The 57,845-nt window shown below is 47.8% G+C and overlaps 1 protein-coding gene, 1 long non-coding RNA gene and 1 pseudogene across 2 annotated transcripts; all 3 read right to left on the reverse strand.

Annotated features, from left to right (window-relative positions):
• Window positions 1–1,035: 1,035 nt before the first annotated feature.
• LOC142915931 (uncharacterized) lies at window positions 1,036–26,971 on the reverse strand (the record flags this gene model as incomplete). Its single annotated transcript, XM_076061556.1, has 3 exons — window positions 1,036–3,643; window positions 16,021–16,874; window positions 25,860–26,971. Coding segments are annotated over 3 exons (3,285 nt in total), but the record flags the coding sequence as incomplete, so codon positions are not given.
• A 992-nt stretch (window positions 26,972–27,963) lies between these two features.
• Window positions 27,964–29,338, reverse strand: LOC142915920 (uncharacterized; annotated as a pseudogene).
• Window positions 29,339–32,360: 3,022 nt separating this feature from the next.
• On the reverse strand, window positions 32,361–36,622 carry LOC142915921 (uncharacterized). Its single transcript, XR_012936159.1, has 2 exons — window positions 36,555–36,622; window positions 32,361–34,918 (listed from the first exon to the last, which is right to left on the reverse strand). It is a non-coding gene; the product is annotated as an uncharacterized LOC142915921 (long non-coding RNA).
• Between the last annotated feature and the right edge of the window lie 21,223 nt (window positions 36,623–57,845).

Below are 57,845 nucleotides of genomic sequence, written 5' to 3' on the forward strand. Positions count from 1 at the left end.
CTATGTGTTCCTGGTCGGATATGCATTGGGCTCTATGGTGCAGAGTCTTGATGAGGGAATTCTTCTGGGATGGATGGTGGTGGGAATCCGGTTTCAGGTAAGCATCCGTATGGGTAGCTTTCCCATAGACGGAGTGGCTCATTGAACCATCAATTTTTTTAACCAATTCCACTTTACAGTAACATTGTAGACACGGCACAATATATATTTCTGAATCTTTATTTTTACCAACATTTTAAAAAATATTCTCCCATAAGGCAAAATTCTGAAATATTGGATTTTTTACAAAACCTTGTGAATTCACCTTGTATCTGAACAAGTTCAATTTGTGCAAATATTTTTTTTCAAACGTATAAATAAAAAAGACATTGCTTACAAATATCAGCTCTATGTTTTCAAGTAAATACATTTTGGGTAGTGAATAAATTATAGACTAAATAAGCTACACGACGAATTGTAGGCAATTATAGTTATAATCAAAGACATTTTTAAACAATCACGTGGTCCCTGTAGTCGCCGTTAGAGACAAAATCTGCTTGAAACGGTTCATCAACATATATGAATACATTGATTCGAATAAGCAGAGTTAATTTCCTATTTATGGCATGCCGGTTATGTGTCAACATCACCTTATAAAAGAATAACATTTAAAATACGCACAGACAAGTATTCATTCGTAATTATTGACAGGCATATGAACAAAATTGAATTACTGCAGTGAAATATACTGCATCAGGTTACATCGTATTAACAAGCTATTTTAAAAATACGCACCGCCTGCTTAACAGTGTATGTACAACGTACTATTGTAGTGTCATTCAAAACGAGTAGGCCGTTGCATGCTGGCATCTGGGTCAAAATGTAGCAAATTATAAACAATACCTACAAATAATAGATCACGGAGTTTAGATCGCAACACAAGCAATCGTCATCAGGTGGGACAACCACAGCAGCAAGAAGACAAAACTGCTGAAGTAGGCGCCTACTACTTCAGCGTCTTCTTCTTGCTGTGGTTGTCCCACCTGATGACGATTGCTTGTGTTGTGATCTAAACGCCGTGATCTGTTATGTTTCTACCCACGTGATGACTTTACCGAAATAACTAGAGAGTGAGGATTCCTGCAGTCACAAAAGCTTCGAATCAAGATTGCCTACAAACTACACAACCGAGATGACGCATCAATCATCGCCCCCTACTGACAGGCTCTTGTCCACATGCAGGCCGGTCCAGGGCCACCACCCTGTGCCACACAGGGGCAGCTGCTACTTGGGGATGCTCTTCGAGTGTCTCAGACGAGATAGACATGAAACTCCGAGTTGCCGAGGTGATTAAGCGAGCACCGCGTAAAAGCAATTATGAGAACATCGTGAATGCTTGGGAGCTTATTGGCTCTCGCTCCTGGTGAGAGATTGACCCAACCCACAGGTCCACAAAGACTGGCCGCTCTTACTCTGCAGGTTGAACCTAGGAGCTGAGTGTTCAACTTCACATTCTTGTCATTAAAGGCCTGTGACAAAGGTGCATCTATTGTAGCGACATCGTCTCAAGCTTACACATCTACCGGGTATCCACTTGACTTTGTATTGTCTAACAGCAAGTCCACCCACACCTCCACTTCAACAAACTGCTGGGAGTTGCCTCGCTCTACCAAATAGTCAGAATTCTCCTCCTGCTTCACGTTGCCTCCATTTATGTGAAGGTCCCATTTTGGAGTTGAATCTTCATCTTCACATTTCACCTTCACTTCTTCGCTCTTCTTCACTTCTTCACATTTCACCTTCACTTTTTCGCTCTTCACCATCACCTCTTCCCTCTTCACCATAACCACTTCATATTTCACCTCGATACCTTTAAAAGTGTCCAAGGTGGGATTTTCTTCCGGTTCGCGTTTCATGAGGGATGGGCTTATTGCGGCACTTTGACTTTCACAAGCTGATTTCAGACTCCACTCCTTGTGGATCTTCAGATGCTTCCGTGTTCTCTGGTGTACTTGAAGATTTTATGAATGTGCAAACGCCTTCCTGCAGAATGCACCTGAAGGGTTTCTCTCCTGTGTGTGTTCTCTGGTGTACTTTAAGATGTGATGACTGTGAAAACATCATCCCACACAGAGTGCACCTCAAGGGTTTCTCTCCCGTGTGTGTTCTCTGGTGTACTTTAAGATGTGGTGACTGTGAAAACGCCTTCCCGCACAGAGTGCACTTGAAGGGTTTCTCTCCCGTGTATGTTCTCTCGTGTACTTGAAGATGTGGTGACTGTGCAAACATCATCCCGCACAAAATGCACCTGAAGGGTTTCTCTCCTGTGTGTTCTCTGGTGTTTTTTAAGAACAGATGACTGTGAAAATGCCTTCCAACACACAGTGCACTTGAATGGTTTCTCTCCTGTGTGTTCTCTGGTGTTTTTTAAGAACAGTTGACTGTGAAAATGCCTTCCCACACACAGTGCACTTGAAGGGTTTCTCTCCCGTGTGTGTACTCTGGTGTCTTTGGAGACTTGATGAATGTGCAAACGCCTTCCCGCACAGAGTGCACTTGAAGGGTTTCTCTCCCGTGTGTGTTCTCTCGTGTACTTGAAGATTTGATGACCGTGCAAACATCATCCCGCACAAAATGCACCTGAAGGGTTTCTCTCCTGTGTGTGTTCTCTGGTGTTTTTTAAGAACAGATGACAGTGAAAATGCCTTCCCACACACAGTGCACTTGAATGGTTTCTCTCCTGTGTGTGTTCTCTGGTGTTTTTTAAGAACAGTTGACTGTGAAAATGCCTTCCCACACACAGTGCACTTGAAGGGTTTCTCTCCCGTGTGTGTACTCTGGTGTCTTTGCAGACTTGATGAATGTGCAAACGCCTTCCCGCACACAGTGCACCTGAAGGGTTTCACTCCCGTGTGTGTTCTCTCGTGTACTTGAAGATTTGGTGAATGTACAAACGCCTTCCCACACACAGTGCACCTGAAGGGTTTCTCTCCCGTGTGTGTTCTCTCGTGTACTTGAAGATTTGATGACCGTGCAAACATCATCCCGCACAAAATGCACCTGAAGGGTTTCTCTCCTGTGTGTGTTCTCTGGTGTTTTTTAAGAACAGATGACAGTGAAAATGCCTTCCCACACACTGTGCACTTGAATGGTTTCTCTCCTGTGTGTGTTCTCTGGTGTTTTTTAAGAACAGTTGACTGTGAAAATGCCTTCCCACACACAGTGCACTTGAAGGGTTTCTCTCCCGTGTCTGTACTCTGGTGTCTTTGCAGACTTGATGAATGTGCAAATGCCTTCCCACAATCAGTGCACTTGAAGGGTTTCTCTCCTGTGTGAGTTATCTGGTGGGTCTGAAAAACTGATAGCCATGCAAATGCCTTCCCACACAGAGTGCACTTGAAGGGTTTCTCTCCAGTGTGTGTTCTCTGATGGGACTGAAGAACTGATGGCCATGCAAATGCCTTCCCAGACACAGTGCACTTGAAGGGTTTCTCTCCCGTGTGTGTTCTCTGGTGTTTTTTAACAACAGATGACCGTGAAAATGCCTTCCCACACACAGTGCACTTGATGGGTTTCTCTCCCGTGTGTGTTCTCTGGTGTCTTTGCAGATTTGATGACTGTGAAAATGCCTTCCCACACACAGTGCACTTGAAGGGTTTCTCTCCTGTGTGAGTTCTCTGGTGCCGTGTCAAATTTCCAGTCCGATCCGTGCTGTACGCACGCTGGTCGCATTGTTGACTTGTCCTACCGAGCTGCGCTGAGCGCATTTGCTCCATCAGACCAATTCTGCGGAGGAAGCGTCAGAGGAAGCGTCAGATGCAGACAGAAAAAAATAATATCCACACCATCTACACGTCAGTATCGAGGCACAGAAGAATGCATATATAGTCACATGTGACTTACACGTCTATACTTATTGATATATTCATGATGTAGTAAAAAGTTTCCCAAATTCATCACAGGGCTGTTATGGCACACAATGAGAGGGAAAATGGTCATAAATATGCCTGGAAGCCCTCGTATCTTCAAAATGAATGTTCACCCAAAACTCCGAGCACACAATATCGGCTGTCTGGCTACAAAAGGGATATTTATGAGAGCTAAATTCAGCTGACATAGCAAAGGGTGTTGAAAACAATACTATTTGTGTTAAGCAGAAATTAATAAATTAATGTTCAATCGCAACTTAGAGGTGTGAATCCAGGCTCAGATGTCCTTAAATGCTGGGATGAACAGTTCTGACTTCAGCTGCATGTGCGTGCTGTGTTAACTTCCTGTTTCCATTCTTATAAAGAGTTCCAGAGGAAAACAAAAGTAAACTATTGTTATGATATAACCTCCGTGTTCAACAGAGTTAATAGACTTTACTACAAACACAAACTGTACACTGTCACTGGGTAAACAGGCGGTGGCGTGTCTAGAATCATGCCTGGCCACCTTCATCTGCTTGGCATGAATGCTTCCTCACTCCACCAAGTAATTAATTGAGGATCAACGAACATAGCCGAGGCTAACTGGAGTTTGCGTCTCTCTCCGTGGTGAGATGTTAACTACCTCACCTGGTATACAGGAAGTCGTGGGTTCGATCCCGACCCTGACGCCTGCTGTATATTTGGAGTTTGCGCGTCTCTCCGCTGAGCGTCTTTGACCGATAGACATTGACACACGTATTCTTGTTTCTTTCGGTAAAGTTACGTAGATAGAAAATAACAATAACAGATAATACAATTACATTAAATAAAGACCACTTGTGTTGCGATCAAAAAGTGAGTTTTTTTGCTTTATTTACAATTTTTTTTATTTTTTATTTTTATTTTATTTTCTATCTACGTGACTTTACCGAAAGAACCAAGAATATTAATTCCTGCAGTCACCAAAGTTTTAAGTCAAAACATCCACACACGTTGACAAAGCCTCACCTTGTGTTGTTGTGGGCAGGTCGCTTCTGATAACAAGAGCGGTATAGCAGCTCAAGCGGGCTTGGCCTGGTGAAAGAAATAAAAACTGCGTGAATATTGACAATAAAACAAAGTTACAAAGTGGCGAGCCGGGTGAAGACAAATTAAACTTAAGCGAGATAATTAAAGTAAACGCAATCAGGCGAGGGCAGGAGGCAAGGCCCCACGTGGCTAGGCCCCGCGTTGTAAAGTTCCAACCTGGACATCGATTCCCATGCTCGCTGCTACTCAACTGACATCCCTGAGAGAGAGAGAGGCTCTACCTTGGTAAACAACAACAACAACCACCACTACCACCACCACGACCACCATGAGAATTTCTCACCTCGGATTTCAGTGTAAGCGCGGATCGGCAGCCTCCAGTTACCTCGCGACGTCACGCGCGTAAATCAGGTAACATGACGTCACTTCCGGGGTAAGAGACACGCCCCTCCCATAAGGAGCGGCTCTGTAACAGAATAAATCATGTTAATGAGTCCGGGCCATATGTCCATGGGATGGGGCGTGGCTGCTGAACCCGTCGCAATGAACACTCGACGGTTTCAACGAATACATTATGTTAATGACCGCCAGTCACTGGGCGTACCTTTGGCCAAATAAGGATTGCCACTGGATTGATATCGGCAGTGACCCAAGCGGAGGTGACGTCACACTCAAGAGCGCTGTGGACGGGGTTGGGGGGGAGTGTGAATACCTTGGTGACATGACGTCACTAGCGAGGTACACCTCCCGCTAACACTTCATGGCGATGAGGTCATGCTGAGTGGTGACGTCACAGAGCGGGGATGGAGTTTGTTGATTTAGATTCATTTTCCATTGCCCCCTCCCTTGGGTGTGTGAACTCAGCAACGTGGACATTATTGTGTATATGTACACACACTGTGTGTACATACACACAGTGTGTGTACATACACACACACTGTGTGTGTGTAGTGGAGGGCAAAGGCGGAGGATTGGCCAGTCATCTCAGTCAGTCGACCCATGGCATCTTCTCATCAATTTATTTTTTAAAATGTATTATTTTTATTTATTTGCATCTTTTTAATCTTTTATTATTTTTTGTTTTATATCTACGTGACTTTACCGAAAGAACCAGGAATATGGTAGCGCATTCTCTATTTGTTGCAGAGGTTCAAAGTTCAAATCCGACAGGCACACCTGGCTACCCCTGTAACATTCACCACAATATGCGCTGTTCTGCTTCACGGCGGATGTAAAACAGAGTATTGTGTCACTCACAACGCACAGGGCATTGCATGCTGGTGTCACAGTCAAAATTGTGGTTAATTCCAGACATTATCCAGAAACTCTACAACGGAAATGTTTGGCTACGTAAGGTTTGAAAGAAGTGTTAGTCAAACAGAATGTGTATTTGCGTGCGCGTGTTTAAACGTATCTTTGTACGAGCGGTAGGGCAGCGGTTAGCGCTACGCTGCGCTACGAACCCGGAGACCCGGGTTCGTTTCCCGCTCACGGCCAACACCGCCAGTGACGATTATCTGAACCGGTCCTGGGCCTTCCCTAGGTCGTCTCAGCCTAAAAATTAGTACTTCGTGTGATGTGAGCATCGCCACTCGGGATACAAAGGCGGCCGGGCGCGGTGCTGGCTACCCACCCCCCACGTGTGCCGTGCCATCCTTCATAGGTGCTCGCTAACAGCACTTGCCCCTAGAGTCTGCTAATGCTCTACCGGGGATCTTTGTTCTTGTCGTTGTGTACGAGTGGGGAGCGGTAATTTAGTGACTATCGCACTGCACTCCGAAACTCGGTGACCCAAATTGGATTCCTGCTCATGACACACAACAGTGGCAGATATTTAAACCAGTCCTGGGTTTTCCCTACATCGATGTAGTCTTGAATGACTTCCTAGTGTGGTGTGCAAATATCAGGGGAGACAAAGGCGGCCTGGTGCGGTGTTGGCCACCCTCCCCCTCGAGTGCCGTGCGTGCCGGCGTTTATAGGAGCTCACCAACAGCACTTGCCCCAGCAGTCTGTTGAAGGCTGTACGGGGGCTCTTTGTGTGTGTGTGTGAGTGTGTGAGTACCTGGTACAGTGTGTAAACATTGCCAGTAGGGAGACAAAGGCGGTCGGGCGTGGTGCTGGCCACCCACCCCCTCGTGTACCGTTCTGGCCTTCATAGGTGCTCGCTAACAGCACTTGCTCCTACAGTCTGTTAAGGCTATATGGGGGATCTTTGTCTTTGTGTGAGTGCAAAAAGATCAGGCAACATGACTGGCAGAGAAAATTGCTTGAGATTATTTTAAAAGCATGGGTTTAGAAAAGTGAACAAAGCATGTCTCTATGATGTGCATTACCATTGAAGGGTGCATTGGGTTCAAAACCATCCGCATAGCCTCAAATCTGCATTAATGCCAATTTGTCTCCGTATCTGGTAAGATCATAGTATTACAGGAGGTCCTCTCACGCGCTAACCCAGACTGATGTGAGTGCACGATCTCTGTATTAGTTTTTTTTATTGTCCTTAACTCAAATCAAACAATATGCAGTTCAGGTCAAATAAGACATTCCTTTTTAACGCTTTCCAACCAAGGTTAAGATGTTTATGCATTAGCTCTGTTCGTTCATATCTGCCCATCTGTCTGTTGCATGGCATTTCGATAACCCTCTTAAAGATGTGTAGTGTTGTAAGGACGAGCAGACTTCTTTAGGAGGCACACTCTGTTTATTGTATTATTTCCTTATACATCGCTTAACACACACAGAGGGATATTCGGTCCCCTCACCCGATACCCTAGGGAGGTACAGCCTCCAGACTTGGCGGGACTCACACGTCTACCGCTAACCTCCTTGATACCTAAGGAGGTACAACCTCCGGACTTGGCGGGACTCACACGTCTACCGCTATCCTAGTCCTCCGGCTAGGACCTAGGGGAGGCTATCTGACCCACCGCTGGCCCGGTGGGTCCTGACCACTGGGTATGCCGAGCCTTAGCCCTTAGAAGGGCTGAAAGGCTGGTCCAGGGTCCTAGCTAGGCTTCAGCCCAGTCTTCTGTCTTCGTGCCGGGAGAGAACTCCTCGAGGTCCGTTGGGTCACCCGTCTTATACCCCTTCGTGGCCAGGTAGAACCAATCACACATTCCCACGTGGAACCGTCTGATTGGTTCGCACCAAACCCTGGCCACGATCCGTTTCACCTCGACTGATCCCAACCGTTGTACCCAGGGGTAATGCTGCACTGCCCTGGTGGCAACGCAGGTTACGCAACAGCGCGTAGTTAACACCTCTACATCACCCCCTCCTTCGGAAGCTCCAGCCGTCCCGGCTGCAACAATGGGAACTCCGAAATTACCAACGGTAGAAGAATTGTGAGTGTGCCTCACGAACAACAAGAACAATTAAACCCCTATAAATACCCCCCTTAACAACATAACGTATGTACAAGGCACTAGACATGCCAAAAAAAACATTATAACAACCGGCGAGATTTCGCGCGCGTGCGTTTCGCGGGACCATCGTAGGGGATGGCAGGCTTTGTTGGCGGCACAAGGGAAGGAGGAGGATGAGCCAGAGCATCCGGTGGGCCTTTAGGCATCTCCACGGGGACACCTGCTGCTCCACGGTCCATTGAGGCCGAACGTGGCCTGCATGGAGCCGTCACTCCCGCGTCATCTGCAGGAGGAATGACACGCCTGCGCTGCGGGTTAGGCACCAACGGGGCAACATCTGGCTCGTCGGACGCGTCGCACACTCGGCCCCCCATGTCGTGTGTGTTGTGGAGGGACGCGTGGCGTGACGAAGGGTTTTAACCGAGAGGGGTGAACGCACCAGCGACGCCGTCCCCAGCGAATTTTAACACATTGGGGACGCAGGACTTCCACTACCTCAACCGGGCCTCGCCATGGTCTGAGGAGTTTGGCCGACGTGGACACCGGCACCTGGGGGCAGTGGAGCCATGCCCTGTCTCCCGGTGCCCACCGATGCGTGTACGACCGAGGGTCCCGCAGTCGCAAATTCGCCCGTTGGCGGGAAGCCGAATTTTCAATGGCGGCCTCCCTTGCCTCGGCCAACTTACGGAGGTTGAATCGCAAGTGGTCAACGAGCTTTGACTTTTGCGGTGGCTGTTCGATTTCCAGCCGAACGTCGGCGGGAGGAAAGGCATCCCTGCCGTACATTAGAAAGAACGGGGAAAATCCCGTCGCCGCGTGAGGTGCCATACGGTATGCGGCGAGGACCCCCGGAACCTGCAAGTCCCAATCGAGGTGGGATTCATCGACCTGATGGCATAGCATAGCGGTGAGAGTTCTATGAAGGCGCTCCACCATGCCGTCGGTCTGGGGATGGTAGGGCGAAGTGCGCACTTTCTTAGTGCCCAACAGGCGGCACACATCAGTCAGCAAGGCTCCCGAAAAATTTCTTCCCTGATCGGTCAGCAACCGTTCTGGTGCGCCCTTGTCCAGGACGTAGCCTTGAACAAAGGCGTCCACAACGGCCGCCGCCGACTGGTTGGGGAGGGCCCAGGCCATAGGCCACCGTGTAAAATACTCTACCCCAACCAGAAGGTACTCATTACCCCGTGGCGTAGTAGGAAAAGGGCCCAAAATATCGAGAGCCACCAACTCATTTATACGAGAGACCGAAATGGGTTGCAGAGGTGGGCATGCCGGTTTAGCCGGTGGTTTACGTTGCGCACAATGGGTGCATCCCAGCAAAATGTCAGTGACGTCGCGCAGCATGCCCGGCCAGAAAAATTGCAACCGCAACAACCCAATGGTCTTATGAACACCCAGGTGCAATAAACGCTCATGCGCCGCCCATACGGCCTTGCATCGCAAGGCGGATGGCACGACGATTTTATGTTGACACGAGTCAGCATCCCAATGCATCAACAAGCCGCGCTTCATGACAAATGAATTAAATTTGCCCTGTCTTGGAACCGCATTATTCGCGTGGCGACGCAACCTCAATAATGACATGTCCTCGCCCTGGTGCCGACCCCATTCGGCCAAAGTTAGCCCCAGCAAATCGTCACTGGCCATTGGATCTGCATGATCCAACATCGGCGCTGAGGCGGTGGGAAGTGCGGCTGACACCGTTGTGAGAGGCGCGACCTGCGCAGGCGGTGGCGGCTTACAACGGCCTGAGCCCAAAAAACACGCACATTTTTGAGCCGGCGGAAGGCGAGACAACGCATCGGCATTCGTGTGTTGTGCACCCCTACGGTAAGTGACATTGAAATCGTAGTCCTGAAGGACTTCGAGCCACCGAGAAAGCTGCCCGGACGGTTGGTCAACCCGCAGAGCGTACTGTAAAGCCGAATGATCAGATCGCACGGTAAAATGCTGACCATACAGGTACGGCCTGTATTGCTGAATAAAAAAAACAATGGCCAGCAGCTCACGTCTGGTCACACAGTATCTTTGTTCAGCAAGAGACAAGACTCTGCTACCATAGGCAACAACCCTTTCAATGCCATCAACTTTTTGTGACAGAACACCCCCAATCCCCGTATTGCTAGCGTCGGTGTCCAACACGAATGGCACGGAAAAATCGGGGTACGCAAGGGACGGTGCCGTCACGAGCGCGTTCCGCAAGGAGTCGAACGCAGCCTGTTCTGCGTCCCCCCAATGAAACGCCACCCCTTTCGACGTAAGGGCGTGGAGCGGCTTGGCAATCGTCGCGAAGCCAGCAACAAACCGGCGGTAGTACGACGCAAAACCAATAAAACTACGAACATCGCCCGCAGATGTAGGGGTCGGCCAATGTTGAACACATTTGGTTTTTTCAGGGTCGGTAGAGATGCCCGAGCGGCTAACTATGTGGCCCAGATAGCGCACAAACTCACGCAGAAGGTGACACTTCTGCGGCTTGAATTTCAAGTTAGCGGCCCGCATTTTCAAGAAGACAGCACGCAACCGTTCGATGTGTTCGCCGAACGTGCGGCTAAAGACGATGACGTCGTCAAGATAAATGAGACATGAGTCCCACTGGAGCCCAGCGAGGACCAGCTCCATGAGCCTCTGGAACGTCGCTGGGGCCGAGTGGAGACCCATGGGCAATCTATTAAACTCGAAAAGGCCCTGTGGTGTCCGAAAAGCAGTCTTAGGTTTTGACGATTCGTCGAGGGGGAGTTGCCAAAACCCCGACAGAAGGTCCAAGGTGGAGAAATAGTGCGCCCCTGCCAGGGCATCCAATGACTCGTCCATACGAGGGAGAGGGTAGGCGTCCGCTACCGAGATTTTATTTAGGCGCCGAAAATCAACGCAAAAACGGAGACTGCCATCGTGCTTTTTGACCAGCACTATTGGAGCACCCCAGGGACTAGTGGAGGGAGAAATTATATCGGCCTTCAGCATGTCATCCACAGCCGATTTAACATGCTGTTTCTCCGCCGGGCTAAGCCGGAACGGGTTTTGTCGAATCGGGGCAGCGTCACCAGTATCAATGTGGTGACGCAGCAGCTTGGTGCAGCCAATATCAAATTTAGATTTACTAAAGACATCGGAAAATTCTCGCAGAAGAGCGCGCAATTTAATTCGCTGCGAATGAGACAGATCACCCGTGTCTGTGCAGAGCGCGTCCAACCATCTCTCATCCGATTCGGAAGGAGGTGGGACCTGCGGCGTGTCACGCACGTGTCCCGCGACTCCGGTCCCCAACGGCACCGGGGTCGCGTGAGCGAGCACAGTTCCTTGCGGAATGACGGTTGTGGACAATCCGACATTCAAAACCTGCAAGAACGGCTCCCTGTCGGCTGCTACGAGGGTCTGTGCAGCCACCAAATCTAACCCCTTAGCAGCTGCGTTTGAAGGCCCCAGCAAAATGCCATGTGCCGAGGCCTCCGGGGCTAGCGGTTTTTTAAGTTGCAAGGGCACGAGCATTTGTGTCCCTGGCGGAATGCGGACTGTGCTCGCAACAAACGCCTGCACCGAGGCACTAGCCATGCGCGGATGTGAGGGTGTGGGCAAGAACGCCATCCGTCAACCCGACGGGAGTTCGATGCAGCCTTGATCTACAAGGATCTTAATAGGCATTTTCGCGAGAAAATCAGTGCCTAACAAACACGGCACGGCGAGGGAAGAAGAGACCAAAATAGGCCCTGCCAATTTAATGTCTCCAATCGAAATTTGCGCCCGAATTTGCCCAATAATGCCAAGTGAACTGCCATTAGCGGCGAAACACGGGATAGAAACCCGTTCCAAGGGGCGGCATCGTACGGGCAGTATATTGTAAATCAGATCCGAAATGATCGTAGCCGACGCACCAGTATCGACCAACACGCGAAATTCCACACCCTCGATTGATCCGACAACCACGGATGAACCTGCCGTCGCCGCGACTACCCTATGGGCCAACTCAGACCACTGCCCAGGTCCGAGTGGCCGCGAACAAACGCCAGAATACCCCCCATCACACGCCGAATCGCGAGCCCTTCTTATGGTGCGCTGCAGTGTGTATGGTGTGAATGAGGGCCGAGCGTGAGAGGCGTCGCGACTTGCCTGGTTTTGCCGCGATGCCGTGGACGTCCTGTAGTCCTGGCCCCGGGATGCGGAGGGGCGTCGTCGAGGCGCACGGCAGTCAGAGGAGATGTGGCCTCGTCGGCCACAGTTGAAGCACGTCACGTCGCCGCGTGGAGCAGGCCGTCCCCGCTGCTGGTCGTTGCGGCGACCAGCGTGGTCGGACGATCGCCGGCCCGTTGACCTGGTCGCCATGAAGGCCCGGTCGGGGGAGAACTCGGCATCCCTGCTGGAAGGCTCCGACGTCGAAGCCGAGGCGGCGATGGTCGATTCCGTGTGGAGCAGCAGATGTGCGTGGATGCACCGAGCGGCTCGTAGCGAGCACATACTGTCGTCGTCCACCGCTTGGATGACGATGCGCAGCTCGTGCGCCAGCTCCAGCATCTTCTGGAGAACGATGGCATCGATGGCCTCGTCGTCCATGCGAGGGTAACCCGCTCTTGCCATCGCCAGTAGAGCGGTCCGGAATGCCAACGGAGACTCTTTAGGGCGGCGTCGCCTGTCGTAAAATCGGCTGCGGACGTCGGATGGAGGCCCGTACACGTCGGACATCCGTCGGAGGGCCGATTGAAGAGTCGCCCTTTGTTGCCTGGGGATGGTGAGGAGCGAGGCGAGAGCGTCGTCATCCAAAGTGGCCGGTAGTGCTCGGAGCGCCTGTGCGTCCGACCAGCCCACCATCTCTTGGTGGCTCAGGAAGCGACGCTGGAATGCCGCCCAGTCGCCCCCTTCAGATGTGAATTCTCGGAAGATGGGCAGGCGTTGTTGGAGGGCGGACGTCGTCTCCCCCTCAGCTTGTACCGTCTCGAGCCGGAGATCGGCGATTTCCCGGCCGATAGAGTCTACTGTACCGTGTCGGTACAGTGATGACGCGGCGTCCGCTGAGAAAGTTGAATTCGCAGCGTCGCGTGCTGATGACGTTGCGGGTTGTGATGGGCCCCCCGCGTTCCCAGGATGCCCCTGGCTTCCGCTTCCGGCGGAATCACGTGGTTCCCCGGCGGGAAAATCAAAATGTCTGCCCTGGCCGGTGGCGGGAACGTCTGCCGGCGGTTGACTCGGCCTGCCCGCAACCTCCAAGTTGATCTCTTCGAGAATTGAGGCCGCGGCGTGTAGGAGTTGAGCGAGACGGCCGTGTGCTGCCCTGAGTCCGTCCCCCATGGCAGGGGGAGCAACCGGCTGCTCAACCGGTGGCTGGGCGGCCGTCAACGCGGCAGCGTTTTCAGCGGAGCTGGGGGTGCATGCAGGTGAGACAGCATTATCTTCGTTCTGGCTCCGCGCGTGGGCTGAACTTCTGGTTTCCATTTCCAACCACTTCTGACTCCAGTTGTAGTGTTGTAAGGACGAGCAGACTTCTTTAGGAGGCACACTCTGTTTATTGTATTATTTCCTTATGCATCGCTTAACACACACAGAGGGATATTCGGTCCCCTCACCCGATACCCTAGGGAGGTACAGCCTCCAGACTTGGCGGGACTCACACGTCTACCGCTAACCTCCTTGATACCTAAGGAGGTACAACCTCCGGACTTGGCGGGACTCACACGTCTACCGCTATCCTAGTCCTCCGGCTAGGACCTAGGGGAGGCTATCTGACCCACCGCTGGCCCGGTGGGTCCTGACCACTGGGTATGCCGAGCCTTAGCCCTTAGAAGGGCTGAAAGGCTGGTCCAGGGTCCTAGCTAGGCTTCAGCCCAGTCTTCTGTCTTCGTGCCGGGAGAGAACTCCTCGAGGTCCGTTGGGTCACCCGTCTTATACCCCTTCGTGGCCAGGTAGAACCAATCACACATTCCCACGTGGAACCGTCTGATTGGTTCGCACCAAACCCTGGCCACGATCCGTTTCACCTCAACTGACCCCAACCGTTGTACCCAGGGGTAATGCTGCACTGCCCTGGTGGCAACGCAGGTTACGCAACAGCGCGTAGTTAACACCTCTACAGATGTATGGACTGATGCTGTACATAAAGATGTGGAGCTGAGTGGACTTGCCGATGACCGGTACCAGCGGTGTCAAGATCGGCCTCTGTGGAGGAGGCTCGTGAAGCACGCTGCTGGGCAGTTGGAGGCAGTCGCCCTCCAGTAACAACGGAGGGCGGATGAGCGACGCTCACGACAACGAGCGGAGCGTCTACCACACAAAGTCGGTGCAGTGGTGCCTGTCAATCATCTTATTGAGCACATGGCAACTTGGGTCTGTCCTGTGAGCTGGCAGAGAGCCTTCGACATATCACGTGGCCTCAACACGTAAGACAAAACTATAATTCGTGTTGTAGAGAATGTACCTCCTCCTATACGTGTAACTTTCAAGTGGAATGCCTTGTAACTGATGAATGATCCGAGCGTGCTCCCTATTTCAAAGACAATGCGTTGCTCCAGATGCTTCGTGGAACACAAAAACACCGTTTGACCTGTATCACAAGAACAACGGGTCTCACCTGAGTTCTCTGTACAGGTTACTTTCAAACACACGCACACTTTGTCCTAACATCACTTATTCAATGTTTGACCCTTACAGATCAAATGTTACAAGTATGCACAAAATCAAATAAGTATTCATTCTAAATTATTGACAGGCATATTAACAAAATTTGATTACTGCAGTTAAATATACTGCATCACGTTACATCGTATTAACAAGAAGCTTTTAAAAAAAAGTTGCACATTCTGCTTCAGTGTATGTAAACCATTATTGTGTCATTCAAAACGAGTAGGCCATTGCATGCTGGCGTCTGAGTGAAAATGTAGCAAATTCTAAACATTACCTACAAACTACACAACTGAGATAACGCATCAATCATGGCCCCCTACTGACAGGCTCTTGTCCACATGCAGGCTGGTGCAGGGCCACCACCCTGTGCCACACAGGGGCAGCTGCTACTTGGGGTTGCTCTTCGAGTGTTTCAGACGAGACACTAAGCTCCGAGTTGCTGAGGCGGTTAAGCAAGTACCGTGTAAATGCAATTATTATAACATAGTGAATGCTTGGGGGCTTATTGTCTCTCGCTCCTGGATAAAGATCTACCCAACCCACAGGTCCACAAAGACTGGCCGCCCTTACTCTGCAGGTTGAACCTAGCAACTGAGTGTCCAACTTCACGTTCTTGTTATTAAAGGCCTGTGACAAAGGTGCATCCATTGTAGCGACATCATCTCAAGCTTACACATCTACCGGGTCTCCTCTTGACTTTGTATTGTCTCGGAGGAAGTCCACCCACACCTCCACTTCCACAAACTGCTGGGAGTTGCCTCGCTCTGCCTCACAGTGAGAATTCTCCTACTGCTTCACGTTGCCTCCATCGATGTGAAGGTCCCATTTTGGAGTTGAATATTCATCTTCACATTTCACCTTCACTTCTTCCCTCTTCACCATCACTTCTTCACATTTCACCTTCACTTCTTCACATTTCACCTTCACTTCTTCACATTTCACCATCACCTCTTCATATTTCACCTTCACTTCTTCACTCTTCACCATCACTTCTTCCCTCTTCATCTTCACATCTTCCCTCTTCACCATCACTTCTTCATATTTCACCTCGATACCTTTAAAAGTGTCCAAGCTGGGATTTTCTTCCGGTTCGTGTTTCATGAGGGATGGGCTCATTGCGGCACTTTGACTTTCACAAGCTGATTTCAGACTCCGCTCCTTGTGGATCTTCTGATGCTTCTGTGTTCTCTGGTGTACTTTAAGTTGTTGTTGCTGTGCAAACGCCTTCCCGCACGGAGTGAACCTGAAGGGTTTCTCTCCTGTGTGTGTTCTCTGGTGTACTTGAAGATTTGATGAATCTGCAAACGCCTTCCCACACACACTGCACTTGAAGGGTTTCTCTCCCGTGTGTGTTCTCTGGTGTACTTCAAGATTTGATGAACGTGCAAACGCCTTCCCGCACAGAGTGCACGTGAAAGGTTTCTCTCCCGTGTGTGTTCTCTGGTGTTTTTTAAGAGCAGATGACCATGAAAATGCCTTCCCACAAACACTGCACTTGAAGGGTTTCTCCCCCGTGTGTGTTCTCTGGTGTTTTACAAGATCAGATGACTGTGCAAATGCCTTCACACACACACTGCACTTGAAGGGTTTCTCTCCTGTGTGTGTTCTCTGGTGTTTTTTAAGAGTAGATAAATCTGAAAATGCCTTCCCACACACACTGCACTTGAAGGGTTTCTCTCCCGTGTGTGTTCTCTGGTGTTTTACAAGATCAGATGACTGTGCAAATGCCTTCCCACACACACTGCACTTGAAGGGTTTCTCTCCCGTGTGTGTTCTCTGGTGTGTTACAAGATTACATGACTGTGTAAACGCCATCCCGCACATCGTGCACCTGAAGGGTTTCTCTCCTGTGTGTGTTCTCTGGTGGTTCTGAAAAACTGATGGCCATGCAAATGCCTTGTTACACACAGTACATTTGAAGGGTTTCTCTCCTGTGTGAGTTCTCTGGTGCCGTGTCAAATTTCCAGTCCGATCCGTGCTGTATGCACACTGGTCGCATTGTTGACTTGTCGTACCGAGCTGTGCTGACTGCCTTTGCTCCATCAGACCAATTCTGCAGAGGAAGCGTCAGCTGCAGACAGAAAAAAAGAATATCCACACCATCTACACGTCAGGTACAGAGGAATGCACACGTGACTTACACGTCTATACTTATTAATATATTCATGATGTAGTGAAAAGTTTCTCAAATTCATCAGATTTGATGAACGTGCAAATGCCTTCACGCACAGAGTGCACCTGAAGGGTTTCTCTCCACGGGCTGTTATGGCACACAATTATAGGGCAAATGTCATTAATATGCCTGGAAGCCCTCGTATCTTCAAAATGAATGTTAACCCAAAACTCCGAGCACACAATTTCGGCTGTCTGACTACAAAGGAATATTTATGAAAGCTAAATTCGGCTGACATAGCAAAGGGTGTTGAAAACAATACTATTTGTGTTGTGCAGAAATGCATAAATTAATGTTCAATCGCAACTCAGGTGTGAATCCAGGCTCAGATGTCCTTGAATGCTGGGGATGAACAGTTCCGACTTCAGCTGCATGTGTGTGCTGTGTTCACATCCTGTTTCCATTCTTAGTAAGAGTTCCAGAGGAAAACAAAAAACAACTATTGTTTTGATATAACCTCCGTGTTCAACAGTGTAAATAGACTTTACTTCAAACACAAACTTGACACTGTCACACACTGCCATGAGTAAACAGGTGGCGGTGTGACCAGAACCATGCCTGGCCACCTTCATCTGCTCAGCATTAATTCTTCCTCACTCCACCAAGTAATGAATCGAGGATCAATCAACATGGCCGAGGCTATCCGTGTCTCTGTCTCTCTCTCCCCGTGGTGAAGGTGTTCCCCTCCACACATTCAGAGTCAACAGCGGCACGCGCTTAGCGTCTTTGACCGATAGATACATTGACGCACGTATTGTTGGTTCTTTCAGTAAAGTCACATAGATAGAAAATAAAAATAACAGATTAAATCTAATAAGATAAAGACCACTTGGGTTGCGATCGAAACGTCGTGGGTTTATTGCTTTATTTAAAAAAATATATTTTTCATTTATTTTTATTATTTTATTTTCTATCTACGTGACTTTACCGAAAGAACCAAGAATATTAATTCCTGCAGTCACCAAAGTTTTAAGTCAAAACATTCACACACGTTGACAAAGCCTCACCTTGTGTTGTTGTGGGCAGGTCGCTTCTGATAACAAGAGTGGTATAGCAGCTCAAGCGGGCTTGGCCTGCTAACAAAAGAACGAAAATAAAAACTGTGTGAATATTTACAATAAAACAAAGTTACAAAGTGGCGAGCCGGGTGAAGACAAATTAAACTTAAAGAGATAATTAAAGTGAATGCAATCAGGCGAGGGCAGGAGGCAAGGCCCCGCGTGGCTAGGCCCCGCGTTGTAAAGTTCCAACCTGGACATCGATTCCCATGCTCGCTGCTACTCAACTGACATCCCTACGAGAGAGAGGCTCTACCTTGGTAAACAACAACCACCACAACCACCACCACAACAACCACAATCGCGATGAGAATTTCTCACCTCGGATTTCAGTGCAAGTGTGGATCGGCAGCCTCCTGTTACCTCGCGACGTCACGCCTTAGCAGGTTACATGACGTCACTTCCAGGGTAAGAGACACGCCCTCCCATGAGCAGCTCCGTAACTGAATAAATTATGTTAATGAGCCCGGCCCATATGTGAGGGATGGGGCGTGGCTGCTGATCCCGTCGCAATAAACTCTCGACGGCTTCAACGGACACATTATGTTAATGAACCGCCAGTCACTGGGCGTAGCTTTGCCCAAATAAGGATTGCCACTGGATTGATATCGGCAGTGACCCAAGGGGACGTGACGTCACGCTCAAGAGCGCTGTGGACGGGGTTGGGGGAGTGTGAATACCTTGGTGACATGACGTCACTAGCGAGGTACACCTCCCGCTGGCACTTCATGCCGATGAGGTCATGCTGAGTGGTGACGTTACAGAGCGGGGATGGAGTTTACGTTGATTTAGCTTCATTTTCCATTGCCCCCTCCCTTGGGTGCGTGAGCTCAGCAACAACAACGTGGACATTATTGTGTACACACTGTGTGTGTGTACATACATACACACACTGTGTGTACACACAGTGTGTCCACTACACACACTGTGTGTGTGTAGTGGAGGGCAAAGGCGGTGCATTGGCCAGTCATCTGAGTCAGTAGACCCATGGCATCTTATCAATTAATTTTTTAAAATGTATTATTTTTATTTGTTATTTGTATTACATTTTTTTCATTTTTTAATCTTTTATTTTGTTTATTTTTTGTTTTCTATCTACGTGACTTTACCGGAAGAACCAGGAATATGGTAGCGCATTCTCTATTTGTTGCAGAGGTTCAAAGTTCAAATCCGACAGGCATATCTGGCTACCCCAGTAACATTCACCACAATATGCGCTGTTCTGCTTTACAGCGGATGTAAAACAGAGTATTGTGTCACTCACAACGCACATTGCATGTTGGTGTCACGGTCAAAATTGTGGTAATTCCAAACATTATCCAGAAACTCTACAACGGAAATGTTTGGCTACGTACGGTTTGAAAGAAGTGTTAGTCAAACAGAATGTGTATTTACGTGCGCGTGTTTAAACGTATCTTTGTACGAGCGGTAGCGCAGCGGTTAGCGCTACGCTGCGCTACGAACCCGGAGACCCGGAGACCCGGGTTCGTTTCCCGCTCACGGCCAACACCGCCAGTGACGATTATCTGAACCGGTCCTCGGCCTTCCCTAGGTCGACTCAGCCTAAAGATGAGTACCCAGTGTGATGTGAGCATCGCCACTCGGGATACAAAGGCGGCCGGGCGCGGTGCTGGCTGCCCACCCCGTGTGCCGTGCCAGCCTTCATAAGTGCCCGCTAACAGCACTTGCCCCTAGAGTCTGTTAATGCTCTACCGGGGATCTTTGTTCTTGTTGTTGTGTACGAGTGGGGAGCGGTAATTTAGTGGCTATCGCACTGCACTCCGTAACCCGGTGACCCACATTGTATTCCTGCTCATGACACACAACAGTGGCAGATATTTAAACCAGTCCTGGGTTTTCCCTACATCGATGTAGTCTTGAATGACTTCCTAGTGTGGTGTGTAAATACCAGGGGAGACAAAGGCGGCCCGGTGCGGTGTTGGCCACCCTCCCCCTCGAGTGCCGGCGTTTATAGGAGTGTGAGTACCTGGTACGGTGTGTAAACATTGCCACTAGGGAGATAAAGGCGGTCGGGCGTGGTGCTGGCCACCCACCCCCTCGTGTACCGTTCCGGCCTTCATAGGTGCTCGCTAACAGCACTTGCCCCTACAGTCTGTTAAGGCTATATGGGGGATCTTTGTCTTTGTGTGAGTGCAATAAGATCAGGCAACATGACTGGCAGAGAAAATTGCTTGAGATTATTTTAAAAGCATGGGTTTAGAAAAGTGAACAAAGCATGTCCCTATTATGTGCATTACCATTGAAGGGTGCATTGGGTTCAAAGCCATCCGCATAGCCTCAAATCTGCATTAATGCCAATTTGTCTCCGTATCTGGTAAGATCATAGTATTACAGGTCCTCTCACGCGCTAACCCAGACTGATGTGAGTGCACGATCTCTGTATTAGTTTTATTGTCCTTAACTCAAATCAAACAATATGCAGTTCAGGTCAAATAAGACATTCCTTTTTAACGCTTTCCAACCAAGGTTCAGATGTTAATGCATTAGCTCTGTTCGTTCATATCTGCCCATCTGTCTGTAGCATAGCATTTCAATAACCCTCTTAAAGATGTATGGACTGATGCCGTACAAGGATGTGGAGCTGAGTGGGCTTGCCGATGACCGGTACCAGCGGTGTCAAGATCGGCCTCTGTGGAGGAGGCTCGTGAAGCACGCTGCTGGGCAGTTGGAGGCAGTCGCCCTCCCACAACAACGGAGGGCGGATGAGCGATGCTCACGACAACGAGCGGAGCGTCAGCCACACCAAGTCGGTGCAGTGGTGCCTCTGTCAGTCATCTTATTGAGCACATGGCAACTTGGGTCTGTCCTGAGCTGGCAGAGAGCCTTCGACACATCACGTGGCCTCAACACGTAAGACAAAACTATAATTCGTGTTGTAGAGAATGTACCTCCTCCTATACGTGTAACTTTTAAGTGGTATGCCTTGTAACTGATGAATGATCCGAGTGTGCTACCTATTTAAAAAGACAATGAGTTGCTCCAGATGCTTCGTGGGACACAAAAACACCGTTTGACCTGTATCACAAGAACAACGGGTCTCACCTGAGTTCTCTGTACAGGTTACTTTCAAACACACACACACTTTGTCCTAACATCACTTATTCAATGTTTGACCCTTACAGATCAAATGTTACAAGTATGCACAAAACCAGACAAGTATACATTCTAAATTATTGACAGGCATATTAACAAAACTGGATTACTTCAGTGAAATATACTGCATCACGTTACATCGTATTAACAAGAAGCATTTAAAAAAAAGTTGCAGTCTGCTTAACAGTGTATGTAAAACATACTATTGTGTCATTCAAAACGAGGCCATTGCATGCTGGCGCCTGAGTGAAAATGTAGCAAATTCTAAACATTACCTACAAACTACACAACTGAGATGACACATCAATCATCGCCCCCTACTGACAGGCTCTTGTCCACATGCAGGCCGGTGCAGGGCCACCACCTTGTGCCACACAGGGGCAGCTGCTACTTGGGGATGCTCTTCGAGTGTTTCAGATGAGGTACGACACAAAACTCCGAGTTGCTGAGGCGATTAAGCAAGCACCATGTAAAAGCAATTATAACATAGTGAATGCTTGGGAGCTTATTAGCTCTTGCTCCTGATTAGAGATCTACCCAACCCACGGGCCCATAAAGTGTTTAACTTCACATTCTTGTCATTAAAGGCCTATTTACAAAGGTGCATCTATTGTAGTGACATCGTCTCTGGCTTACACATCTACTGGGTCTCCACTTGACTTTGTATTGTCTAGGAGGAAGTCCACCCACACCTCCACTTCCACAAACTGCTGGGAGTTGCCTCACTCTGCCTCAGTCAGAATTCTCCTCCTGCTTTACGATGTGAAGGTCCCATTTTGGAGTTAAATCTTCTTCACATTTTACCTTCACTTCTTCGCTCATCACTTCTTCACATTTCACCTTCACCTCTTCATATTTCACCTCGATACCTTTAAAAGTGTCCAAGCTGGGATTTTCGTCCGGTTCTTGTTTCATGAGGGATGGGCTCATTGCGGCACTTTGACTTTCACAAGCTGATTTCAGACTCCACTCCTTGTGGATCTTCTGATGTGTTCTCTGGTGTACTTGAAGATTTGATGAATGTGCAAATGCATTCCCGCACAGAGTGCACCTGAAAGGTTTCTCTCCTGTGTGTGTTCTCTGGTGTTTTTTAAGAGTAGATGACCATGAAAATGCCTTCCCACAAACAGTGCACTTGAAGGGTTTCTTTCCCGTGTGTGTTCTCTGGTGTAATACGAGATTATATAACTGTGTAAACGCCATTCCACACATCGTGCACCTGAAGGGTTTCTCTCCCATGTGTTCTCTGGTGTGTTACAAGATCAGATGACTGTGCAAATGCCTTCACGCACACACTGCACTTGAAGGGTTTCTCTCCTGTGTGTTCTCTGGTGTTTTTTAAGAGTAGATAAATCTGAAAATGCCTTCCCACACACACTGCACTTGAAGGGTTTTTCTCCCGTGTGTGCTCTCTGGTGTAATACGAGATTATAAGACTGTGTAAACGCCATCCCACACATCGTGCACCTGAAGGGTTTCTCTCCCGTGTGTGTTCTCTGGTGTTCTCTGGTGTTCGTTCATATCTGCCCATCTGTCTGTAGCATGGCATTTCGATAACCCTCTTAAAGATGTATGGACTGATGCTGTACAGAAGGATGTGGAGCTGAGTGGACTTGCCAATGACCGGCACCAGCGGTGTCAAGATCGGCCTCTGTGGAGGAGGCTCGTGAAGCACGCTGCTGGGCAGTTGGAGGCAGTCGCCCTCCAGTAACAACGGAGGGCGGATGAGCGACGCTCACGACAACGAGCGGAGCGTCAGCCACACCAAGTCGGTGCAGTGGTGCCTCTGTAAGTCATCTTATTGAGCACATGGCAACTTGGGTCTGTCCTGTGAGCTGGCAGAGAGCCTTCGACACATCACGTGGCCTCAACACGTAAGACAAAACTACAATTCGTGTTGTAGAGAATGTACCTCCTCCTATACGTGTAACTTTTAAGTGGTATGCCTTGTAACTGATGAATGATCCGAGCGTGCTACCTATTTCAAAGACAATGAGTTGCTCCAGATGCTTCGTGGAACACAAAAGTACCCTTTGACCTGTATCACAAGAACAACGGGTCTCACCTGAGTTCTCTGTACAGGTTACTTTCAAACACACACACATACTTTGTCCTAACATCACTTAATCAATGTTTGACCCTTATAGATCAAATGTTACACGTATGCACAAAACCAGACAAGTATACATTCTAAATTATTGACAGGCATATTAACAAAATTGGATTACTGCAGTGAAATATACTGCATCACGTTACATCGTATTAACAAGAAGCTTTTTAAAAAAGTTGCACAGTCTGCTTCACCGTGTATGTAAAACATACTATTGTGTCATTCAAAACGAGTAGGCCATTGCATGCTGGCGTCGGAGTGAAAATGTAGCAAATTCTAAACATTACCCACAAACTACACAACTGAGATGACACATCAATCATCGCCCCCTACTAACAGGCTCTTGTCCACATGCAGGCTGGTGCAGGGCCACCACCTTGTGCCACACAGGGGCAGCTGCTACTTGGGGATGCTCTTTTGAGTGTTTCAGGCGAGGTACGACACAAAACTCCGAGTTGCTGAGGCAATTAAGCAAGCACCGTGTAAAAGCAATTATTATAACATAGTGAATGCTTGGGAGCTTATTGGCTCTTGCTCCTGGTTAGAGATCTACCCAACCCACGGGCCCACAAAGTGTTCAACTTCACATTCTTGTCATTAAAGGCCTGTGACAAAGTTGCATATATTGTAGCGACATCGTCTCTGGCTTACACATCTACCGGGTCTCCACTTGACTTTGGATTGTCTCGGAGGAAGTCCACCCACACCTCCACTTCCACAAACTGCTGGGAGTTGCCTCGCTCTGCCTCACAGTCAGAATTCTCCTCCTGCTTCACGTTGCCTCCATCGATGTGAAGGTCCCATTTTGGAGTTGAATCTTCATCTTCACATTTTACCTTCACTTCTTCGCTTATCACTTCTTCACATTTCACCTTCACCTCTTCATTATTCATCTCGATACCTTTAAAAGTGTCCAAGCTGCGATTTTCGTCCGGTTCTTGTTTCATGAGGGATGGGCTTATTGTGGCACTTTGACTTTCACAAGCTGATTTCAGATTCTACTCCTTGCAGATCTTCTGATGCTTCCGTGTTTTCTGGTGTACTTGAAGATTTTATGAATGTGAAAACGCCTTCCCGCAGAGTGCACCTGAAGGGTTTCTCTCCCGTGTGTGTTCTCTGGTGTACTTTAAGATGTGATGACTGTGCAAACATCATCCCACACAGAGTGTACCTCAAGGGTTTCTCTCCTGTCTGTGTTCTCTGGTGTACTAGAAGATTTGATGAATGTGCAAATGCCTTTCCGCACACACTGCACTTGAAGGGTTTCTCTCCCGTGTGTACTCTGGTGTTTTTTAAGAGTAGATGACTGTGAAAATGCCTTCCCACACACACTGCACTTGAAGGGTTTCTCTCCCGTGTGTGTTCTCTGGTGTGATTTAAGACCAGATGACTGTGAAAATGCCTTCCCACACACAGTGCACTAGAAGGGTTTCTCTCCCGTGTGTGTCTTCTGGTGTGATTTAAGACCAGATGACTGTGAAAATGCCTTCCCACACACACTGCACTTGAAGGGTTTCTCTCCCGTGTGTGTTTTCTGGTGTTTTAAGAGCAGATGACTGTGAAAATGCCTTCACACACACAGTGCACTTGAAGGGTTTCTCTCCCGTGTGTGTTCTCTGGTGTTTTTTAAGAGCAGATGACCGTGAAAATGTCTTCCCACAAACACTGCACTTGAAGGGTTTCTCTCCCGTGTGTGTTCTCTGGTGTGTTTTAAGAGCAGATGACCGTGAAAATGCCTTCCCACACACACTGCACTTGAAGGGTTTCTCTCCTGTGTGTGTTTTCTGGTGTGATTTAAGACCAGATGACTGTGAAAATGCCTTCCCACACACACTGCACTTGAAGGGTTTCTCTCCCGTGTGTGTTTTCTGGTGTGTTTTAAGAGCAGATGACCATGAAAATGTCTTCCCACAAACACTGCACTTGAAGGGTTTCTCTCCCGTGTGTGTTCTCTGGTGTGTTGTAAGAGATGACTGTGAAAATGCCTTCACACACACAGTGCACTTGAAGGGTTTCTCTCCCGTGTGTGTTCTCTGGTGTTTTTTAAGAGCAGATGACCGTGAAAATGTCTTCCCACAAACACTGCACTTGAAGGGTTTCTCTCCCGTGTGTGTTCTCTGGTGTGTTTTAAGAGCAGATGACTGTGAAAATGTCTTCCCACAAACACTGGACTTGAAGGGTTTCTCTCCCGTGTGTGTTTTCTGGTGTGATTTAAGACCAGATGACTGTGAAAATGCCTTCCCACACACACTGCACTTGAAGGGTTTCTCTCCCGTGTGTGTTTTCTGGTGTGTTTTAAGAGCAAATGACTGTGAAAATGCCTTCACACACACAGTGCACTTGAAGGGTTTCTCTCCCGTGTGTGTTCTCTGGTGTGTTTTAAGAGCAGATGACCGTGAAAATGTCTTCCCACAAACACTGGACTTGAAGGGTTTCTCTCCCGTGTGTGTTCTCTGGTGTTTTTTAAGAGCAGATGACCGTGAAAATGTCTTCCCACAAACACTGGACTTGAAGGGTTTCTCTCCCGTGTGTGTTCTCTGGTGTGTTTTAAGAGCAGATGACCGTGAAAATGCCTTCCCACACACAGTGCACTTGAAGGGTTTCTCTCCCGTGTGTGTTTTCTGGTGTGATTTAAGACCAGATGACTGTGAAAATGCCTTCCCACACACACTGCACTTGAAGGGTTTCTCTCCCGTGTGTGTTTTCTGGTGTGTTTTAAGAGCAGATGACTGTGAAAATGCCTTCACACACACAGTGCACTTGAAGGATTTCTCTCCCGTGTGTGTTCTCTGGTGTTTTTTAAGAGCAGATGACCGTGAAAATGTCTTCCCACAAACACTGGACTTGAAGGGTTTCTCTCCCGTGTGTGTTCTCTGGTGTGTTTTAAGAGCAGATGACCATGAAAATGCCTTCCCACACACAGTGCACTTGAAGGGTTTCTCTCCCGTGTGTGTTTTCTGGTGTGATTTAAGACCAGATGACTGTGAAAATGCCTTCCCACACACACTGCACTTGAAGGGTTTCTCTCCCGTGTGTGTTTTCTGGTGTGATTTAAGACCAGATGACTGTGAAAATGTCTTCCCACAAACACTGCACTTGAAGGGTTTCTCTCCCGTGTGTGTTCTCTGGTGTGTTTTAAGAGCAGATGACTGTGAAAATGCCTTCACACACACAGTGCACTTGAAGGGTTTCTCTCCCGTGTGTGTTCTCTGGTGTTTTTTAAGAGCAGATGACCGTGAAAATGTCTTCCCACAAACACTGCACTTGAAGGGTTTCTCTCCCGTTTGTGTTCTCTGGTGTGTTTTAAGAGCAGATGACCGTGAAAATGTCTTCCCACAAACACTGCACTTGAAGGGTTTCTCTCCCGTGTGTGTTCTCTGGTGTGTTTTAAGAGCAGATGACCATGAAAATGCCTTCACACACACACTGCACTTGAAGGGTTTCTCTCCCGTGTGTGTTCTCTGGTGTGTTTTAAGAGTAGATGAATCTGAAAACGTCTTCCCACACACACTGCATTTGAAGGGTTTCTCTCCCGTGTGTGTTCTCTGGTGTGTTTTAAGAGAAGATGACCGTGAAAATGCCTTCCCACACACAGTGCACTTGAAGGGTTTCTCTCCTGTGTTTTCTGGTGTGATTTAAGACCAGATGACTGTGAAAATGCCTTCCCACACACACTGCACTTGAAGGGTTTCTCTCCCGTGTGTGTTTTCTGGTGTGATTTAAGACCAGATGACTGTGAAAATGTCTTCCCACAAACACTGCACTTGAAGGGTTTCTCTCCCATGTGTGTTCTCTGGTGTGTTTTAAGAGCAGATGACCGTGAAAATGTCTTCCCACAAACACTGCACTTGAAGGGTTTCTCTCCCGTGTGTGTTCTCTGGTGTGTTTTAAGAGCAGATGACTGTGAAAATGCCTTCCCACACACAGTGCACTAGAAGAGTTTCTCTCCCGTGTTTTCTGGTGTGATTTAAGACCAGATGACTGTGAAAATGCCTTCCCACACACACTGCACTTGAAGGGTTTCTCTCCCGTGTGTGTTTTCTGGTGTGTTTTAAGAGCAGATGACTGTGAAAATGCCTTCACACACACAGTGCACTTGAAGGGTTTCTCTCCCGTGTGTGTTCTCTGGTGTTTTTTAAGAGCAGATGACCGTGAAAATGTCTTCCCACAAACACTGCACTTGAAGGGTTTCTCTCCCGTGTGTGTTCTCTGGTGTGTTTTAAGAGCAGATGACCGTGAAAACGCCTTCCCACACACAGTGCACTTGAAGGGTTTCTCTCCCGTGTGTGTTTTCTGGTGTGATTTAAGACCAGATGACTGTGAAAATGCCTTCCCACACACACTGCACTTGAAGGGTTTCTCTCCCGTGTGTGTTTTCTGGTGTGTTTTAAGAGCAGATGACCGTGAAAATGTCTTCCCACAAACACTGCACTTGAAGGGTTTCTCTCCCGTGTGTGTTCTCTGGTGTGTTTTAAGAGCAGATGACTGTGAAAATGCCTTCACACACACAGTGCACTTGAAGGGTTTCTCTCCCGTGTGTGTTCTCTGGTGTTTTTTAAGAGCAGATGACCGTGAAAATGTCTTCCCACAAACACTGCACTTGAAGGGTTTCTCTCCCGTGTGTGTTCTCTGGTGTGTTTTAAGAGCAGATGACCGTGAAAATGCCTTCCCACACAGTGCACTTGAAGGGTTTCTCTCCCGTGTGTGTTCTCTGGTGTTTTTTAAGAGCAGATGGCCGTGAAAATGTCTTCCCACAAACACTGCACTTGAAGGGTTTCTCTCCCGTGTGTGTTCTCTGGTGTGTTTTAAGAGCAGATGACCGTGAAAATGCCTTCCCACACACAGTGCACTTGAAGGGTTTCTCTCCCGTGTGTGTTTTCTGGTGTGATTTAAGACCAGATGACTGTGAAAATGCCTTCCCACACACACTGCACTTGAAGGGTTTCTCTCCCGTGTGTGTTTTCTGGTGTGTTTTAAGAGCAGATGACCGTGAAAATGCCTTCACACACACACTGCACTTGAAGGGTTTCTCTCCCGTGTGTGTTCTCTGGTGTGTTTTAAGAGTAGATGAATCTGAAAACGTCTTCCCACACACACTGCATTTGAAGGGTTTCTCTCCCGTGTGTGTTCTCTGGTGTGTTTTAAGAGCAAATGAACCTGAAAATGTCTTTCCACACACACTGCACCTGAAGGGTTTCTCTCCCGTGTGTGTTCTCTGGTGTCTTTAAAGATGAGATGAATCTGAAAATGTCCTCCCACACACACTGCACTTGAAGGGTTTCTCTCCCGTGTGTGTTCTCTGGTGTGTTTTAAGAGTAGATGAATCTGAAAAAGTCTTCCCACACACACTGCACTTGAAGGGTTTCTCTCCCGTGTGTGTTCTCTGGTGTCTTTGAAGATGAGATGAATCTGAAAATGCCTTCCCACACACACTGCACTTGAAAGGTTTCTCTCCCGTGTGTGTTCTCTGGTGTGTTTTAAGAGCAAATGAATCTGAAAATGCCTTCCCCCACACACTGTACTCGAAGGGTTTCTCTCCCGTGTGTGTTCTCTGGTGTTTTTTAAGAGTAGTAGAATCTGAAAATGCCTTCCCACACACACTGCACTTGAAAGGTTTCTCTCCCGTGTGTGTTCTCTGGTGTGTTTTAAGAGCAGATGAATCTGAAAATGTCTTCCCACACACACTGCACTTGAAGGGTTTCTCTCCCGTGTGTGTTCTCTGGTGAATTTTAAGAGCAGATGACTGTGAAAATCCCTTCCCACACACAGTGCACTTGAAGGGTTTCTCTCCTGTGTGTGTTCTCTGGTGTTTTTTAAGAGTCGATGAATCTGAAAATGCCTTGTCACACACAGTGCACTTGAAGGGTTTCTCTCCTGTGCGAGTTCTCTGGTGCTGTGTCAAATTTCCAGTCCGATCCGTGCTGTATGCACGCTGGTCGCATTGTTGACTTGTCGTTCCGAGCTGTGCTGAGTGCATTTGCTCCATCAGACCAGCGTCAGCTGCAGACAGAAAATAAGAATATCCACACCATCTACATGTCAGTATCGAGCCATGGAGGAATGCATACAGTCACACGTGACTTACACGTCTATATTCATTCATGTATTCATGACTAGCTGTACTACCCGGCTTTGCCCGGGACTTGGATCCACCACGTCCGGCCGCCTTTGTCTCCCCAGTGGCGATGTTCACACCGCAACAGTTACTCGTTTGAGGCTGAGTCGACCTAGGGAAGGCCCAGAAGCGGTTCAAATAATCGTCACCGGTGGTGGCCGTGAGCGGGAATCGAACTCGGGTCGCCGGGTTCGTAGCGCGGCGTAGCGCTAACCGCTACACTACAATGCGTTACACTTCCACATGCACACAGACACACACAGACACACACAGATACACACACACAGACAACGCTAAGCGCTACACTACAATGCATTACGCTTCCACACACACACAGACACAAACACAGACACACACAGACACACACATACACAGACAACGCTAACCGCTACACTACAATGCGTTACGCTTCCACACACACACACACACAGACACACACGGACACACACACAGACACACACAGACACACACAGACACACACAGACACACACACAGACAACGCTAACCGCTACACTACAATGCGTTACTCTTCCACACACAGACACACAAAGACAAAGATCCCCCGTATAGCCTTAACAGACTGTAGGGGCAAGTGCGGTTAGCGAGCACCTATGAAGGCCGGAACGGTACACGAGGGGGTGGGTGGCCAGCACCACGCCCGACCGCCTTTGTCTCCCTAGTGACGATGTTTACACACCGCACCAGGCACTCATTTGAGGCTGAGTCGACCTAGGGGAGGCCCGGGACCGGTTCAGATAATCGTCACTGGTGTTGGCCGTGAGCGGGAATCGAACCCGGGTCGCCAGGTTCATAGCGCAGCGCGCTAACCGCTACGCTATCGCTCCCTACACACACACAGACACACAGACACACACACACAGGCACACACACACAGATACACAGACACACACACAGACACACACAGACACACACACACAGACACACACAGACACACACACAGACACACACAGACACACACAGACAACGCTAACCGCTACACTACAATGCTTTACTCTTCCACATGCGAGGGTCGCGTGACAGATTTGACGTCACAGCTCACTTGCCGTGCAAAAAATCTATACATTATTGAGCTCCCCTCCCCCCCCCAATAAAACACAAAAGTGTATTTGTATATTGTTTGCACGGTGTACAGTCTGGAAAGTACCCACATGGCAAATTTCCAGTTTGTTGCATGTCGGGAAGTACGCTAAACATTTTGAACAGAAACACACACAATCACAACTTTGCCTTTTATATATATTTGGAGATGCAGTGAAAAACTTTCCCAACGTCATCAGTTTGATTTATTTTGGTTATAGTCCCGTGAGCCATTTGGCTCTTGAATCGGGTGCAACCACAACAAGCAACAAAACAAAAACACGACCAAGAGAAACATCTTACAGTGACTATGTGTGACTGTGCAAACAGCACTGTCATGGCACGCAATGAGAGGGCAAATGTCATAAATATTCCTGTAAGCCCTCGCATCTTCAACATTAATGTTGCCATAGAAACGTTGTGGGGTTTTTTGCTTCATTGTAAAAAAGAAAAATTATTATCGTTATTTTATTTTCTATCTACTTGACTTTACCGAAAGAACCAAGAATATTAATTCCTGCAGTCACCAAAGTTTTAAGTCAAAACATTCACACACGTTGACAAAGCCCCACCTTGTGTTGTTGTGGGCAGGTCGCTTCTGATAACAAGAGCGGTATAGCAGCTCAAGCGGGCTTGGCCTGGTAACAAAAGAACGAAAATAAAAACTGCGTGAATATTGACAATAAAACAAAGTTACAAAGTGGCGAGCCGGGTGAAGACAAATTAAACTTAAGCGAGATAATTAAAGTAAACGCAATCAGGCGAGGGCAGGAGGCAAGGCCCCGCGTGGCTAGGCCCCGCGTTGTAAAGTTCCAACCTGGACATCGATTCCCATGCTCGCTGCTACTCAACTGACATCCCTACGAGAGAGAGCGAGGCTCTACCTTGGTAAACAACAACAACCACCACGACAACAACCACAATCGCAATGAGAATTTCTCACCTCGGATTTCAGTGCAGGAAGCGATAGCTTCTGTTACCTCGTGACGTCACGCAGCAGCAGGTGACATGACGTCACATCCGAGATACGAGACACGCTCCTCCCACAATGAGCGTCTCTGTAACTAAATAAATTAGAGAATGAATAAATTATGTTAATGTTCCGCCAATATGTCGTGAGTGCTGAACCCGTCGCAACAAACTCGCGACGGCTTTAACGAATGCATTATGTTAATGACCCGCCAGTCACTGGGCGTGGCTTTGCCCAAATATGGATTGGCACTGGACCGATATCGGCAATGACCCCAGCATACGTGACGTCACGTTCAAGAGCGCGGTGGAATAACTTGGTGACATGACGTCACTAGCGAGGTACACCTCCCCCTGGCGTTTCACACCGATGAAGTAATGCTGAGTGGTGACGTCACAGAGCGGGGTTGGAGTTTAAGTTGATTTAGATTCATTTTCCATTGCTCCCTCCCTTGGGTGCGTGGGCTCAGCTACAACAACGTGGACATTATTGTGTATACACTGTGTGTGTACACTCTGTGTGTACACTGTGTATACTGTGTGTGTGTACAATGTGTATACATTGTGTGTGTGTACACTGTGTGTGTACACTGTGTATACTGTGTGTGTGTACACTGTGTGTGTACACTATGTGTGTATACATTGTGTGTGTGTACACTGTGTGTGTGTACACTGTGTATACACTGTGTGTACACTGTGTGTGTGTACAGTGTGTGTGTACACAGTGTGTGTCCGCATCCAACCGAACCCCCGGCAAGGCCATCTACTTAAAGACGAGAGAAAATTCACACGAAATATCCTTTTCAATGAAGTCTTCCAGATGTAAATTGATACAAGCTTTTAATGAAGAAATAAAATCATCTAATTCAAAACACAACACAATTCAAAGATGTTTCATTTTAAAACTTCAAAACGGAGCATGGGGTGCTTGCGTGAATGCGTCATTCGTGTGCAAATGTTGTGACTTTCCTGGCCTGAAGGCCGTCAATGTGTTGGACCCTCATTGGTGCACAGCGTCTCAACAACAGCAGTGGGGTTTGCTTCAACCGATAGGTAACGAACATCCAGATGTGAATCAGCAAGGAACAATTCTAGTCCCAGTTAGACAAAATCTACGTCAACAAGACAAAACTACAATTCGTGTTGTAGAGAATGTACCTCCTCCTATACATGTAACTTTCAAGTGGTATGCCTTGTAACTGATGAATGATCCAAGCATGCTACCTATTTCAAAGACAATGAGTTGCTCCAGAGGCAGACGCTTTGTGAAACACAAAAGTACCCTGTGACCTGTATCACAAGAACAACGGGTCTCACCTGAGTTCTCTGTACAGGTTACTTCCAAAAAACACACACACTTTGTCCTAACATCACTTATTCAATGTTTGACCCTCAGACAAAATGTTACATGCACGCGCACAATCAGACAAGTATTCATTCTAAATCATTGACGGGCATATTAACAACATTGAATTACTGCAGCAAAATTGACTGCATCACGTTACATCGTATTAACAAGAAGTAATTTTACAAATACGCACCGTCTGCTTAACAGTGAATGTACAACGTACTATTGTTGCGTCATTCAAAACGAGTAGGCCGTTGCATGCTGGCGCCTGGATCAAAATGTAGCAAATTCTAAATACGCTACAAATAATAGATCACGGCGTTTCGATGGCAACACAAGCAATCGTCATCAGGTGGGACAAGCACAGCAGCAATAAGAGGAAACTGCTGGAGTAGGCGCCTACTACTTCAGCAGTTTCTCTTGCTGTGGTTGTCCCACCTGATGACGATTGCTTGTGTTGTGATCTAAACGCCGTGATCTGTTGTTTCTACTACGTGGTGACTTTACCGAAAGAACTCAAGAGTGTGGATTCCTGCAGTCACGAAAGCTTCGAATCAAGATTGCCTACAAACTACACAACTGAGATGACGCATCAATCATCGCCCCCTACTGACAGGCTCTTTTCCACATGCAGGCCGGTGCAGGGCCACCACCTTGTGCCACACAGGGGCAGCTGCTACTTGGGGATGCTCTTCGAGTGTTTCAGACGAGGTACGACACAAAACTCCGAGTTGCTGAGGCAGTTAAGCAAGCACTGTGTAAATGCAAATATTATAACATAGTGAATGGTTGGGAGCTTGTCTCTCGCATCTGGTTAGAGATCTACCCAACCCACAGGTCCACAAAGACTGGCCGCTCTTACTCTGCAGGTTGAACCTAGGAGTGTCCAACTTCACGTTACTTTCATTAAAGGCCTGTGACAAAGGTGCATCTATTGGAGCGACATCGTCTCAGGCTTACACATCTACCGGGTCTCCACTTGACTTTGTATTGTCTCGAAGGAAGTCCACCCACACCTCCACTTCCACAAACTGCTGGGAGTTGCCTCGCTCTGCCTCAGTCAGAATTCTCCTCCTGCTTCACGATGTGAAGGTCCCATTTTGGAGTTGAATCTTCACCTTCACATTTTACCTTCACGTCTTCGCTCTTCACCATCACCTCTTCATATTTCACCTTCACCTCTTCATATTTCACCTCGATACCTTCAAAAGTGTCCAAGCTGGGATTTTCTTCCGGTTCGTGTTTCATGAGGGATGGGCTTATTGTGGCACTTTGACTTTCACAAGCTGATTTCAGACTCCACTCCTTGCGGATCTTCTGATGCTTCTGTGTTCTCTGGTGTACTTGAAGATTTTATGAATGTGCAAATGCCTTCCAACACACACTGCACTTGAAGGGTTTCTCACCCATGTGTGTTCTCTGGTGTACTTGAAGATTTGATGAATCTGCAAATGCCTTCCCACACACACTGCACTTGAAGGGTTTCTCTCCCGTGTGTTCTCTGGTGTCTTTGAAGATTAGATGAATATGGAAATGTCTTCCCACACACACTGCACCTGAAGGGTTTCTCTCCCGTGTGTGTTTTCTGGTGTTTTTTAATATTAGATGAATCTGGAAATGCCTTCCCACACACACTGCACTTGAAGGGTTTCTCTCCCGTGTGTGTTCTCTGGTGGGTTTTAAGAACAAATTAATCTGAAAATGTCTTCACACACACACACTGCACTTGAAGGGTTTCTCTCCCGTGTGTGTTCTCTGGTGTTTTTTAAGAGCAAATGACTGTGCAAATGCCTTTCCACACACACTGCACCTGAAGGGTTTCTCTCCCGTGTGTGTTCTTTGGTGAATTTTAAGAGCAGATGAATCTGAAAATGCCTTGTCACACACAGTGCACTTGAAGGGTTTCTCTCCTGTGAGTTCTCTGGTGCCGTGTCAAATTTCCAGTACGATCCGTGCCGTATGCACGCTGGTCGCATTGTCGACTTGTCGTACCGAGCTGCTGTGCTGAGTGCCTTTGCTCCATCAGACCAGCCTCAGCTGCGGACAGAAAATAAAAATATCCACAACATCTACACGTCAGTATCGAGCCATGGAGGAATTAATATATACAGTCACACGTGACTTACACGTCTATATTCATTCATGTATTCACGACAAGCTGTACTACCCGGCTTTGCCCGGGACTTGGATCCACCACGTCCGGCCGCCTTTGTCTCCCCAGTGGCGATGTTCACACCACAGTAGTTACTCGTTTGAGGCTGAGTCGACCTAGGGGAGGCCCAGAAGCGGTTTAAATAATCGTCGCCGGTGGTGGCCGTGAGCGGGAATCGAACTCGGGTCGCCGGGTTTGTAGCGTAGCGTAGCGCTAACCGCTACACTACAATGCGTTACTCTTCCACACACACACAGACACACACACAGGCACACACACACACAGACACACACACACAAACACACAGACACAAACACACAGACACACACAGACACACGCACACAGACACACAGACACACACAGACACACACAGACACACACACAGACACAAACAGACACACACACACAGACGCACACACAGACACAAAGACAAAGATCCCCCGTATAGCCTTGACAGACTGTTGGGGCAAGTGCTGTTAGCGAGCACCTATGAAGGCCGGAACGGTACACGAGGGGGTGGGTGGCCAGCACCACGCCCGACCGCCTTTGTCTCCCTAGTGGCAATGTTTACACACCACACCAGGTACTCATTTGAGGCTGAGTCGACCTAGGGGAGGCCTGGGACCGGTTCAGATAATCGTCACTGGTGTTGGCCGTGAGCGGGAATCGAACCCGGGTCGCCGGGTTTGTAGCGTAGCGTAGCGCTAACCGCTACACTACAATGCGTTACTCTTCCACACACACACACAGACACAAAGCCACAGACACACACAGACACACGCACACACAGACACACACACACAGACAACGCTAACCACTACACTACAATGAGTTTCGCTTCCACGTGCGAGGGTCACGTGACAGATTTGACGTCACAGGTCACTTGCCGTGCAAAAAATCTATACATTATTGAGCTCCCCCCCCCCAACAAAAACACAAAAGTGTATTTGTATAATATTTGTATGGTGTACAGTCTGGAAAGTACCCACATGGCAAATTTCCAGTTTGTTGCATGTCGGGAAGTACGCTAAACATTTTGAACAGACGCACGCAATCACAACTTTGCCTTTTATATATATTTGGAGATGCAGTGAAAAACTTTCCCAAAATTCATCACGCAGTTTCAGTATTTTGATTTTCAGTTTGATTTATTTTGGTTATAGTCCCGTGAGCCATTCGGCTCTTGAATCGGGTGCAACCACAACAAGCAACAAAACAAAAACACGACCAAGAAAATCATCTCACAGTGACTATGTGTGACTGTGCAAACAGCACTGTCATGGCACGCAATGAGAGGGCAAATGTCATAAATATTCCTGTAAGCCCTCGCATCTTCAACATTAATGTTGCCATAGAAACGTTGTGGGGTGTTTTGCTTCATTTAAAAAAAGATAAATTATTATGTGTTATTTTCATTTTATTTTCTATCTACGTGACTTTACCGAAAGAACCAAGAATATTAATTCCTGCAGTCACCAAAGTTTTAAGTCAAAACATTCACACACGTTGACAAAGCCTCACCTTGTGTTGTTGTGGGCAGGTCGCTTCTGATAACAAGAGCGGTATAGCAGCTCAAGCGGGCTTGGCCTGGTGAAAAAAATAAAAACTGCGTGAATATTTACAATAAAACAAAGTTACAAAGTGGCGAGCCGGGTGAAGACAAATTAAACTTAAGCGAGATAATTAAAGTAAACGCAATCAGGCGAGGGCAGGAGGCAAGGCCCCACGTGGCTAGGCCCCACGTTGTAAAGTTCCAACCTGGACATCGATTCCCATGCTCGCTGCTACTCAACTGACATCCCTACGAGAGAGAGAGGCTCTACCTTGGTAAACAACAACAACCACCACCACCATGAGAATTTCTCACCTCGGATTTCAGTGCAAGCGCGGATCGGCAGCCTCCTGTTACCTCGCGACGTCACGCGGGTAAGCAGGTAACAAGACGTCACTTCCGGGGTAAGAGACACGCCCCTCCCACAATGAGCGGCTCTGTAACTGAATAAATTATGTTAATGAGTCCGGGCCATATGTCGAAGGGTGGGGCGTGGCTGCTGAACCCGTCGCAATAAACACTCGACTGCTTCAACACATTATGTTAATGAACCGCCAGTCACTGGGCGTAGCTTTGCCCAAATAAGGATTGGCACTGGATTGATATCGGCAGTGACCCAAGCGGAGGTGACGTCACGCTCAAGAGCGCCGTGGACAGGGTTGGGGGAGTGTGAATACCTTGGTGACATGACGTCACTAGCGAGGTACACCTCCCGCTGGCACTTCATGCCGTTGAGGTCATGCTGAGTGGTGACGTCACAGAGCGGAGATGGAGTTTAAGTTGATTTAGATTTATTTTCCATTGCCCCCTCCCTTGGGTGCGTGAACTCAGCAACAACGTGGACATTATTGTTTGTACAGTGTGTGTGTGTGTACACACTGTGTGTGTGTACGTACACAGTGTGTACACAGTGTGTATGTACGTACACACACAGTGTACACACTGTGTGTGTACGTGTGTACACACTGTGTACGTACGTACACACACAGTGTGTACGTAAATACACACTGTGTGTGTGTACGTACACACTGTGTGTGTGTGTAGTGGAGGTCAAAGGCGGTGCATTGCCCAGTCATCTGAGTCAGTCGACCCATGGCATCTTATCAATTAATTTTTTAAAATGTATTTTTATTTGTTATTTGTATTACATTTTTTCATTTTTTAAACTTTTATTTTGTTTATTTTTTGTTTTCTATCTACGTGACTTTACCGAAAGAACCAGGAAAATGGTAGCGCATTCTCTATTTGTTGCAGAGATTCAAAGTTCAAATCCGACAGGCACACCTGCCTACCCCAGTAACATTCACCACATTATGCGCTGTTCTGCTTCACGGCGGATGTAAAACAGAGTATTGTGTCACTCACAACGCACAGGTCATTGCATGTTGGTGTCACGGTCAAAATTGTGGTAATTCCATACATTATCCGGAAACTCCACAACGTAGATGACGCGTCAATGATCGCCCCCTACCGACAGACTCATGTCCACGTGCAGGCCGGTGGAGGGCCACCTTGTGCCACACAGGGGCAGCTGCCACTAGGGGGCGCCCTTCGATTGTTTGAGATGAGATTCGATACGAAGCACCGAGTTGCTGAGGCAATTAGGCAAGCGACTTATGAGTGCAAATATGTTGTTTATAACGTAGTGAATGCTTGGGAGCTTAATTTTCTCTCGCTCCTACTCACAGATTTACCCAGCCCACAGATCTTACATATGAAAAGCTAATGGTCAGTGAGGTCAGCAGCACTGTAGGTTCTGGTGTCAAGGACATGGGTCTGCATTCGCTGGTCCACTGCTATATAGTCCAGCGGATGTTCTTGCTTGGACCCGGCGTGAATCCATGATGTTGTCTGGATGCACAGATGCCAGAACAGCGTGTTGGCAATGACAAGCCCATAGGCTGCACAGAAGTCTAACAGCCTCCTACTGTTGTTATTGAGTTGATCTGGCCCATGCCTTCCAATCGCTCCAGACCAGGTGCCAGCATCATCACCAACTCGGGCATTAAAGTCACCCAACAAGATGACTCTATCCCGAGGGGCTACTTTTAGCTAACACCTGTGACAGGTCATAGAAGGAATCTGAATCCACGGGCTTGCCTGCATCCCTCCACTGATGTTCATCTTCGGTTGGGGCGTAAGCAACCACCACCACCACCATTCCCTGCCTCCTGTTGATGGGGAGGCAAGCCCAAAGTAGCCTGGGGCTTACAGCTTCCCACACCTCGCCGCCACCTTCCCACGCCACCTTCATTATTTTTTTCAGAATAAGAGCCACTCCTTGTTGTTTGGCATTCTCCTGCCCCGAGTGGAGGACTCTGCACCCCTCATGATGGCTGGAGTCAGAGCCAGTCCACTGGATCTCCTGAATGCCACAGAGATCCATGGTGGTACCGGTCCAGCTCTGTACAGAGTAGAAGCCTCTCCTCCACGTGGCCACTCTCAGTGGCTTTTTGCCATTTCTAGAGGAACCCCAAGGGTAAAGATTCAGGCATTGCTCCTCACAATGTTATCGTCTGGCATCACAACCACCAACAACACACCTGTATTTGAATTGCAAGTAACTTTAATGAACACAACGCAACCCAAACAGCCGTTCGATTGAAAAACATAATATCCTTAATATTTCCGTTCTTCTTCGTGTGAGTCCCACACACACACACCCACTGCATTTAAATTCCAAATCATGTTCATAAACACACCGCCAGTCATTTGATTGGGTTCTCGTGCGTGCGATTGGAATCGGGTGAATTAATGTTCAATGCTGTTTTTTTATATCTCTCTCTCGTAACGTTGAGCATAGGCGATCAAACCGGCCTGCAACCACAGCCACCTGGGGTGGTTTACTCTCCCCCGGTTGTTGCAGCCTTTCCAGAATTCCTGCCTAAATTAAAACGTCGAGTTTAAATTTCGATTTAAAGCTTTCGTGACTGCAAGGATTCATCTTCTTTGGTTCTTTCGGTAAAGTCACCACCACGTAGAATGAGAATAAAATAATAAAATAACACAATAAATTCTCATTACGTTTCGGCCACAACGCAAGCGGCCATCTTCAGGTGAAAGGTACAGACCTGTCGGGACGACAGAGCTTCAATGGAGCTTCAATGGAGCTTTGTCGTCAAAAACAAAAAGAGACGGCCGCTTGCGTTGTGGCCGAAACGTCGTGAGAATTTTATTGTGTTATTTTGTTGTCGCGTTTGCGTGCTAAGATTGGTCCACAGCCATACACCACAATCCTACAGGGACGTCTCTCTCTCTTTAATGTGGAACACCGGAATGGAGTGAAATCACAGCTGACGCATCTGAAGGCATTCCTGTATTCCCCCGGGGAACGTTTCACCCCACACATGTACGTGTGTGTGTGTGTATATACGTCTCTTCATAAAATTAGTGCAAACCGGCAAGGGCGTATATTTATATAATTACGTGTAAGTTGAAATGGATATTTGTTGTCACGGACAATGTCTGCCATTTGAGCCTCTGATGCAGCCGGACGTCATCAGTAAATGTCAAAGCAGCCAGACGAACTTCCCTCAACACGAGCAGCAGAGAGATTGTCAACACCGCTGGCGTTTCCCATCGTACCCCAACTCCCATCGCTCGCGCCTTTTATTTTTACGCACAATTAAAAGAGTCATTGCCCGAAACGCCGCCGACTGCATACACGTTTAAACATTTTGATTTAAAGCTTTCGTGACTGCAGTAATTCATATTCTTAGCTCTTTCGGTAAAGTCACGTTGAAGGGAAACAATAAAATATATATAAAACAATATTTTTTATTGTTTTATATATATTTTATTGTTTCCCTTCAACGTGACTTTATATATTTTATTATTTTATTGTTTCCCTTCAACGTGACAAAAGAGCTAAGAATAAGGAAAACAAAGTTAAAGAAAAATAAAATGTATTTTTTTTTCAAGGCTAACGACGAATAAAATTCCGCATGCGCAACTGAAATCACTTTTCACTTCGTCTCTGGAGGCGCTTCAGCTGGACGAGGCCCCTGGGCTGCAGCCCCTGAAGCCCCCCCCCACGCCCGAATCCGGCCCCGATGTTGGTGGATGAGTGAGCGAGTGAGGACGAATGAGTGAGAGAGAGTGAGAGAGGGGAGTGTGAGTGAGGACGAGTGAGTGATGTACGCGCTATCGGTTCATCCGGCGGTTGTTTATTTTAGCGTTTCGGACTAATCGCGCGGCAGCAAACGTGCGATCGGGGCGACAAGCTCGTACGCGCGGAACGTTGCAAATTACGCGGCTGTGGAAACTTTAGCTGACGTGGAAATAAATCGATAATCCTTCGACGCGCCCGCACGCACAAAACCAGAGCGCCGCACAAATTCGAGAATGGTGTTGAAACCGCGTCAACGATTGGGGGAAAACAATAGATCTCGAGGCTCACTCAAATAACAAATATTAAGGAACGCGACCCTAAATAACAAACCGTGAGGCGGCGTGGCGCGCTCGCGAGTCCCGACGTACCGCGGCGACGGTGCCGAAGCAGACGAGCAAAAAAATTCTAGATTTGAAGATTTAGTGACCGCGAGGATCCACACACTCTTTGGTTCTATTCGGTAAAGTCACGCAGGTTAAAAAAATAATAATAAAAAATCACCACGTTTCGGCCACAACACAAGCGGCCTTCATCAGGTGACTTCTTGTCCCGTTGTCTGTTAAAAGCTCTAACAGATAGGTGAAAACCCTCCCCGTAGAGGCTATCAATTCTAGATTGGAAGCTTTCGTTGACCGCGAGGATCCACGCTCTTTGGTTCTATTCGGTAAAGTCACGCGGGTAAAAAAAATGAAACAATAAAAAATCACGACGTTTCGGCCACAGCACAAGTGGGCGTCAAAGGTCTCGCCACAGAGCCCACGCCACTGGGTGGCGAGCCAAGGAGCTCGGGGAACGAGCGGCGAGGGTCGTCGAGCATTCCGGCAAACTCGTAGCCACCTACCCGGCGGGTAACGGGGGCGGTTCCGTGTACACAACGCGCGCGCACGTGGCATCGTGACGTGTACACAACGCGTGTGCACGTGGCATCGTGACGTGTGTGCACGTGGCATCGTGACGTGTACACAACGTGTGCACGTGGCATCGTGACGTGTGCACGTGGCATCGTGCCGTGTGCACGTGGCATCGTGACGTGTACACAACGTGTGCACGTGGCATCGTGACGTGTGCACGTGGCATCGTAACGTGTACACGTGGCATCGTGACGTGTGCACGTGGCATCGTGACATGTACATAACGTGTGTGCACGTGGCATCGTGACGTGTGCACGTGGCATCGTGACATGTACATAACGTGTGTGCACGTGGCATCGTGACGTGTGCACGTGGCATCGTGACGTGTACACGTGTGCACGTGGCATCGTGACGTGTGCACGTGGCATCGTGACGTGTGCACAAAGTAAAGGATTGGCGACCCTTTTGCCGGCGGTTTGGTGACGATGTTTCTCGCGTTGCTTAACGGAGATCGAGAAAGTTATGATTTAAAGCTTTCGTGACTGCGGCGATTCATATTCTTGGTTCTTTCGGTGAAGTCACCACGTTGAAGGGAATATATAATAAATTATGCATTTTATTGGTTTATATATATATTTTATTATTTTATTGTTTCCCTTCAACGTGACTTTACCGAAAGAACCAAGAATATGAATATACATTTTGATTTAAAGCTTTCTTGACTGCAGCTAAATTCAGCTGACATAGCAAAGGGTGTTGAAAACAATCCTAATTGTGTTATGCATAAATTAATGTTCAATCGCAACTTAGAGGTGTGAATCCAGGCTCAGATGTCCTTAAATGCTGGGATGAACAGTTCCGACTTCAGCTGCATGTGTGTGCTGTGTTCACCTCCTGTTTCCATTCTTATAAAGAGTTCCAGAGGAAAACAAAAGTAAACTATTGTTACGCTATAACCTCCGTATTCAACAGAGTTAATAGACGTTACTGCAAACACAAACTGTACAATGTCACTGGGTAAACAGGTGGTGGCGTGTCTAGAATCACGCCTGGCCACCTTCATCTGCTTGGCATGAATGCTTCCTCACTCCACCAAGTAATGAATTGAGGATCAACGAACATAGCTGAGGCTAACTGGAGTTTGCGTGTCTCTCTCCGTGGTGAGATGTTAACTACCTCACCTGGTATACAGGAAGTCGTGGGTTCGATCCCGACCCTGACGCCTGCTGTATATTTGGAGTTTGCGAGTCTCTCCGCTGAGTGTCTTTGACCGATAGACATTGACACACGTATTCTTGTTTCTTTCGGTAAAGTTACGTAGATAGAAACTAACAATAACTGATAATACAATTACATTAAATAAAGACCACTTGTGTTGCGATCAAAACGACGCGAGTTTTTTGCTTTATTTGGAATTATTCATTTATTTTATTATTTTTATTTAATTTTCTATCTACGTGACTTTACCGAAAGAACCAAGAATATTAATTCCTGCAGTCACCAAAGTTTTAAGTCAAAACATTCACACACGTTGACAAAGCCTCACCTTGTGTTGTTGTGGGCAGGTCGCTTCTGATAACAAGAGCGGTATAGCAGCTCAAGCGGGCTTGGCCTGGTAACAAAAGAAAATAAAAACTGTGTGAATATTTACAATAAAACAAAGTTACAAAGTGGCGAGCCGGGTGAAGACAAATTAAACTTAAGCGAGATAATTAAAGTGAACGCAATCAGGCGAGGGCAGGAGGCAAGGCCCCGCGTGGCTAGGCCCCGCGTTGTAAAGTTCCAACCTGGACGTCGATTCCCATGCTCGCTGCTACTCAACTGACATCCCTACGAGAGAGGCTCTACCTTGGTAAACAACAACCACAACAACAACCACCACTACCACCAGCATGAGAATTTCTCACCTCGGATTTCAGTGCAAGCGCAGATCGGCAGCCTCCTGTTACCTCGCGACATCACGCGTGTAAGCAGGTAACATGACGTCACTTCCGCGGTAAAGGACACGCCCCTCCCACAATGAGCCGCACTGTAACTGAATAAATTATGTTAATGAATCCGGCCCATATGTCAAGTGATGGGGCGTGGCTGCTGAACCCGTCGCAATAAACACTCGACGGCTTCAAATACATTATGTTAATGAACCGCCAGTCACTCGGCGTAGCTTTGCCCAAATAAGGATTGCCACTGGATTGATATCGGCAGTGACCCAAGCGGAGGTGACGTCACGCTCAAGAGCGCCGTGGACGGGGTTGGGGAAGTGTGAATACCTTGGTGACATGACGTCACTAGCGAGGTACACCTCCAGCTGGCACTTCATGCCGATGAGGTCATGGGGATGGAGTTTAAGTTGATTTAGATTAATTTTCCATTGCCCCCTCCCTTGAGTGCGTGAACTCAGCAACAACAACGTGGACATTATTGTGTATACGTACACACTGTGTACACTTTGAGGCCACGTGAAGCGTCAAAGGCTCGCTGGAAGGAGGAAGTCGCGTGACAGTCTCAGCAGTTGCGATGGGTTAACTGACGGATGGCTATCGATTAGAAATCACATATCCCCGAGTCTCACCTGAGTGGCACCGCCTCACGCTGTTGTGGATCCCCACGTGGCTCGGAGCCTCAAAAGCTCCGTGACTCCTGGGTGGTGATACAAAGACAAAGATCCCCCGTGTAGCCTTAACAGACTGTTGGGGCAAGTGTTGTTAGCAAGTAGCAGCACCACCTATGAAGGCCGGAACGGTACACGAGGGGGTGGGTGGCCAGCACCGTGCCCGACCGCCTTTGTCTCCCCAGTAATGATATTTACACACCGCACCGGGTACTCATTTGAGGCTGACTCGACCTAGGGGAGGCCCAGAACCGGTTCAAATAATCGTCACTGGGTGTTGGCTGTGAGCGGGAATCAAACTCGGGTTGTTATGTTCGTAGAGCAGCGTAGCGCTAACCGCTAGACTACCGCCACACACGTTACACACACACACAGTACACACACACACAGCACACACACACGGTGCACACACAGTACACACAGTACACACACACGGTGCACACACGCACAGTACACACGCACACACAAACTCACAGTACACACACACGCACAGTACACACACACAATACACACGCACGACACACACGCACGGTACACACGCGCGGCACGCCCACACTCCTTCAGTCACGTGACTAAGGTTGACGCCCCGCCACCGTCTCCCGAGGTGACCTCTTGGCTCTCTCGTCTCTCCTCGACACGTAGATTCATTTCTTACTCTTACCTAGAAACGTCATTGTCTGTCTCTGTGGACGAAACTTGCGAGGAATTGTACTCACAAACTGTGGGGTTTACGTTTCAAATAAAGTGCCCAGATACCACGCGATAAGCCCCGTGGTGAGCCAGTGCTATTCGTATTTCTAATCCGTCAACTTGAAAGTAGTTAAATTAACAATTTATTACCAATCTCCATATATATCAAAGGCAAGTTGTGAATGTGTGTCTGTTCAAAATGTTTAGCGTACTTGCCGATACGCACCAAGCTTGAAATTTGCCATGTGGGTAATTTCCAGACTGTACACCATGCAAACATAAAAATACACTTTTGTATATATATTTTTTTGGGGGGGGCCCAAATAATGGATAAGCATGAAAACACCACGATACATAGGACTTACTTTGATTAGAATCTTGGAATTGATTGTGTACATGTTGAAATTGGTCAATTTGCATTTTGAGCATACCGCTGTTTTAATAAATGTTCATGATTCTGAGAATATAACTGTAATTCTGAGCATCATAATGACCATATTGGAATTGTCATCATGAATGGGAGTTCAATTATTTTTTATAATAGGAATGCGGTTTTGAGCATGACTATTGATATTTCAGACTCATTTATGACAATAGATTCACGATTAAATTGCGATTTTGTTTTGCTCATCAATCAGGATACTGTTAATGATGCGCATGCCCATAAATTGTTGAAATGACTAGAAATGCAAGTTGTGTATACTCTCCAACCCCATTCCTCTACCTACCCATTCCCTTGACGGGCTCCGTGCCCACTTAAACCCATGGCGGTGATGATTCCACCTCTCGCTGTAACAATCAAAGCACCTCCAACTTCTGAATGCAAAGGTGCTGGGTTGGTGCAACGCCAAAACACATCGTCAACGCCGCTCCCAAGCCCGCCCTACGTTAGTTAAAGCGTTATGATCAACAAAATAAAAAGTATAATGGTGCGGCGACTGGAGATGTCACTGTGTGTGGTGCCGGGCCTGCGAGGCCACGGCGGGATGGACACTGTCGTGGGTACACCCCGGACACACGTGGTGTAGCACAGCCCTAGTGGGGGGCTCGGGTGAGCGCTGGTTAAGCGCCGTGGCTCCCGTTGAGAGAGCGAGAGAGCGTCAGCCCAGCCAGGGTTACGTTGGGGGCGTGGTACCTCTGGCTGACCTGGGGACGCGTGACCGGATTATACTGGAGGGGGGCCACCGGCGGAGGGGGGCCAATGGGTGGTCACGTGGTCCGGGAAGAACTCTCGAGAGCTTTCAGGCAAGGGCGAGAGAGTTCTAGAAGGTGGGCGGGGCAAGAGGCGGAGCCAGCCCCATATAAGGGGGGGGGCCCTGGGAGGGGCTCGGGGCCCTTACTGTTGGAGAGGCAGCAGATCCACGTCAAGCTTGAAGAAGCCTCCAGCCACGTGGTCCGGGACCCAGCTTTTGGTCCGGACCGGGATAGTGGAGCCGTGTCTAGTTCTGCCGTAGCGTGGTTAGTTGGGTGGTCACCACCCCAGAGTTTGTTGTGTCAATAGCCCTAGAGTGTGTTGTGTTAATAGCCTGGAGTGTGTTGTGTTAATAGCCTGTAGTGTCTTGTGTTAATAGCCCTGTAGTGTGTTGTGTTAATAGCCCTGTAGTGTGTTGTGTTAATAGCCTGGTGTTGTGTTAATAGCCCTGGAGTGTTTGTGTTAATAGCCTGGAATATGTTGTGTTAATAGCCTGTAGTGTGTCGTGTTAATTGCCTGGAGTGTGTTGTGTTACTAGCCTGGAGTGTGTTGTCTTAATAGCCTGGAGTGTGTTGTGTTAATAGCCTGGAGTGTGTTGTGTTAATAGCCTGGAGTGTGTTATGTAAATAGCCTGGAGTGTGTTGTGTTCATAGCCCTGGAGTGTGTTGTGTTAATAGCCCTGGAGTGTGTTGTGTTAATAGCCTGGAGTGTGTTGTGTTAATAGCCTGGAGTGTGTTGTGTTAATAGCCTGGAGTATGTTGTGTTAATAGCCTGGAGTGTGTTGTGTTAATAGCCTGGAGTGTGTTGTGTTATTAGCCTGGAGTGTGTTGTGTAAATAGCCTGGAGTGTGTTGTGTTAATAGCCTGGAGTGTGTTGTGTTAATAGCCTGGAGCTTGTTGTGTTAATAGCCTGGAGTATCTTGTGTAAATAGCCTGGAGTGTGTTGTGTTAATAGCCTGGAGTGTGTTGTGTTAATAGCCTGGAGTATGTTGTGTTAATAGCCTGGAGTATGTTGTGTTAATACTTGGAGTATGTTGTGTTAATAGCCTGGAGTGTGTTGTGTTAATAGCCTGGAGCTTGTTGTGTTAATAGCCTGGAGTGTGTTGTGTTAATAGCCCTGGAGTGTGTTGTGTTAATAGCCTGGAGTGTGTTGTGTTAATAGCCTGGAGTGTGTTGTGTTAATAGCCTGGAGTGTGTTGTGTTAATAGCCTGGAGTGTGTTGTGTTAATAGTTAATAATCGTGTTGCTCCTAAGATGTCTGCGACTCAGTTACACCCCACCTGCTGGTTATACACAACAACAACCGCCATTCGCCACAAGTGTCGGTGACGTCACCACGGCGCTTGTGCCAGGCTAAGTGCACGTTAAGGCAGCATGAAGTATCGAACGCCCGTCATTATGTTCGGGCACACGTATCAGCAGCATTTGCAGCAACTGCGGTCCGTGTTTGCCAAAGTGCAGGCAGCCAATCTCAAATTTAAACTTGCAAAAGTGCCACCTCTTGCAAACATCGATGCAGTATTTGGGCCACATCGTTAGCGAGTCCGGGTTAGCCATGGCTCCCGACAAAACGGCGCGCGTGCACACATGGCCAACCCCCAAGTCGGTGGGTGAAGTTCCCAATTTTGTCGGGGTTTCACGTCATTATCACCACTTTGTTCCCCAAGTTCGCGACGATCCCAAAACCGCTCCACACGCTCGCTGCTAAGGGCCAGAGATTTCGGTGGGGGGGGGGGGTGGGGGGAGGAGGCCGCGTTTGTCGCCTCGCGCGAAGGCCTCGTCAGCGCGCCGACCCCTCGGTGGCCGTTTACCACCGAGTGACCAGCGTGCGTGCTTAATGGGTGCTGGTTGACGTAAGCCATCGTGCGCGAGGTTGCCACGTGCTGTAGTGGCATCTGTCGACGCGCCGCCACCCGAGGCGGATGCACGTAGGTGACGGCACGTTGGGTCTCACGCGCGCTGAATGGGGACGCCTCCAGATGGAGGACGCCTCGCTGTTGAAATTGCTCCACCGCGTTGGTACGAGAGGCAGTAAAAGCAAGCCATCGGGGATGCATGTCCCTAATAGTCCTCCACGAATGACTTTTGATAAGACGGGTTGAAGAGCTGCAGTGTTATTGCACGGTGGTGCCGAATGCTCTGCAGGGTAAACTCACGCGCCGGGTGGTCCCATGAGAAATTAATGCACCTCGGAATCCGTGAAACCTTGCTGACACTAAAGCGTTGACTTCTATTGGCCCTTGGTGACGGACAAAGTATACCACATGGTAAAAGGTTGTACTGATTGCACACCCCGCAAGCCACCAACGAGGCAGGCCCAGCCTCCGTTACGATCTATCACGGTGTCTCATATCAATGAGCTCATCGCACTGGACATTCTCGGGCCGTTCCCTGCCACTCAGAGGGGAAACAAATGTATCCTGGTCGGGGTAGAATACCTGTTCCGGGGGCCGGTGGCATCGCCTCTGCCAGACCAGCCAGCCGCATCCATTGCGGACACGTTCTTGCACGGCTACGTCATGGACAAGGGGGCTCCTGAACAACTTCCTGCAGACCAGGGGCGGAATTGTTCTTCTCGATTGTTACGGGAGGTGTGCAACTCCCTGGGTGCAAAAACAAATCAGGACCCTGCCCCACCATCCTCAGACGGACGGGGTGGCGGAGCGCTTCCACAGAACCCATACGTCCACGTTGTGCCAACGGATCAATGAGGCGAACTGGGGTTTGCACATTCCCGGTGTCCTGCCCACTATATAGCATGGCCCATTAATGCCTCAACAGGATTCTCCCCGTTTTACCTCGTGTATGGGAGGGAGAATGAGCCACCCATGCAAGCTCAGCCGGGCATGGATTTGGGAGGGAAGAGAGCCGTCATGCCCATGCAGGCCACACTCGGGCGTTTGACGGAGGCGTGGGAGGCGTCTCGGGGGAATTCGGCCAAACGGCAGGCCGCAAACGAGAAGCCGGTGGGACCGCGGGAGGTCCAGGACCCCGTGGACCGCTGGGGCTAAGGCGTGGCCGCAGTTTCCCCGTGTGCCCTTGGGTACATCGCCTAAATTACACCGAGCGTGGCAGGGCCCTGTCGAGGTGATCGAGGCCAAGGGGCCGCAGCGCGTCCGTACGCAGGTCGCTTGCCGCCACTGGTTTGTGCCTCCGTCGTGGTTAAAGCCCCCCCCCTACATCCCGCCACATGTAGACGGTTCGTCTCCGGCTCCAGAGCGGCGGGTGTCTGATGCGTCCGACGTGCCGGGGCGGGTGAGCCCGGAAGTTGTGCTTCAGGAGGATTCTGCTGCGTCGCCCGCAGGATCCCATCACTCCCTGTGATGGACCACGTGTGGAGGCCGGGTTGCCATCTTCTCCTCCAAGGCAGGGGCTGCGCCCATTAGGCCATCTGCGTAATGTCCCAGTGGTCCCCAGTGCGCAAGTTCCTGCTCGAGATGGGGGGACTGGCGGCGATGGCTCGTGCAAAGAGTTGCTTCGGTCCGCTGGACCGCTCCCTCCTGTCATTCAATTGTGTTCCCACGCCGTCTGGCGGGTGGTCGCAGCCGCGAGCCGGGCCGTGGCTTCTGGTTGATCCGTCGGAAATTGTTACGCTTCCCTCGCGGTTCAGGGGTTAATCGTTAAAAGGGTTTTTGTTTCGAACGTTCGGTAGCCCTCCCTGTTAGGTAAATTGCGTTAGCGCACATTCCTGTTAGTGTTACCCCTCCTTACGGTGAGGGAAAAAAAGTATTTGATCCCCCTGCTGATTTTGTACGTTTGCCCACTGACAAAGAAATGATCAGTCTATAATTTTAATGGTAGGTTTATTTGAACAGTGAGAGACAGAATAACAACAACAAAATCCAGAAAACGCATGTCAAAAATTTATTTGCATTTTAATAAGGGAAATAAGTATTTGACCCCTCTGCAAAACATGACTTAGTACTTGGTTGCAAAACCCTTGTTGGCAATCACAGAGGTCAGACGTTTCTTGTAGTTGGCCACCAGTTTTGCATGTTCGGTCGACCTTTTGAAGACAGAATATTTGAAACTCAAAATAGTTTTTAGCAACCACCAAATAATTTCCTCTGAACCTTAACCTGAACATCAAGTCGAGCGTTGGGGTTATGCTCCCTAGGTTTTACGTAAAACTCCATATCGGCAATCTAGTTCTACCCTCCACACATTTTGCACTGCTTTTAATCAACGCGCGCCCAGCGACAATCGGCGCGTTCAGCAAAGGCAACTTCAAACGTGACGTTAAAACAATCGCCGTCAACAAATGATAACCGTCGAACGACGATGAAGGGTGTCAGTTCAATCCCCGGTCGGGGGTCGACTCGGCCCGCCATCGTCACCGTCGTCGACACCTCCCGGCCGTCGCGAAGCGAGGACCACTTTCTGCGAGTGAAGTCAACCAGCCCCACCGTAGGAACGAGGCGGCCTTCGTGTCCACAACGAACACGGCCGTGCGTGTGCACGTCGTTCACCCCTCTCCCGCTCCGGCCCCCTCGCCGGCTCGCAACGGCGGCGACCGCCAACGGCGGCGGCCATGCGACGTCCGAGGCGACCGAACGCAAAGAGGCGGAAACCTCCTCAGGGTTCCACGCGGAGACCTGGGGACACTTGGAGGCATTCAATCAAGATTCTAGGTTTTCGTGACTGCAGGGGAGCCACACCCTTTGGTTCTTTCGGTAAAAGTCATCACGTAGGTATAAAGTCAGGTAGGTATAAAATAAAGTAAATTAAATCACGTGACGTTTCGGGTGCAACACGACAAGCGTCCGTCATCAGGTGGGACAACCACAGCAAGAGACAGTTGCTGAAGTGGGCAAAAGGGTTGCCGTGACAAGAGGCTACGTAGGTAAGAGAGGGAGGAGGAGCCAGGGAGGAGAGATAGAGAGGGGGGTGTGGGGGGTAGGGGAGTGGAGTGCTGCTAGAGGGATTAGGAAACTAGCAAGGAAATGCCGGGGGGGGGGGTGGGGGGGGAGTGAGCGGGTCAGGGAGTGGGAGGCTGAAGAAACTGGAGATGCGGATATGAAGGCAACACCATAAAGCAGTTAAGGTTTTACCTGGTTAATAACATCCTTCCAATGATTGCTCAATTTGTATCCATCTTCTCAGTTGAAGTTATGTCTATGTTTAGATATCTGGATGGCTTCATGAACAAACCTTTGATAGTGGTTTGCAGAGTACCTTGGTCTTGGAAAAAAACTAAATCATGAGAGCCCACAGCGTTATAGCAATGGTCAGCCACGGCGGAGGTATTGGTTCTGCCGTGTTTCAGATCTGACTTGTGCTCGCGAACACGGTCCGAGATATGTCGTTTCGTTTCCCCAATGTAACAGCCACCACAGGTGCAACTTAGTTTGAAGACTCGAGGATATTGCATGTCAGGAATGACATCCTTCACCGATGGGATTAGATCACGGATTTTGTGTACTGTACTGAATCGGACCTGGATCTTGTGTTTAAGATTTTGGAAATATTTTTGGTAACGCCTGCTATGTATGGTAACGTCATGGTGTTGATCGGCGTCTCAGGGGGTTGTTTCTCCATGGTTGGAGAAACAGCTTTGCGAATAATACGGTCCGAGTACCCATTCCCTCATCAAAACACTACACCATAGGGCCCACTGTATTTCTGACCAACACCACCTAGCCAGTGAACTGGAACACGTACACCAGGCCCTCAAGATGAATGGGTACTCGCAAAGCTGTTTCTCCAACCGTGTTTCTCCAATCATGTTTCTCCAACCATGGAGCAACAACCCCCTGAGACGCCGATCAAAACCATCACGTTATCATACATAGCAGGCGTTACCAAAAAGTTTTCCAAAATCTTAAACAAACACAAGATCCAGGTCCAATTCAGTACAGCACACAAAATCTGTGATCTAATCCCATCGGTAAAGGATGTCATTCCTGACATGCAATATCCTGGAGTCTACAAACGAAGTTGCACCTGTGGTGGCTGTTACATTGGGGAAACGAAACGACATATCTCGGACCGTGTTCGCGAGCACAAGTCAGATCTGAAACACGGCCGTGGCTGACCATTGCTATAACGCTGTGGACTCTCATGATTTCGTTTTTTCCGAGACCACGGTACTCTGCAAACCTTCAGGCTACTATCAAAGGTTTGTTCATGAAGCCGTCCAGATATATAAACTTAGACGTAACTTCAACCGAGAAGATGGATACAAATTGAGCAATCATTGGAAGGATGTTGCCTTCATATCCGCATCTCCAGTTTCTTCAGCCTCCCACTCCCAGCCCCGCCCACTCCCCCCCCCCCCCGGCATTTCATTGCTAGTTTCTTAATCCCTCTAGCAGCACTCCACTCCCCCTACCCCATGCCCCCCTCTCTCTATCTCTCCTCCCTGGCTCCTCCCCCCCTCTCTTACCTACATAGCCTCTTGTCACGGCAACCCTTTTGCCCACTTCAGCAATTGTCTCTTGCTGTGGTTGTCCCACCTGATGACGGACACTTGTTGTGTTGCGCCCAAAACGTCACGTGATTTAATTTATTTTATTTTATACCTACCTACGTGATGACTTTACCGAAAGAACTTGGAGACATCACGACACCAAACAGCACGGTGCGAAGCCGAGACGCTTGGAGCGAGCCGCACACCTACACCCCCTCCCTCCCCCCCATGGTGAACTGGCCTCACCCATGTCAGAGTGAACCCCCTCCCTCCCCCCCATGGTGAACTGGCCTCTCCCATGTCAGAGTGAACCCCCTCCCTCACCCAGTGCCCGCCCCTCCTGACCCCCCCCTCCCGGAATGACGATTCCATCTCGGCGTCACGACCTGTCTCAGTCGGTCCATCCACTCACCCACCCTCCCACCCCTCTCCCTGCCCCCTCCTCCCTCGGCTCTCCCTCCTCCCCCCGCTCCACCCCCCGCCTCCCTCCCCGATCTTCTCTGCGCCTCCCCCCTCGCCCGTCCCCCCACCCCTCCCTCCGCTCCCCCCGCCCCTCCTCTCGCCGCCTCCTCTCTCACCCCCCCTCCCCCCGCTCTGCTCCTCCCCCCCCCTCTCCCCCCCCGCCCCGCCATGCCCCCCCCGGCGGCCGTCCACGCCTCCTCCGCTGGATTGAAGTAAACGTTGACCCCCCGGCTCACGAGCTCCCGTCGCCTCTCGGCGAACCTCTGGTTCATCGCATGCTGCTCCCTCAGGAAGGCGTCGTGCTCCCTCGCCTCCCTCGCCCGCTCCGCCGCGTCCCTCTGCCTCGCTCGTTCGCTCCTCTCCCGCCTCGATTCCCCGCGGCCCGTGGCTCCGCCGGCGCCCTCCGGGTGCCGGCCCTCCCTGGCCAGTGGCCGCCCCCTGTCGGGGACAATCAGCTGCCTCAGCCTGGCCGAGATGTCGGTGATCCTTCTCGGGTCTCCTCCTCCTCCTCCTCCGCCTCCTCCGCCTCCTCCGCCTCCTCCGCATCCGCCGCCGCCTCGGCCCCTGTCCATGGCCGGCGGTTGTCACCGCTCGGATTCTCGCTCGGCCCTCCTGTGTCACAAGCAGTGGGTCTCTGTGAGTGTGGGTCTCTGTGGGTCTCTGTGAGTGTGGGTCTCGGTGGGTCTCTGTGAGTATGGTTCTCTATGAGGGTTGGTCTCTGTGAGGGTGGGTCTCTGTGGGTCTCTGTGAGTATGGGTCTCTGTGGGTCTCTGTGAGTATGGGTCTCTGTGGGTCTCTGTGAGTGTGGGTCTCTGTGGGTCTTTGTGCGTGTGGGTCTCTGTGGGTCTCTGTGGGTCTCTGTGAGTGTGGGTCTCTGTGGGTCTCTGTGGGTCTCTGTGAATGTGGGTCTCTGTGAGTCTCTGTGAGTAGGGGTCTTTGTGAGTGTGGTTCTCTGTGAGTATGGGTCTCTGTGGGTCTCTGTGAGTGTGGGTCTCTGTGGGTCTCTGTGAGTATGGGTCTCTGTGCGTGTGGGTCTCTGTGGGTCTCTGTGAGTATGGGTCTCTGTGAGTGTGGGTCTCTGTGAGTATGGGTCTCTGTGGGTCTCTGTGAGTGTGGGTCTCTGTGAGTATGGGTCTCTGTGAGTATGGGTCTCTGTGAGTATGGGTCTCTGTGGGTCTCTATGAGTATGGGTCTCTGTGAGTATGGGTCTCTGTGAGTGTGGTTCTCTGTGAGTATGGGTCTCTGTGGGTCTCTATGAGTATGGGTCTCTATGAGTGTGGTTCTCTGTGAGTATGGGTCTCTGTGAGTATGGGTCTCTATGAGTATGGGTCTCTGTGAGTATGGGTCTCTATGAGTATGGGTCTCTATAAGTGTGGGTCTCTGTGAGTATGGGTCTCTGTGAGTGTGGTTTTCTCTGAGTCTCTATGAGCATGGGTCTCTATGAGTATGGGTCTCTGTGAGTATGGGTCTCTGTGAGTATGGGTCTCTGTGGGTCTCTATGAGTATGAGTCTCTGTGAGTATGGGTCTCTGTGAGTATGGGTCTCTGTGGGTCTCTGTGAGTATGGGTCTCTGTGGGTGTGGTTTTCTGTGAGTATGGGTCTCTGTGAGTATGGGTCTCTGTGGGTCTCTATGAGTATGAGTCTCTGTGAGTATAGGTCTCTGTGGGTCTCTATGAGTATGGGTCTCTGTGAGTATGGGTCTCTGTGAGTGTGGTTCTCTGTGAGTATGGGTCTCTGTGGGTCTCTATGAGTATGGGTCTCTATGAGTGTGGTTCTCTGTGAGTAGGGGTCTCTGTGAGAATGGGTCTCTATGAGTATGGGTCTCTATAAGTGTGGGTCTCTGTGAGTATGGGTCTCTGTGAGTGTGGTTCTCTGTGAGTCTCTATGAGTATGGGTCTCTATGAGTATGGGTCTCTGTGAGTATGGGTCTCTGTGAGTATGGGTCTCTGTGGGTCTCTATGAGTATGGGTCTCTGTGAGTGTGGTTCTCTGTGAGTATGGGTCTCTGTGAGTGTGGTTCTCAGTGAGTCTCTATGAGTATGGGTCTCTATGAGTATGGGTCTCTGTGAGTATGGGTCCCTGTGAGTATGGGTCTCTGTGGGTATCTATGAGTATGGGTCTCTGTGAGTGTGGTTCTCTGTGAGTATGGGTCTCTGTGAGTATGGGTCTCTGTGGGTCTCTGTGAGTATGGGTCTCTGTGGGTGTGGTTCTCTGTGAGTATGGGTCTCTATGGGTCTCACTCAGTGTGGGACCTTACCTGGTCAAATTCAAATGCTTGTGAGGTGATGTGTGATGATGATGGTTGGCTTGGATCACACGGCCTACGCGGAGGGTGGGGGGATGCGTGACGTCATCAGGTGACATCACAGATGTGACGTCACCGCTCACTTGCCGTGACTAATATTAATATATACAAAAGTCTATTTTTATACTTGTTGCATTGTGTACAGTCTGGAAGCTACCCAGGTGCCAAATTTCAAGTTTGTTGCATGTTGGAAAGTAAGCTAAACATTTCGAACAGACACACATTCACAAATTTCCCTTTTATACATCATAAACTGTATATTATGTGTGTATATATAAACTGTACATTACGTGTGTATAAACTGTATATTATGTGTGTATATAAACTGTATATTATGTGTATATATAAACTGTATATTATGTGTATGTATAAACTGTATATTAAGTGTGTATATAAACTGTATATTAAGTGTAAATAAACTGTATATTATGTGTGTATATAAACTGTATATTATGTGTGTGTATAACCTGTATATTAAGTGTATATAAACTGTATATTATGTGTGTATATAAACTGTATATTATGTGTATATAAACTGTATATTACGTGTGTATATAAACTGTATATTACGTGTGTATATAAACTGTATATTATGTGTGTATATAAACTGTATATTATGTGTATGTATAAACTGTATATTATGTGTATATATAAACTGTATATTATGTGTGTATATAAACTGTATATTATGTGTGTGTATGAACTCTATATTATGTGTATATGAACTGTATATTACGTGTGTATATAAACTGTATATTATGTGTATATATAAACGGTATATTATGTGTATGTATAAACTGTATATTATGTGTATATATGAACTGTATATTATGTGTATATATAAACTGTATATTATGTGTATATAAACTGTATATTATGTGTATATAAACTGTATATTATGTGTATATAAACTGTATATTATGTATATAAACTGTATATTATGTGTATGTATAAACTGTATGTTATGTGTATATATAAACTATATATCATGTGTGTATATAAACTGTATATTACGTGTGTATAAACTGTATATTATGTGTATATATAAACTGTATATTACGTGTGTATATAAACTGTATATTACGTGTGTATATAAACTGTATATTATGTGTATGTATAAACTGTATATTATGTGTATATAAACTGTATATTACGTGTGTATATAAACTGTATATTATGTGTGTATATAAACTGTATATTATGTGTATATAAACTGTATATTATGTGTATATATCAACTGCATATTATGTGTGTATATAAACTGTATATTACGTGTGTATATAAACTGTATACTATGTGTGTATATAAACTGTATATTATGTGTGTATATAAACTGTATATTACGTGTGTATATAAACTGTATATTATGTGTGTATATAAACTGTATATTATGTGTGTATATAAACTGTATATTACGTGTGTATATAAACTGTATATTATGTGTATATATAAACTGTATATTATGTGTGTATATAAACTGTATATTATGTGTGTATATAAACTGTATATTACGTGTGTATATAAACTGTATATTACGTGTGTATATAAACTGTATATTATGTGTGTATATAAACTGTATATTATGTGTATGTATAAACTGTATATTATGTGTATATAAACTGTATATTACGTGTGTATATAAACTGTATATTACGTGTGTATAAACTGTATATTATGTGTATATATAAACTGTATATTATGTGTGTATATAAACTGTATATTATGTGTGTATATAAACTGTATATTACGTGTGTATATAAACTGTATATTATGTGTGTATATAAACTGTATATTACGTGTGTATATAAACTGTATATTATGTGTATATATAAACTGTATATTATGTGTTATATAAACTGTATATTACGTGTGTATATAAACTGTATATTACGTGTGTATATAAACTGTATATTATGTGTATATAAACTGTATATTATGTGTATATAGACTGTATATTATGTGTGTATAAACTGTATATTACGTGTGTATATAAACTGTATATTATGTGTATATAAACTGTATATTATGTGTGTATATAAACTGTATATTACGTGTGTATATAAACTGTATATTATGTGTGTATATAAACTGTATATTATGTGTGTATATAAACTGTATATTATGTGTGTATATAAACTGCATATTACGTGTGTATATAAACTCTATATTACGTGTATGTATAAACTGTATATTATGTGTATATATAAACTGTATATTATGTGTGTATATAAACTGCATATTACGTGTGTATATAAACTGTATATTATGTGTATATATAAACTGTATATTATGTGTGTATATAAACTGTATATTATGTGTGTATATAAACTGTATATTATGTGTATATATAAACTGTATATTACGTGTGTATATAAACTGTATATTATGTGTGTATATAAACTGTATATTACGTGTATATAAACTGTATATTATGTGTATATATAAACTGTATATTATGTGTATATATAAACTGTATATTACGTGTATATAAACTGTATATTATGTGTATATATAAACTGTATATTATGTGTGTATATAAACTGTATATTATGTGTGTGTATGAACTGTATATTATGTGTGTATATAAACTGTATATCACGTGTGTATATAAACTGTATATTGACGATGACG

This window comes from Petromyzon marinus, unplaced genomic scaffold (assembly GCF_048934315.1).
Source record: "Petromyzon marinus isolate PM22_M1 ecotype Great Lakes invasive population unplaced genomic scaffold, UKy_Petmar_22M1.pri1.0 PM_G_Scaffold_37, whole genome shotgun sequence".
Taxonomy (NCBI): Eukaryota; Metazoa; Chordata; class Hyperoartia; order Petromyzontiformes; family Petromyzontidae; genus Petromyzon; species Petromyzon marinus.